General features: G+C 40.0%; 1 protein-coding gene and 1 pseudogene across 2 annotated transcripts; both read left to right on the top strand.

Annotated features, from left to right (window-relative positions):
- The first annotated feature begins 4171 nt into the window (after positions 1-4171).
- Positions 4172-4590, top strand: LOC123827447 (annotated as a pseudogene).
- A 20814-nt stretch (positions 4591-25404) lies between these two features.
- Positions 25405-58094, top strand: ROPN1 (rhophilin associated tail protein 1). Of its 2 annotated transcripts, XM_045851768.1 has the most exons (7): positions 25405-25545; positions 39425-39467; positions 47429-47556; positions 49992-50109; positions 51350-51511; positions 57056-57231; positions 57751-58094. In XM_045851768.1, exons 3-7 carry the CDS (start codon positions 47441-47443, stop codon positions 57815-57817), a joined length of 639 nt encoding a protein of 212 aa, XP_045707724.1. In that variant the 5' UTR covers positions 25405-25545; positions 39425-39467; positions 47429-47440; the 3' UTR covers positions 57818-58094. The 2 variants fall into 2 exon arrangements, with proteins under 2 accessions (XP_045707724.1, XP_045707723.1); XM_045851767.1 differs by lacking the exon at positions 39425-39467.
- Positions 58095-72089: the final 13995 nt, after the last annotated feature.

The raw sequence follows: 72089 nt of genomic DNA, 5'->3' as shown, positions 1-72089 counted from the left end.
CTATAAACTCCCACAGTGCCAAAGAAGCCTTGTATGCTCCAGAGTCTGCCCTGGTTTGAGCCATGCTGAGTCCATGTGAAATGGGGAAGACAATTTTTGTAGGGCACTTTATCCCAGATGCCACAGTGGCACCTCTGTTTGTGCTCCTCTGCCTTATGGAATCAGTTGTGAAATCATATTCCTTTTTGTGCAAGTCGCTATAACTTGGCTCATCATAAATACCCAGTACAGACATCTTGCTCTCTCCTGATTCCTCTTTTCTCCCCACGTGCCTGAGCAAAAACACCTTCCCACTTCCTTTAGCCAAATCAGCTCCTGGCACCCATACCTACTTTTCTCCAGAGGGATATGAATCTCATTTAGGGTCCAGGTGGGATAACAGTCATACTCTACATTACAGTATCTAAGTAAGGATAAACCCTCAGTAAAACTTCTAAATTTCCTTCTATATGTTTGTGTCGCTGTAAGCCCAAATGATTGATATTGTCCAGCTAGGTCTTAAGGTTTAGTCCCATGATAAATAAAAAGAGATACTTCTGTTGTCATAATAAAGTTGACTGTATTTCCCTATGGGTACTAGACATACCAGGGAAATAAAAAAATATCTTATCTAATTGCTACGTTGTATACTTGAAACTAATATAATATTATATGTGAACTATAATTAAAAAATAAATTATTTTTAAAAGAGAGATACTTCTGACTCTTCCAGGAAAGACAGTGGACTCAAGAATCTCAGAACAAAGGAGGAAACTAAGATTACGCAGAAGTGGTATAAAATCTTAAACCACACAATTTTTAGAAGAAAAGCACAGAAGAAAATCTGCAACCTTGAGATGGGCAAAGATCCCTTGGCATCAAAAAAATGATTTAAAAAATTAATAAATTGGTCTTTTACATTTTCAGTTAGGTTTATTCCTAGGTATTTTATTTTCTTTTTTGAAGAAATTGTAAATGGGATCATTTTATTATTTTCCCATTCTGTTAGTTCATTAGTGTCATATAAAAATGCAGCTGATTTCTGGATATTAATTTTGTATCCTGCTGCTCTGATAAATTCATTTATCAGTTCTGATAGTTTCTTGGTAGAATCTTTGGGGTTTTCTATTTATAGTGTCATGTCATCTGCAAATAAAGACATAAGTTTTACTTCTTCCTTTACCATTTGGATGCCTTTTAATTCTTCTTGTCTGATTGTTGTGGCTAGTACTTCCAGTACTATGTTGAATAAGAAAGGTGAAAGAGGACATCACTGTCTTTTTCCCAATATTAAAGGGAATACTTGTAGTTTTTGTTCATTGTGCATGATGCTGGCAGTGGGTGTGTCATATATGGCCTTTATTATGTTTAGGCATGTTCCCTCTATTCCTGCTTTGCTGAGAGTTTTTGTCACAAATGGGTGCTTGATTTTATCAAATGCTTTTTCTGCATCTATTGGCATGATCATAAGGTTTTTATTCTTTATTTTGTTTATGTGGTATATCACATTTATTGATCTTCAAATTTGTAACAACCTTGCATTCCCGGAATAAATCCCACTTGCTCATGGTGTATGATGTTTTTGATGTATTGTTGTATTTGGTTTGCTAATATTTTGTTAAGGATTGTAGCTTCTATGTTCATCAGGGATACTGGCCTATAATTTTCTTTCTTTGTAGTGTCTTTATCTGGCTTTGGAAGTAGAATAATGCTGTCCTCATACAAGAAGCTTGGAAGCCTTCCCTCCTCTTGAATTTTTTTGAAATAGTTTGAGAAGGAAAGGTGTTAGTTCTTCACAGAATGTTTGGTGAAATTCACTTGTGAAGCCATCCAGTCAAGGGCTTTTGTTTGTTGTGAGTTTTTTATTACTGCTTCAATTTCACTAGGTGTAAGCTGTCTATTCAGATTCTCTGATTCTTCCTGATTTAGTTTTAGAAGATTTTATGCTTCTAAGAATTTGTCTATTTCACCCAGGTTGTCCAATTGCTTGGCACTTAATTGTTCACAATATTTTCTTACAATCCTCTGTATTTCTTTGGTGTCCATTGTTATTTCTCCTCTTTCATTTCTAATTTTATTTATTTGGTCTTCTCTCTTTATAAGACACTGAAGAAAGAAATTGAAGAAGATACAAATAAGTAGAAGCACATACCATGTTTATGGATAGGAAGAATTAACATCATTAAAATGTCCACACTACCCAAAGCAATCTTTAGAGTCAACACAATTTCTACCAAGATTCCAATGTCATATTTCATAAAACTAGAACAAATATTTCAAAAAAATTTTATGGAATCACAAAGTGACTCACATAGCAATAGCAATCCTGAGAAAGAAGAACAAAGTTGGAAGAATCACACTACCTTACATTAAGCTATACTATAAGGCTATAGTAATCAAAACAGCATGGGACTGGCATAAAAACAGACACATAGATCAATGGAACAGAATAGAAAGCCCAGAAATAAACCCATGCCTTTATAGTCAATTAATATTTGACAGAGGAAGCAAGCACATACAATACACTAAAGATAGTGTGTTTAATAAATGGTGTTGGAAAAACTGGACAGATAGATGCAGAAAAATGAAATGAGACCACCTTCTTTCACTACACACAAGAATAAATTCAAAATGGATTAAAGACAAATGTTAGACCCGGAACCATAAAAATCATAGAAGAAAACATAGGCAGCAAAATCTCAGAAACTGCTCATAGCAATATTTTATTGGACACATCTCCCCAGGCAAGGGAAACAAAAGCAAAAAGTAGACAAATTGCACTACATCAAAGTAAAAAGTTTTTGCACATCAAAGGAAAATATCAAAATAAAAAGACAAACCACAGAATGGGAGAACATACCTGCTGATACACCTGACCAGAGGTTAATATTCAAAATGTATATGAAACTTATAAAACTCAACACAAAAAAATAAACAACTCAATTAAAAAATGGTCAAAGGACCAGAATCAACACTTCTCCAAAGAGGACATATGGATGGCCAATAGACATATGAAAAGATGCTCAATGTTATTGATCATCAGAGAAATGCAAATTGAAACCACAATGAAATATCATCTCACATTTGTCCGAGTGATTATCATCAATAAATCAACAAACAACACATGCTGGTGAGGGCATGGAGAAAGGGGAACACTTTTTCACTGTTGGTGGGAATACAGATTGGTGCAGTCACTGTGGAAAGCAGTGTAGAGATACTTCAAAAAAATTAAAATGAAACTGCCTATGATCAGCAATACCACTTTTGGGAATATATCTGAAGGAACCCAAAACACTAATTTGAAAGAACATAAGCGCTTCTATGTTCATCACAGTGTAATTTACAATCACCAAGATATGGAAGCAACCCAAGTGTCTATCAATAGATGAGTGGATAAAACAACTGTGGGACTTTTACACAATGGAATACTACTCAACCATAAAAAAGAAGAAAATTTTGCCCTTTTTGACAGCATGGATAGATCTGGAGAACATTATGCTAAGTGAAATAAGCCAGTCAGAGAAAAACAAATAGCATATGTTTTCACTCATATGTGGAATCTAATCAACATTCTGAACTAACAAGCACAATAGAGACAGACTCTATCAACAGATAAAGAGCAGACTGACAGCAAAGTGGGGGGTTAAAGGATGGAGGGACTGAGCAAAAAGGAAAAAGTACTGATGGACATGGACAATAATGGGGTGATTACAGGGAGTAGGGGCATATAAGGGGACTAAGTAATAATGGAAAAATAAAATAAAAAATAAATAAAATAAATTCAAACATAAAGTTAATAAATTGGACCTAGTCAAAAAATTTTTAATGTTGCTTTCTGAAAGGACACTTTAAAAATGCCACAGAATGGGGGAAAGTATTTGCAATATACATATCTGTTAAATGACTTATATCCAGACAATATAAAGAATTCTTACAGATCAATAATAAAAATACAAATAATATAATTTTAAATGGGCAAAAAATTTGAAGCAACACTTCACCAAAGAAGATATATGAATGGCTAATAAGCACATTAGTTATTTTGAATATTAGTAATTATGCTAACTAATACCATAATGAGGCTGAGCTGGTCTGGGCAGGGGTGGGGGCAGGTGGCAGTTAGGTAAGGGTGTCATGAGCATCTCTGTTTCCATCTGAGCTGTCGACTTGTTGGTGCGCTCAGCGACTTGACATGTTGCACCAACTGTCGCTGTGTCAGTGCATTACAATGCCATCTCGAAACAACCTGGCTCCTGGAATCCCCAGTATTAAAGTGAAATACTCAAGGCTTTCTAGCACGGATGATGGTTACATTGACCTTCAGTTTAAGAAAAGTCCTCCTAAGATCCCACATCTTAGCAAGCAAGCAAGGCCATTTTGCTTGCTACAGTGCTGTTTTTGATTGGCACCTTTCTCAATATCATAGGTTCCCTCCTGCTGGCAGGCTATATCAGCCAGGGGAGCAGGGAAGCGGGGGCAGACCCGTGCTCCTGTCCTTATCATGGCATCCTAGTGTTCCCACCGAGATTTTCCCATCTTCACATTGCCTGCTATGCATCCAAAGGCTACTTGGGTTACTCCTGAGATGACATTCCAGGCTTTGATGACTAGCACCCACCTCAGGCCTGAGGAACAGGCAGAGAGAACTGAACCCAGCTTAAGATGCTGAGCAGAAACTATGGCTAAGGGCTAAGGAATCCTGCAGTTTGCAGATGTTTACCAAAATAGTGGCCAGGTTTTATGGGTCCATCATCCTAAAGACATTAACTGAGCTTACAATTAGCTAATTAGGGCACACTGTTTTTCATCTTATGGCCCTGACAAAGAGCTAAGCTTTTCTACGTGAACCTTTATCATGGAAAATTACAAAGTTAATTGTAAGGAAAAATGGGAGGTCATTCTGTAGTAAAAAGTGTTACTACCACCACCCTTTTTGAGTTGAGCATTTCTTTTAAATAGTCTTTATTGTCAGTTTGCTCTTGTGGCAAATGGAAAAATGTGATATATCAAATTTCTTATTACTAAGTAATTTATTTTGAAAATATTTTGTTTAAAAATATCCTATCCCTTGTGCTCTAACTTCATGTTCTAGAGGAAAACCTTGGAAAAAACAAATATTAGTGAGGATGCATCTGTAACATTATGAGCAATCAGAAATTTTTTTAAACCTCAGAGCAAGTTTTCAAAATGTAAAAACTTTCTCTGTTCACCACTCCTTGGCCAGCTCTGGTCTAGTTCACCAATAGGTTGGGCACCATGTATAGTAATTTGGGTAATTCTATCCTTTACAGATTAGGGTGATCTACATGCAATGTCTTTAAAGACTAGACCTTCAGCTGTTTTCTAAGGAAAAATGTAGATAAGTGGTTGTTATTTAGAGTTTACAACCCCATTGTTAGCCCCTTTTATTATTATGTCATTCTCCTGAAGATCTCAAGATTTCACCTGGGAGGACTTCCGGCTAAGATGCAGGCATAGGTAGACACACTGTGCCTTCTTGCACAACCAAAAGGACAACCACAATTAAAAAAAAAAAAACAACTACCAGTACCGACAGAAAATCATACCATATGGAAGTCTGACAACCAAGGAGTAAAGAAAACATACTCATCCAGACCAGTAGGAGGGGCTGAGTTGGGCAGCCAGGCTGGACAGGACTTGCGGCAAGGCTGCAGCATGTGGAGCAGGCAGTTCTATGTTTTGCGGCAAGGCTGCAGCATGTGGAGCAGGCAGTTCTATATTCGCATGCAAATAAACTGTGGGAAACAACTGAGGAGCAAGACAGACCTTGCAACCCAGGGCCCAGCGCAGGAAACAAAGCCTCAAACCACTCATTGAAAACACCTGTGGGGGCTGAGGCAGAAGTGGGAGAAACCCCAGACTCTCTGTGGAGAGACCCACAGAGTCCTAGAACATACACAAACCCACCCACATGGGAATCAGCACAAGAAGGGCCCAGGTTGCTTGGGGGAAGTGGGGGAAGTGACAAATCTGGCAGAGAGCAGAGCAAGCACCATTGTTCCCTTTCGGACCCCTGCCCCACAAACAGTGTCACAACCCAGTGACTGGGTTGCCCCACCCTAGTGAACACCTAAGGCTCCGCCCCTCAGTATGTAACAGGTACACCAAGACAAAACAAAAATGGCCCAAACAAAAGAACAGATCAAAGCTCCAGAAAAAAATACAACTAAGTGATAAAGAGATAGTCAACCTATCAGATGCACAGTTCAAAACCCTGGTAATCAGGATGCTCACAGAATTGGTTGACTTTGGTCACAAATTAGATGAGAAAATGAAGGCTACACTAAGTGAAATAAAGGAAAATGTACAGGGAACCAATAGTGATAGGAAGGAAACTGGGACTTAAATCAACAGTGTGGACCACAAGGAAGGAAGAAACATCCAACCAGAGAAGAATGAGGAAACAAAAATTCAAAAAAAAAAAATGAGGAGAGGCTTAGGAACCTCCAGGACATCTTTAAATGTTCCAACCTCCAAATTATAGGAGTACCAGAAGGAGAAAAGGAAGAGCAACAAGTGGAAAAGTTATTTGAACAAATAATGAAGAGAACTTTCCCAATCTGGCAAAGGAAATAGACTTCCAGGAAGTCCAGGAAGCTCAGAGAGTCCCAAAGAAGTTGGACCCAAGGAATCACACACCAAGGCACATCATCATTAAGCTATCCAAGATTAAAATGAAGGAGAAAATCCTAGAAGCAGCAAGAGAAAAGGAGGCAGTTACCCACAAAGAAGTGCCCATAACACTATCAGCTGATTTCTCAGAAGAGACCCTACAGGCAAGAAGGGGCTGGAAAGAAGTATTCCAAGTCATGAAAGGCAAGGATCTACGCCCAGATTGCTCTATCCAGCAAAGCTTTCGTTTAGAATGGAAGGGCAGATCAAATGCTTGTCAGATAAGGGCAAGTTAAAGGAGTTCATCATCACCAAGCCCTTATTATATGAAATGTTAAAGGGATTTATATAAGAAAAGAAGATAAAAAATATGAACAGTAAAATGACAGCAAACTCACAATTATTAACAACCACACCTAAAACCAAACCAAACCAAGAAACAACTACAACAGGAACAGACCACAGAAATGGAGATCACATGGAGGGTTATCAACAGGGGAGTGGGAGGAGGAGAGAGGGGGAAAAGGTACAGAGAATAAGTAGCATAGATGGTAGGTAGAAAATAGACAGGTGGAGGGCAAGAATAGTATGGGAAATGTGGAAGCCAAAGAACTTATATATATGACCCATTAACATGAACTAAAGGCAGAGCATATGGGTGGGAGTGGGTGTGCAGGGTGGAGGGGAATAAAGGGGAGGAAATGGGACAGCTGTAATAGCATTATCAATACAATATATTATTTTAAAAAAAGATTTCACCTGAATCCTTAGGGAACTAGATTGCCTTAGTTTGATTTTGTTTCTTAGCTGGCGAAAAATGACTTACATTCAAATGAAATTAAAATGTCAACATCTAAAAAAAACATAGAAATGCCATTGTACACCCATTAGAATAGCAAAAAATTTAAAAAGACTGACTATATTATCTGTTGGCAAGGATGTGAACCAACTGAAACTCTCTTATAATGCTGTTGGAAATGTAAAGTGGTACAGCCACTTGGAAAAAGAGTGTCAGATTTTAAAAATGCTAAACATACACCTGTCATTTGGTGTAGTCATTGAACTGCTATGTACCAGAGAAAATTAAAACAAACACTAAAGTTTGTTCATGAGCATTCATATTCAGCTTCATACATAATAGCCCCAAACAGAAAACAACTCAAATGTCTCTCAACAAGTAGATAAACAAAATGTGATATAGTCATGCAATGGAATACTATTCAGCAACAAAAATGAATAAATTATTGATATGCCAATAAGATGAATGAATCTCAAGATAATGACTGAGTGAAAAAAGCCAGACACAAAAAAGCTTATACTATAAAATTATATTATACAGAATTCTGAAAAAAGCAAACTTCCCTACAGCTACAGAAAGCAGATCAGTCTTTCTATGGGGCTAGGGGCAAAGGGAAAGATGGACTGCAAACATGTACAAGGAAACTTTGGGGGATGATGGAAGTCTTCTGTGTATTGATTATAGGGGTGATTTCTCAGGGGATGCATCAGTCAAAACTTGTCAATTTTATAAATTTACAAAGTGACAAAGAGACTTAAAGAAGAGAGGGAGTGGGAAGCTGAGAGCCCCTCACATTCCCAGAGAAGTTTAGAAAAGACTTCTTTCTTTGGGTGGGGGGGTGAGTGGCAGGCTGGAAACCGACTGGACCAAGTGCCAGATAGCTACGGTCAGAAGAAAAGTCTCCCCTGTCCATGAGGACCATTCCAATGGCAATCAATCTGAGCCCTGTGAGCCCTGCACACACCCCACCTAGACAGCTTTCACCTTCCCAGCCCATCTGTCACTTCTTGTAAGGCTCTCTTTCTCCAAGAATTATTTTCTAATTTATCTCTGCCCATTCTACATTCAAAGCATGATTTCTACTAAATCATTTATACTTCCTTTCAAAGCTAGTTGTTGCTAACAACTATATGTGCTTTTTGGGTCACATATTATTACCAAATGTTGGAAAGGAAGTGGGAAAATAAGACCTTCATTCACTACGGGTGCAGCCATTTTGAAGGACAATTGAGTACCTTCAAATCCAGCAAGCTGACCCCTGGGTATACACCTGGGAAATTCTTTCAGGGAGTGCAAGGAGATGTACATAAGAAAGTTCACTGCCACACCGCTGAGGGTAACCTAAGTGTCCATCTCTAAGGAAAATACAAGTAAAACATGGGGTATACATCAACAGGATAAAGAACTAGATTTTTATATAAGCAACCTGAATTAATCTCAAAAACAGTTGAGGGAGAAAAGTAAAAACAGAATGAGATTTATAGCACAATTCCATTTATGTATTACACACCCACATAAAACAGCCTTGTATGTTTTTGTAAGGGTGCCCATATATTTAAATAAGCATCCATCAGATGGATTAAAAGGACTATAATATATTACAGTGAATTCCTATGGCAGGAGGGCAGTGGAATTGGGAGTGGTGGATGTAGAAGGGAAGTGAAAAGAAAAAAAATAAAAATTTAAAAAATTCTTAAAAAGAGAGAAGGTTTGCCTTGGCCAAGTAGTTCAATTGGTTGGAACATCATTCTGTAGACCAAAAGACTGCAAGTTCAATTCCTAGTCAGGGCACATATCTAGGTTGTTGGTTTGATTCCTGGTTGAGGTACATATGAGAGGAAACCAATTGATGTTTCTCTCTCACATCAATGCTTCTCTCTCCCTTCCTCTCTCTCTAAAATCAATTAAAGTATGTTCTCAGGTGAGGGCTTTAAAAAGAGAGAGGGAGGGTTCTTCCATGGACAGATGATGATATTCCATGAACTAAAAACTGGGCTAACTCGAACATGTGTAAAGGATATTAAAATTTTTTTAAATAGAGATAAATAATAGTTTTTGTTTTTCATATTCAAAATCAACTGTTTGCTGGTATGATATACTAGTTTTGTATTGCTTCCATAACAATGTACCACAAAAGTTAGTAGCTTAAAACAACATAAAACTTATTGTCATAAATTTCTGTAAGTAAGAAGTCCAACATAGGTCACAATGGGCAAAAATAAAAGGGTCAGCAGGCTGCATTCCTTTCTGGAGGCTCCATGGGAAAACCCATTTCCTTGCCTTTTCCAGCTTGTAGAGGTCACCCACATTCCTTGACTCATGGCCCTCTTCATCTTCAAAGCCAGCAAGGTCAGGTCTAGTTCTCACATCTGCTTCTCAGATTCTGACCTCTTCTGCCTCCCTCTTTCAACTTTCAGATCCCTGTGAGTATACTGAGTCCATCTGGACAAACCAGGATAATGTCCCTATCTAAAGTCAGCTGACTAATTCTCCTTTGCCAGGTAAGGTAACATACTAATAAATTCCAGGGATTAGGATGTGGGTTTTGGCATCCATTTACTCTGCCTACAAACATCTGGGCATATGGCAAATAGTGAAAACCATATATTCTTTATTATTGTGAATCAGTTGTTACTCAGCCAAATAACAACAACAACAACAAAAACGTGTTGAATCCTACTAAGTGCCAGATCCCTGTGGTAAGAGCTGAGGTTATAGCAGGGATCAGAGATTGGGGATTTGGTGATTTTTCCCTGCCTTTCAAACAGAATTGCCATTCTAGCTTATTTTAGCTAAGAGATAAATGAGAAGTCATCTGATTAAGCAGTAGTCATGACTGGCCTATGGTAACCTTCTAAAAGAGATATTTACATTCTCTGTTTTTAAATTTTATTTATTTTTATTTTTATAGAGAGGGGAAGGAAAGGAAAGAGGGAGAGAAACATCCGTGTGTGGTTGTGTCTTGCACATCCCCTACTGGGGACCTGGCCCACAACCTGGGGAATGTGCCCTGACTGGGAATCGAACCATTAACCCTTTGGTTTGCAGGCCCAAGCTCAATCCATTGAGCTACACCAGCCAGGGTGATATTTACATTCTTTTTAAAAAGAGCACCCTAACCCAGTACTTCTTAAACTTTAATGGGCATACAAATCACTTGGAATCTTGTCGGTGCAGTTTTGTAATAGTAGGGCCAATGTGGCACCTTGGACTCTGTATTTCTGATAGGCTCCCTGATGCTGCTGCTGCTGCTGCCTCTCTAGGACACCAGTTAGATAAGCCAGGCCCTAACTCAAATAAAGCTCTAATCCTGAGCAGTACTCAGGATTACCCTGACCCTGCCATCTCAGTCTGACCCTGTCATCAACCTATCTTTACAAAAAGTGCCTCCTTCTAAGAAGTTATGGCAGTCAATCAATTTGCCAAAACACCACACTGTGTCACTAACAAAAATAAGTAGCAGAGAGGATAATCTGCCTGCTGGTAATGGCCTTGGTTTTCAACAAGGACAGTTTCTGACCAAGACCCACATTCATCCCCAGAGATATGGAGCATGGTTTTTTACAATGCTTGATATAATGATGAGTCTCCTGTCTCCTAGACCAGGACCCCCAACATCCAAGGCTTATGCCTGCCCAGGTAGTGACCCAGTGACCCAGTGACCCAGTTCCTGGGTTTATACCTATTGTTGGAAATTATAAGGTTTGAGCTATTTCAGAATTCCCCTAATAGACAAGGTAATAAAGGCTGATAACATTCAATTTATCTCTCTAATGGGGTAAGGTTTTACATGCTAGTTCTTTCAGGGTGGGGGACTGAGGAAGTGGGGGAGAGAGGAGCAGGAGGGCAGAACAGAAGCAACAGAATCTCTACAAGTAACTTAGATAAACTTTATAGGGACCCCTGACCAATGAGACAAACTTAGTAATGCTCATGGACCAATGGGAAGACACATTGTTGCCTCAAGGTGGATAATGTAATTTTTAAGGTAGAGGAATGCAAGTTTCTATTTATATATATTATATGACTCTTCCTAATTAATGAGTGTGGACAATAGTATCTCATAGTACAGTTCTGAATACTAATGTACTTTGGTATCCCTATGACTTCCCCAAATTTTTGTTTTGGTCTCACAAAGACCTGTCACTCCTGGTAAATGAAGCAGAACCATACCTATGGTTACATGCCTTTTGTCATCTTATAGGCCCCCTTTCCACTTTTCTTGGGTGGGTTATTGCTAAAAACTCTCTTGTATGGCCTAAGTGCTGGAGCTCCCTGGCTCAAGCAGCACAGATTCAATACAAGCAGTACCTCTACAACACAAAGAGATGGTAGAAGGCATGAATCTCTGCAATACAAAAAGAAATATACTCTAGCTAGACCAGGACTTAAGGCTATCCATTCATTTAGCACCTAAACTGGATGTTTTGCATGAGAGCTGTTTCTGCTGTAGAACAAATTAAGTTAGGAGGGGTGACTATTCTCTCCCATCTGAAGCATTCACCCAAGTAGTAAAAAGTAGAATTGCACATATTGAATCATTATGCTGTACACCTGAAACTGATATAATATTGTATGTCAATTATACTTCAATTAAAAATGTAGAATTGTATATCAGGCAGCAGCTTTTAAGACACAGACCTAATATCCATCACTATATGGATATAGAGAAGGAAGTCTAGATAAGGGAAGTAAATAGATCAAGATCAAACAGGCAGCTGGTGGTAGTCTGTGTTCAAACTCAGCTTACAGAGGTTAATCAGGTGACTTGTTCAAGGTCACATGTCTATTTGATGGCAACAGTGAAACTGAAAAACAGCTTCAACTACAGGACTTTTTTCCCACTACAGCCTCCCTCAACCATAGTTAGAATACCCATTCCCACCTCTGACAGAAGGACACCTCATTATGCATTCACTAAATGCCTTTGAAGATACTCACTTTGAGTGCTGAGGGTCAAGGTCATCTATGGGGGAAAGGATAAATGGAACTAGATGGTGATGCTACTGATCAGGCCTAGACTTTTATCTCACAGTCATATCGGGCCTTCCATCTAATGCCATTTTTACGGCTTAAGATCTTTAATTCTTTTCCTACCCAATCCCTCTTCTGGTCATGTGTGATTACTATTCGCTATTTCAAGTTTATTTCCAGCCAGGTAAATTTTCACACTTTGTTCTAGCTCTGGGTTTTTCTCTTTGATTTCATCTCATCTGCCCCAAGGGGGGGGGGCAGCTTACCTCTCCCCCCCTCCCCCCTTTCATCTCGCTCAGTTCTTCCCACCTCTCCTCTTGCCACCACTTTCATACTTTCCACTTCCTCTCTCCCTATCACTTCTCTTGGAACAATGGCACTTCTCTTGGAATGATGGCTCCTGAGCTTCTTGTCCTCACCAAAACTGGATGGCTTTCTCTCTCTGCTTAAGGGGGGAAGAGCAGTGAAACCCTCAAATGCCATCTTTCATCTTATTTTCTATTTCTAGCACATATCCTATTTATAACTCTGCCTCCTTCTTAGCAGATTGACACAGCACTCTGCTTACTTCCCAGAATAAAGGCAATTTAAGAATAAGAGGCAAGTCCAGGCTCCCAGGATTCTTCTGTAGTCGGGCATTTGTTAGGAGTTTCTCTGCCAGAATTTGAGAAGTGTCTGCCACCAGCTGTGCTTCTCTGAGCCCACCTTCTGCTGTCCTGGAAAGTCCTTCCATATAGGATTTTCTCCCTAACAGATTTTCCTTCCTGATCATGTGTGGACCAAGCTTATATTAATGGTGGTTTTTTATTCCCCTAGCATACATTGGCTCTACCATAAAACATATTTATGAAATATTTGTTGGGTAAAGAAATGTTGACATATTAATAATAGTTCATAGTAAGTTTGTAGGAAGCCAATATGGAATTATAGCTGATTCACACAGTGAACAATACGTATAAAAATACAAACCAATTCCATATTATACCCAATATCTCTGATGTCCCCATCACTAAATCATTACAAAAACTGAACGAACGAGCAACATTTACAGAGTGACTTCCACTTTCAGGATTTTTGCTTTGCTTAAATGATTTCACGTATTCCACAGCTTCTGAAATGGGTATTATTATCCCCATTTTGTGGGTAACAAAACAGACTCGGAAAGGTGAGCAACTTGCCCTAGGGAACACAAACAGTAAGTGGATTCAACCCAAGTCTCTCTGCCTTCAAAGCTCCCTTTAAAAACCAAAAGAGTACTTAGTGCCTTTGGACACACCATTTAAGTGGCATGTAATGACCTCTAGTTCAGCCTGTGTCCCCTTGCCTATTTCTTTCCTGCTTGGCACATAGCAGGTGCTCAAACAAATATTTGTTAAATTACATTGTTGAATGTACCATTTAGACTCAGTTTCTTAACCTGGTATTATTCTAATATTCAGGGCTTGACATAGACACTTTAGATAAAACCCAGCATCAAGCTTCAGAAGGTGATCAGATGGGGGCACACGAGCCAATGTTCTCTGTCTTCACCAAGGAAAAGAGATATGGGATGAAACCTTAGTAGGCAGGATTTAGATCAGAACTAAGGGAAACACTGTAAGACACTGGACCAGGCCACTGAAGAAGACAAAATATTTTGTGCGCAGCTCTCCATCTCTCTGGGATGAGCCAGACTCGTGCCTGCTGGGAAGGCTCTGTTTCTGTGGGTTTGCAGAGACCCAGGAGCTGCTCTTTTGCATTTGTGGCCACAGTAAGAAGAGACTGCTGCAGAAACTGCCCTCGTTCAATGGCATCCTCTTCACAGAAATGTGGAGCTGTTAGTTCCCTTGATTGCTCTCTGATGTTGTAGTTTTAATTGTATCCTTGCTTTTATGTAGAGAATAGAGCTGTGTTCCCAAGAGGATGGCTGGAAAAACCCACTGCTAGCCTCAAATACAAATAGGAGCCTGCAGAAACTGCTGCTTCATGGGCACAGGGAAAAGGAGATGAGGAAAGACAGATACCTCCAAAGGTTTGGGGTTTAAGCATGGTGGGATCACCATCCCTCATACTCTCTTCTAGGAGTATAAACAGCAGCAATGTTATTCATAGGAAACAGCCTGTAAACTGCATAGGGCATTGCCTTCAGGAGAGGGTTTACGGGATGCTGAAAAGCTACCATGCCTGCCCAAAGCCATCCCTCTCCCACACAGAAGCTTCTTTGCACTAATACCGCTGTTGACATAATCATCTATTACCTTCCTCAAATTTTTATGTGCATTTTTATACAATTAAGGTCATATCATATGTAAATTTTGCAATCTGCCCTCTTCAGTTAACAATGTAGTTTATAGCCTTGAGAAAGAGGTATAGTAAAAGTCAGCCATTTCACAGTTGAGGGTGACATCAGCAGAAATGTCAGCAGCAACCAGCGGTCCTGGGCCAGCCTCTGGGAGCTTGAATAGTCCTTTCCCACCCATGGGGTGAGTCACCCATATAAACAACTTCATGGGGCAGGGGGCAGTGGGCAGGGGGCAGTGGGCAGTGGTTGGCTCTAGGAAGTAAAGATTTTTAAAAGGTTGTTGTTTCTTTAATCTTCTTTCAATTCCTTTTATTTTTAAAACTTTATATATTTCGTACCTTTATGGTCAGAAAAAAATTTTTAAGAGTTTTTTTTGCTTTCTGCTGCCAAGACAGCAACAAGTCACTACAATCTGAATTAGCTGCAGAAGAATAAACCACCCAGGCTTTTCTCACAATGCCTTACGCTCTCCACCTGTGAAATGGGACCAGCACCGTCTGAGAGTAGAGACTGCAACTCCATCTGTGTCATAAAGAGAAGGTGTATGGGACAGATAAACAGGTAAGGAGCCCATGAAGAGGAAGAAGGTTCATTTGCCTTTTTTATGATCATAACCTCCCAACTTAAGTATCATTGAGAACAGATTGGAACCCAGGAATCTTTAAACCTTGAAGAAAGGAGTCAAGCTACTTTCTTTTCCCATTGCCCATTTACAGGGCTGACTTATTCATTAGGCAGAGGAGATATAGTGTCTAGGGACCAAAATGCTTTTGGGACCCACAAAGATGTTTTAATATGCAATATTAATGTGTTTTGCTATATACCAACATAGTTATAAAATGTACATTTTCATATTTGTAACGACAGAAGGACCCACAAAAGCCAAAGTGCCTAGTGTCCCTGAAAGTCCTAATGTGGCTCTGCTTAGCCTCTGTCATCTTCATTTTTTCCAGGCCCTTCCATGAAATCATCAAGGTGGATTGTGGACCAGAATGTCTACCACTCCTCTCTATTCATTTTCTTCATCCTTCTAATACAAAGGAAATGGAACTTGGGTGTGGATTTTTGGCATGAAAATAACCAGAACCATGAGGTTAAACTGAGATCCTAGAGCAGAATGAGGCAACTGCAGACATATTCAGCAGGGAGCAGAAGAAATAGCTTTTCAATTGCCCATACAGACAACTGTTACAACACAGGAAGGATACAAAGCAATAACTCTGGGAAATGACTTGGCATCCCCCCCTTTTTAAGAATGATTATCCCTCATTCCTTAGCATACAGTTTCTGTAATATGTAAACATCCCCTTGAATAAATCTAGTCTTTTTTTTTTCAAATCAGAGTTATAAATAAATAAGTATAATTTGCAACCCATTTGATTACATCCCTATACTTTCCCAAGATTTCCTAAGGAGGCCCTTACACAAATTTTCACATCATTAAATATTTAAATAAAATCTTGTGGTGAATTGTGGAACAAAAAGACATTTATAAAGCACATGTTCGGGCACAATGCAGCACCAAGTTCTAGACTTTGGGAGCAGTAGAACATTTGGTCCCTGCAGACTATAATTAGAATAAAGATGCAGCAGAGAGTTTTGAAGGAAGAGAATGTTGGTTTCAGGGGAGGAAGCTGATACAGAAACCCCCAAGTTTACTTCCAGTCCCTTGTCTGGCAGCCACAAATACACCGAACACCATTAGGAACCAGGAAATAAGCAAAACAGAGCAGCTGAGCAGCCAACCTCAAATCTCAAAGCCCATGCCTCAGTCAGTTTTATAATGTTGTGGAAAAGTTACTGAGTTCAAGTCACCCCAAATACCTGTGGCACAAAAGAAAACAAGTAATTTAACTTCAGAATACTTTATTTATAAAATCAGGTGATTTTTGATAATTTTTATTGGTAAACCTTTATTGAGCACAGCACTGTGCAAAGAGTATATAAATGATGTATTAAATAGTCCCAACCCAAGAAGTTTGCAATGTGGTTGGGAAGCATGGGGAATACTAGATGAAAATGCATCACAGTGGTACCGGGGCATACATGCCAGATGGCCTGGGAGGGGTCCAGACTATTAAGTGCTGCACACATGCCAAGAGAAAGGTAAACCCTCAAGTGACTGACATGTCATTGAGTATCCACCGGAAGCAGATGGCACACTCAAAGGGTTCAACTAAAACAGTTTAACTATGAATATACTGACTGAGGTGTGGGTGGAGTTAAGCCAATATCACAGAGGTGAACTCGGGGACTTTCAACAATGGGAAGCAGTTACTACGTTACCATTCTAGGGCCTGACAGGGCAGGGCAAGGAATGATGCACTGGAGCCCCACTGAGAGCTGGTGCCGTGGAAGATGGGATACTAGACAGGAGCTGAGACTGTAAAGGCAAAGCAGGGTACTCGGGATGGGAGTTGGAGAGTAAGTACCTAACTTCTGTTCACCAGCTGATGCGTCTCAGGGCCAAATCCAACCAGAAACTGGAGGGAGGGCAAGGGAGCCAGGAGATGCAGTTTGAGGACACAGATCAGGAGAGAGAAGAGTGGAGCGTGGGCATGGGGGACAAGTGGAGACTAGCCTCACACATGGGCTGGACATCTTGCTGTGGGTTTTATGAGAAAGGGGAGATTTCTTGGCACAGAAATGGAGGGAGGACATCTTGGACAGAAGAAGACATGCATACATAGGAAATGAGAAATAATGTTTTTTAGCCAGGTAATGTGTACAGAGTACATTTTCTTAAGAAGGGGCAGACCACAATTTTCAGGAAGGTTGGAGGACTAGACATAGTGGGGGGTGGGGGGTGGTCCTTAATCTCAGCACTAATGACATTTTGAGCTGGATAATTCTTTGTTTAGGAGATTGTCCTGTGCATTACAAACTGTTTAGCAGCATCCCTGGCCTCTACTCACAAGATGCTAGTAGCACCCTCCTCTCAGTTGTGGTAACTGAAAGTGTCCTCAGACATTGGCAAATGTCTTCTGAAGAGCATACAATTGCCCCTGACAGAGAAACATTGGGAGAGGAAAGGAAGGAGACTGTGGGCAGAAATCTGTTGAAATAGTGCAGACAGGAGATGCTAAGGACTTAGGCCAGTGTGAGGCAGTGAGACTGACAAGAAAAGGATGGATGGCACAGATCCTGACAATGAGGAGCAGGCAGCCTGAGTGGAGAGAAAGAGGGAGTGGTTAGGGTGATTTCAAGTTTGGTAGATTGGATGACAGGGAGAATGATGTCTCCTTTACAGAGGTAGAAATGTCTGAGGCTGGCCTTAGGGAAAGATGAGGTACCCTTTGTGAACTTGTCTGAAGGAAGCCCAGGGTGTTTAGACAAAGAACTGAGTTGAGGAGGGAGGTTGGACTAGAAGTATAATTCTGAGTCATCCACACTGAGAGGCTGACATCTAGATAGAAGTTCTCATGAAGGCAAGGTGGAGAAAAGCAAGGACTGAATTTTTCTTTTTTTGGTTTTTGTTTTTGTTTTGGGGACATGGGGGGATATTGTGTATATTAGAAGAAGAATAATGTGGGATGAATATAGAAGGCTCCAGAGACAAGAAAAACAAGCAGTTTTGAGGGGAAAAGTGGCTGAAGTCCAGCTCCTGGCCCACTCGCCAATCCATGTGCCCCAGGGACTACATCTGCCACAAGAGACCACATTTTTCTAATGTATACAAAAGTGCCATATAAGCTGGAGGCAGTCCTGAGGAGAGTCAAAGCCACCACAGAAGCCACAAGTGTCAAGGACAGAGAAGTCTTGTCTGCCCACCCCATTCCCAGTGGTTAATGTTTCTCTCTTTTTTAAATTACTCAAAAAAATTTTGTTTTATTTTAGAGACAAGGGAAGGGAGGGAGAAAAACAGGGAGAGAAACATCCATGTGAGAGAGAAATGTTGATTGACTGCCTTCCATATGCACCCCAACCAAGGACTGAACCTGCAACCCAGGCATGGGCACTGACTAGAATTGAACCAGTGACCTTTTGGTTTGCAGGATGATACCCAACAAACTGAGCCATACTGGCCAGGGCAAAAATCACTCAAATTCTTAAAGAAGTAGACTTTGATTAGGTGTACATTTTTCCCTTGTGCGGAATAAACAGTTTGTTCTTTATAAGTGATTATAGGAGGCACTGCACCCCTAGAGGTGGGAAGAGAAGAGGTAGCAGGAGGAGGAAGAGGTCCAGAACCACAAAAGATAGGTATGCTTGTCTGCCTCTCTGGTTCTCTCTGAAGAAGGATGGTGTATTTTCTTGTTGTTTTCCCTCACGAAGATGCACTTTGTGGTAGGCAGAATTCTAAGATAACTCCAAGATTTCAGCCACGTAATGTACGTGTCCTGTATAATCTCATCTGTTTACATGTGGGAAGGACCTGTGAAAATGATGGGAATCATTATCACAAAAGTGATAACTCTTGTAATTAACATTATTTGCAAAAGGAAATTTTCAGATGTAATTAAGGTCCCTAATTGGATGACTTCAATTTCCTGAAAAAAGAGATTATCCTGAGTGGACCTAACCTAATCAGGTGACAATAGCAGACACCCTCTGCTGGCAGGGAGAAAACAAACAGCTGTGTTGTGAGTTGCTGCGAAAGGGCCATGTAGCTAGGACCTGATGGTGGCTTCCAAGAGCCGAGTGCTCTCTCTGGCCAACGGCCAATAAGAAAACACAGACTTCAGTCCTACGACAGCAACAAACTTAATTCTGCTGACCCTGAGCTTCTTACATGATTGCAGCCACAGCTCATACCTAGATTTTAGCCTAGTGAGTCATTTTAGCAGAGTATCCTGCCCTATGGACACTGAGATTATAAATTTGTGTTGTTTTTAGTTGCTAAGTTTGTGGCAATTTGTTACACAGCCAATGAAACTAATGTATACATGAAGAGAAATTATGTACACAGAGTGGACTGGCTCCCTGCACTGCTGAGCCCTGGAACTGCATGGGGCCTGCACAGGCCTTCAGTGTGGTGCACCCAGTGCTGTCTCCCAGGTCCAACCCCACCATGACCCAAGCAGCTCACTTGATGGGGTCCCATCTCATTTCCTCCTGTGAAGTGGCAAACTTAAGATCTGAAAGAGCGAACCATGATTTAAGCCACTCAGGACAGGTGGAACTTACTTTTTGAACTGAGATGGTGGTGGCACTAAGGCTGGTCAGGATTGCTACTCCTGGTGCCAGACTTGTCCTCACTTGGCCAAATATGACTTTAGCCTCTCAGATACAACTAGCAAAGCTGAATGGACACAGAAATCTCACTTATCAGGAGGGCCTCTTGGAAGCAGCAGGAGAAGGAAGAAAAGTGGAAGGAGAGGAATGAAAGGAGAATTTTATTCAGTAAACAAATATTTATAGTGCCAATTATATGTGCAGACCTGTTCCAGGCCCCAGCAATACACAGTGAGTAAAACAAAAATCCATAAACTCCAGCAAGCAAACATAGACAACTAAAACATTTCAAAAAAATACACAGTATGAGAGGGTCCAGAGACATATGAAAAGATGCTCAGCATCACTAGCCCTCAGAGAGATGCAAATTAAAACCACAATGAGATACCACCTCACACCAGTCAGAATGGCCATCATAAACAAATCAACGAACAAATGTTGGAGAGGGTGTGGGGAAAAGGGAACCCTAATGCACTGTTGGTGGGAATGCAGACTGGTACAGCCACAGTGGGAAACAGTATGGAATTTCCTCAAGAAACTAAAAATGGAACTGCCTTTTGACCTAGCAATTTCACTGCTGGAATTATACCCTAAGAGCCCTGTAACACCTAATCCAAAAGAACCTGTGCACCCCAATATTCATAGCAGCACAATTTATAATAGCCATGTGCTGGAAGCAACCTAAGTGTCCATTAGCAAATGAGTGGATCAAAAAACTATGGTACATTTACACAATGGAATTCTATGCAGCAGAGAGAAAGAAAGAGCTTATGCCCTTTGCAGTAGCACAGTTGGAACTGGAGAGCATTATGCTAAGTGAAATAAGCCAGGTGGTGAGGGACAAATACTGTGTAAACTATCCTTTAACTGGAACATAATCAACAAAAGAAAAAAGCAAACAAAATATAAACAGAGTAATTGAAATTAAGAACAAGCTAACAATAGCCAGAGGGGAGGGGGGAGGGGACAGAGGGGAGAAGGGTTTTCAGGAACTACTATAAAGGACACAAGGACAAAACCAAGGGGGAGGGTGGAAGCAAGGGAGGGAGGTGGGTTTGGCTAGGGTGGGGAGAGGGGTGGGGAGAAAATGCAGACAACTGTAACTGAACAACAATAAAGTAATTTTTAAAAATAAATAAATTTAATTGGATGAAATAAAATAACATATATAGAAAAAATACACAGCATGTTGTGATAGTAAAGCAAAGGAATATCTGGAAGGGATGCTGCTATTCAATTTTCCATAGACGGGTCAGTGAAGGCTCCCTCAAAAGGTAACATTTGAGGATAGACTTAAAGGAGCTGAGGAATGAACCTTTTGGATATCTGAGAAAATCATGTTCCAGGCAAAGAAATGTAAGTGCAAAGGTCCTAAGACAGGAGAGACCCTACACTTTCTAAGGAATAGCAAGACAGCCAGTATGGCTGGAGGGAAATGAGGGAAGAGAAGATGAGAAAATGATGGGTTCAGAAGGCCTTGCAGATCACTTTTATTCCAAGTAAGGTGGAAGCCATCTGGAGTCCAAACACAGGAATAACATGATCCGTCAGGTTTTCAAAGGATTACTCTGGTAGCTGTGTACAGAATAGGCTATAGAAGGGCAAGGGTAGAAACAAGGAGATGAGACAGGAAGCCATTGCAGTGGTCCAGGTGAGGGATAAAGTTTGCTAGACAGGGTGACATCTAGTTTGCTAGATGGTGGTGGAGGTAGAGAGAAGTGCTCAGGTTCTGGATATCTATTGAAAACAGAGCCAACAGCTTTTTCTCTGATTTATTTAAGGTACAAGAGTAAAACCAGCTGGGGATAATGCCAAAGATTTAGTGTGAGCAACTGCAAGGATGGGATTGCTATTTGCTTATACAGGGAAGGCTAGAGGTGTTGGTTTGAAAAGGAATGCCAGGAGTGCAGTTTGAGACATGTGAAGTTTAAGAGGCCTCTTGGACACCATGTGGCACTATCAAGTAGAGAGTTGGATATTCTAGTGTGGAGTTCAGAGAAAAATTGAAATTAGAAATATAAATATAGTTATCTAAAACATGAGACTAGATGAGATTAAAAGGGGGTTAGGGGAGCCCTGGCTGGTGTGGCTCAGTTGGTTGGAGCATCATCTGGTTGGGGCACATACCTAGGTTGCAGGTTCCATCCCTGGTCCAGTGCGGGTCCTCAGTCTGGGTGAGTGTAGAGCCAACCAACTGATGCTTCTCTTCCACATGGATGTTTCTCTCTCTCTCTCTCTCTCTCTCTCTCTCTCTCTCTCTCTCTCTCACACACACACACACACACACACACACACACACAAAGGCAAATGAAAAAAATGCCCTTGGGCAAACATAAAAAAATTAAAAAAAAAAAGGGGTGAGGAAGCAAGTATGGACAGAGAAGTCCAGGGATAAATCCCGGACACTCCAACATTAAGGCATCAGGGAGAGAGGAAGAACCAGTGTCTTAGTTTTGGCAGCTATAGCAATATACCTTAGACTGGGTAGCTAAACAACAAATTTATTTTTTCAGTTTCAGAGGCTGGGAAGCCCAAGATCAATGTGCTGGCAGATTGAGTCCTTGTGGGGGCCTACATTAAGGTTTGTAGACTGCCACCTCTCAATGTATCCTCACACATCATAGAGAGAAAATTCTAGTCTCTCCCACTTCCTTTAAGGACACTAATCCCATTATTAAGACTAACCCTCAGGTGGCAAACACAAGGCCCACCAGCTGAATCCGACCCTCCACCTTGTTTTGTCCGGCCTGGCACCTTATTTCTACTTGGTGGAAGCACGAAGCTCTCCCTTAACTATTAAGGAGTAGTTACATTTATACAGTCCTAAATTACACTCGTCCCTTTGGAGGCAACCTCGAGGCTGATGCGGCCCCCAGTGAAAATGAGTTTCACACCCCTGATAGACTGTCTATCCGTTTGACCTCATCCAAACTTACACCTCCCAAAAGTCCTACCTCCAAATACCAGCACATTGGGGATTGCAGCCCCAACGTGTGAAAGCGGTAGGGGTTGGGGGCCACAAAAACATTCAGTACACAGCAACCAGAAAATGAGAAATGAGAAGTACCAGAAATGGGGCAAATCTGGAGAGGAATGTAGTGGAGAAATTATAGTGTGTTTGTATATTGATGGGAATGAGAGAAAAATTAAACAAAACATATACAGTCAATTTTCAGTTACACAAGAAAGTAGAAATAGAGTGCCCTATTTTGATGGGCTTACTTAAAAAATGTATGTAATATCTAAAACATGTAAAAGAGTGTGTGTAAGCTCTGAAATATAATGGACACCCACACAACCATCCATCCATCTACAAAAAAATTTATGTAATATCTAAAACATGTAAAAGAGTGTGTGTAAGCTCTGAAATATAATGGACACCCACACAACCACCATCCACATCAAGAGCAAGACCACTGCCAATCATATCTGTCTCTGTGCTCCTCCTCCTTCTACCCTCCTGCCTCTCAGAATTTTGTGATTATCATTTCTTTGTAATGTCATCCCCTTCAGTATATTCTGTTGCATTTATTAACTGATAGATTAGGGATAACTTCACTTCTGCTTCTCAACCTGGCCTCCTGCAGGTAGATCAGACCTTCGGTCAGAGAGTATCACGAAATTCCCCTTTTACATTTAACCTGCCACACTAAAAGTCTGTTTTTCATCTTCCACCTCCAACTGGCCACTTATTCGCTGGAAATACCTTCTTTTACATGAAGATCATTATTATCCATTCCTGTCTGTTTCACTTTGTAGGGAAGCAGGAAGAGACCAGCACACCTTCTTCCCTCTTGCACAAACAGAACAGTCCCCAGTGGCCTTTTTCTCCTGGAAGATACACCTGCAGCCCTCAAACCTCTAGTCTCCCCCTCCAGTCCTGTGGCACACCCTGCCAAACAGGTGCCTACACCAATGTTTGGAGACCACACCAGAAAGGCTCTGGAAGGCACCTGATTAGATTTCTTTCACCCTAGAATCACCTGTGGGCTAGTGGCCATACCCAGATCATATAGAATTCTCCAGGTGTGCAATGACCTGCAAGAGTCTGACAAATGCCAACTGACTGTGCCCTTTACAAATGGATGACGGTAGGCTCTGAAAAGCCCTCTGCATACATAAACCAAAAACCCAGCTTCCCCCCACCCTTGTTCACTGATGCTTGAAATTGCTTTAGGGAGAGACAACGGCTTTCATCTCACAACTAGAGAAACCTTTGATGGCCCTGGATGAACTCATTGATTTAGACAAGTGCACAATACTGTATAAATGGATTGAAGGATTGGATGGTACAATGGGCACCTTAAAAACACCTAGCTGGGTGGCTCATTTGGTTGGAGCGTCATCCTGTACACCAAAAAGGTTGCAGGTTTAAGCCCCAGGTCAGGGCACATATACCTAGGTTGTGGGTTGGATCCCCAATAAGTGCATTTTCGAGAGGCAACCAATAGATGTTTCTCTCTCGCATAGATGTTTCCTTCTCTCTGCACCTTCCCTGTATAAAATCAATAAACAAATCCTCAGGAGAGGATTTTTTTTTAAAGGTGTAAAGTGACAAAGAATGTACCAGAGAGGGATGGGGACATCCTTGAGAGCTTATAAAAGCAAAATCTTAAAATCATTAGACCTAGAGTCCTATTTGGCCCTACTGCCATCTGTTCGTCCATAGGCAAGTTACTCAAAGTTTTGAGCCTGTTTCTTATTTCTAAAACGAAGGTAAATATCTACCTCCAGAATTACTGGGACACTTTGATGCCATTGTGCATGGTGAATATTTTTCTTCTTTCTCTGTTGCTTCAGGCATCTGGAGTTCTATTCCTAACCACAGTAATTCTATTCTCTTTCTTAGCATTATAGATAACGAGAGTGAGGAATCTAGAACCACCAAATGTGGGTTCAAATACTAACTCTATCATTTGCTGTGATCTCGGGCAAGTTACTTTACCACTCTGCTGTTTCCTTGTCTGTCAATGAAGATAATAATAGTTCTTGCCTTAGGGGTGTTCGTAAGGATTAAACGAGTTAATAGGCGTCATATACTTAAGAATCATTCTGGCGTGCATATACACACACAGAGCCCGTACTGCAAAAAATGCTTGCTATTCTTATTCCTAAGGACTTCTCACCTGCCCACCTTCCACAAACCAAAAGGTCATTTTAAGCTCTTCCACTTCCGCTCTGTAATGTACAAAAGTCCACTGTAAATTGCCACACATCCCCACAGGTTTCCTAATGCCCCCAGCCCCATCCTTAAACGGCCAATCTATCTGGTCCTCCAACCACAAGCAAGCACTCTCAGCTGTTCCCAGTCTCTCCTAAGGACGCCCTGGCGCGGCTTTGCGGAGGCAGACCCTGCAGGAGGTTGCGGCCCAGGGGGCGTGGCGGAGTAAGACGGATGGGCGGGGCAGGGTGGGCGGGGCGGGAGGAATGCTCTGTGACGTTCGCCCCCGCCCCTCCGCCGCGGTTGCCAGGCAGCACAGCTGGCGTCATGGTTGCTAGGCGAAAGCTAACCTCTAACAAAGCCGGGTCTCGCTCCACCTCTTCTGTCGCTCCGAGCCAAGGCCGGTACCCGCCCTTGCCCAAGTTCTACTGCTTTCCCTCTGCCAAGGGTGCCAGGCACCGAATCTCTCACCGTACTTCCCACCTGAGGCCAGGCACCAGGTGTCAGCTGGTGTCAGACAGCTTATTTGGGAGCGAACCTCAGGTAGCAACCCCGAAAGGGAAATGGAGGGAGGGGACAGCGGCGAGCTCCCCCGGGGGCTGCGTGGGTCTAAGGAAAGAATCCTGCTCATGAGCCCACCTGGATTCTGGATTCTGAATCCTTCTCGGCAGAACAAGAGGAGAGGGTTATGGTCTTTAAGAGAATATGACCATGGGTGATTTTGGCTCCCTGCCCTTACCGTATCTGCATTCTTGCACCAAGAACTACTATTTGTGATTTCTTACACAGAGAACAATGATTTGGAAACATAACAGAATCTGGGATCAGAGCCCCTGACCTCGCTGACTGGCCAAACCTCCTCTTTTTCTTCTGTAAAGTGGATATAAGAATACCTGGGGCGGGCGGGGGAGGGGGGCGATGGGGAGGGGACTGGGGTTGTCATGAGGACTAATGAGCATGACTAGCACTTTATAAACAGCTATCATTGATTCATTTTCCTGTGATTTATTTTCCTAACATTTTTTTGAGCACTGACTATATTCCAGGCACCAGGCTAAGCACTGGGAATTCTATAGTGAACAGAAACTGAGCGTTCCTGCCCTGAAGTTTACAGTCCATTGGGAGAGGCAGGTATTAATCAAAGAATCATGCATGTAGTTTAAAATTAGAGCTAAATGCTGGTGAGGAGAGTTGGGTAAGTGGTGCTCTGAGAAGATATAATGAAACTAACGGAGAGCTCAGGGAAAGCTGAGCTGAAATCTGAAAAACCTGTGAAAAGGTGGTGAGTGTGTTCCAAGCAATGGTATCCATGTGTCCAAAACCCACCACCTCCTATTCCAAACCCAAGCAAGTCCATGCAGTTGCTTGGTCTTAGGTTCCAAGAGCTGCTCATAGACACTACCTCTGGGATTCCGGCATCTGGAGCCTTTGATTCATGTAATTGGAGCCCCTCATTTGTATAACTGAAGCCCTGTTTAGCTCACACCAATAAAACCAAATGAAAGATTCCAGAAACGAATCTATATTCCATATGTGATAAGACCTATATCCTTTAACACTCAGCATGTAAGTGTTGTCCATGATTCTGATTGGGAATGAGTTTTAAAAAAGAGGAAATCAGTTGAATTTAAGAGCAGGAGATGAGGGGGCTAGAACGGACGATTGAGGAGGGCCTACCATCTGAAAGCTTTAAGAATGGAAAAGAACTTTACAAAAAACATCATTTTCATGAAATGCTAAGCTAAAATGGACTTTTCCCCACTTCTTTTATCTGAAATGAACAAATGGTTCATATTACTCAAAGGCATAAAAGTTGGGCTTTAGGGGTTCTCCAACCTAAGGAGCCTATAATTTTAAGTCTCTATGGTTCAAAAGGACATAGACCTCCTGACAGTATATGGGAACAGGGAAGGAGAATTTGACCTGCCCCTTCTTCAGTACTCTCCATTTCTACTGTGGTGCCACCATCCACCCAGTCACCCAAACTTAAAAAGTGGGGAGTCACCCTAAACTCTTCTCTCTCCTCTTCTTTCTTCTCCAGCAGCTACCAAGTCCTATAGCTCCTGTCTCTCCTATCCCTCCCCATTGCAACTGCTTTTCAAGGCAATAGTGCTTGAGAGTTGTTACCAAAAGTACTTCCGTATTCTCCTAACCAGAATCCCTGCCTGAAGTTTCAGTACACTCCTTTTCCTGTCAGTCAATGCCTATTTTAGAGTCCAACAAAGAGAAAGAAATCATATAACAAATTTAACAAAGAAAGTTCAATATAAAGAATTTTAACTATAATGGGATTGGAGTAGTAGAAGATTGGTTAGTAAGACATAAAGAGCTTGTATAGATACAAGGAGCAACCACAACCCTTGAGACAGATCACCCCAAAAAGAGACAACCTTCTAAGAGCTTGTTGCAGAGGGTATGATCACATCTCATTGGGTGGCAGAGAAATTGCTGAGATTCCGAGGAGGCAAAAATCTCTCTGGGGTGCCGGACAAGCCATTCATGAAAAGGGGACTGGCTTCACTCTGCTTCACTCTGCTACAAAGCTTCCCAAGAGAGGTGCTGAGGAAGCTGGGAACTGCTGGTGACTGTACAGCAGTCAGGCACTGAAAGAGATCACATACTGCAGATGCTGGAGAAACTGTGCACTGCAGGAACCTAGCACTGGAGGAATTGCATGTTCCCGGGCCTAACGAAAGGAGTACATCTGTGAACCCACAGACAAACCCCTTCCTCTTCTGGCATCCTTCTAGCGCCCTCTCCTGAGGAAGCTGAACATTATGCCCACTAACAAAATGAGAAATATTTTAAGGGTCTTGTTCTGTTTTGCTGAGGAGGCAATGCAGGGTGAATTTGGAGAAGAGGCACTAAACTGATAACTGGAGCATCAAGGTAAAATCAAAATCTGATTTTATGACTACAGTGCTTAAATTTTCTGGTGGCTCCTATTGCACTTATATAAAGTTCAAAAGCCTTACCTTGGCATGCCAGGCCTTTTATATTCTGAACTTGGGCTGTGTTTTTAGCCTTAGGCCCAAATACTCTCCTTTTGTCCACTTTAGCCATCCATAACTAATCATAGTTCCCCGAATTCACCATGTTCTCTGACACCTCCACACCTTTGTCTAAGTAGTCTTAGCCACCAAGAATTCCCTCCTTGCTCTCATCAGTAAACAGATGCTTATTAAGTACCTGCTGTGTACCTGGTACTGCTCTGGGGGCTGAGAATATAGCAATGAACAAACCAGCCTTCCTCAAATCTCTGTTCAAATATCATAACTCTTTGGGAAGTATTTTCTGATCTCCTCTTACCTTCAGCTAAGTTAGATTCCTTACCTAGGAGATTCCGTTCACCTATATCTATACAGACTTGTTGATAGATATTATTAAATTCTGTTTTAATCACTGATTTTTCTTCTGTCAGTCTCTTCCAGTAGCCTGGGAACTGTCTGAGGGCAGGGCGTGTGACTCATGTATTTCTATATCCCAGTATTCAGCACTACTCCTGACACATAAGTTTTGTTAGATTAAATTGCCCATGATCACATAATGAGTAAGAGATAGTCCCAGAACTAGAATCCTGGTCTCCTACCTTATAGTCAAGAGTGCTTCTTAAGTACAGCTTAATCCACCCTATGGGATCTATTGGAAAAGACAAGTCAATGTTGAACATCATCAGGAATGATAATAGAAATAGGACAGAAGCATAGCCTTGATCTTGTATTGGAAACTAAGGTACAGTCACCCTTCAGAGCCCTTTTATTCATTGAGTCCTTAGATCATGGAAAAGCTGCAATGAAATCAGAAGTAGAGAGGCTAAGTAAATGGATGAAAATGATGTGGGAGTATTCTTACACTTTACTCTGAAAAATGAAGACTTGTATACACTTATGAAAGACAAGGTTAAGGTGACCCCAGATTTGTATACCAGATTCCCAAATCAGGGGACATGCGATAGAGCTTTAGGAAGCATGGTTAACATGGCAGTCTGTAAATGGTAGCCTTGGGTTTGTGGACCATGATGTGAATGTAGGGGAAATCATTGAAATACAAGCATGACTAAGTTAAGATAAATCAAAAGAGGTTCACTTGTTAAATAATAAATGTAGAACTCATAACTTCCAAGAGGTGGTACTAGCATGATATTCAAGCAATTTTGGGAAATTTACTAACAACAGAGCCAAGAGCTCTACTAAAAAAAAAAAAAAAAAAAAAGGTGGGAAGACAAGGTCAGGTAGGACTACTTTTAGCAATTTTGTTGTTGACATCCAAAACTGAGTTGGCTTGATCATGGGCTGGCTCAAGATAAAAAAAGATCCAGACTTCTGTTAAATAAAGTTGGAGAGGCAAGATAATATGAGTAAGACAATTGTGGAGAGCTTGAAAGTCAGATAGGGCATCATTTTGATAAGAAAAAAGATGTGTAATTGCCTTATTCAGAGAGGGGCAATATGGTGCAGTGTGGAAAGAGCAATGAGGTAGACCTGAGTTCTTGGTTAAACTCTAACAGAAACTGTTATCTTGTGCCAAACACTTCACTTATTTGTACATCAATTCTGTCATTTGTAAATTGAAGATATTGAACTATATTGTAAGTTAAAGTAAGCCCCTTCTTTTAAAAAAAAAAAAAAGAAAAGGTGTCCTTTTTATTTTCCTGACAGATTTTTTAAAAAAATTCATCAGGACTGAAGTGGGGAATGGAAGCAAAGGATTAATCAAAAATGGCTATGATATATCAGACTAATGCAATTGAAAGAGTTAAAGACATTTGTTTTGGATGCTTTTATGGGAAAGGGGAACTATACAGTAGGTAGCTGGTAGGTATGACTGTGCATGGTTGAAAGTTTACAACTGGAGATTTGGGAGTCACCATCATAAAGCTCTAGTTAAATCCTAAAACAAAACAAAACAACAACAACAACAACAAAAAGCATTTCTACCTCCAGCTAGAAAATAGTAGGTTGCAGCAGCTCCAGACTCCCACTGCAACGACTACAAAAAATCTAGAAAAAATTTTTTTAGGAATATTGTAAAGACATCAGAGAGCTTCAGAAACAATGAGGACTAGATTAAAATTTCTAGCATGGAGAGTCCTTCCAAGGTGGGCTGATGATCACAAGCCATTTTCTTCCCTGGGGACATTTGCCAACTTTGGATGTGGACTCAGTATTGTGTTTGACCCTTGCAGAAAGACTTTACGATGGAGTAGTCAAACACCACTGGCATGACAGGTTAGAAATTTAATGCATCCAAACACTTCAGTTTTTACACAATGTCTGACATGGTTAAAAAGGACAAGGCATGCATAGAAGAAAGGAAAGTGTGTCTAGAATCAAGAGGAAAAAAGATATTGGGGAGGAGATCCACAGGTAGATTCAACCAGTGGAGTTATCAGACATTGACCCTAAACTAACTAGATATAATATGTTCAAGAAAATCAAGGGAAGAGATGCATAAATGGACAGAGAATTTCAACACAGAAATTACATCTTATTAAAATCTCTGATATTCTAGAACACAAAATACAATATCTAAAATTAAGAATTCATTGAATAGCCCTGGCTGGTGTTCCTCAGTTGTTTGGAGTGTCATCCCATAATTGAAAGGTTGTGGGTTTGATTCTCAGTCAGGGGATATACCTAACTTGTGAGTTCAGTCCCTGGTCTGGGTTTATATGAGAGGTAACTGATTGATGCTTCCCTCTCTCATTGATGCTTCTTTCTCCCTTCCTCTCTCTCTCCCTTCCTCTCTCTCTAAAAGCAACAGAAAAAAAGATGTCCTCGCATGAGGAAAAAAAAAATAATTCATTGAACAGGTTTAACAGCAGCCTGGACAGCAGAAAATATGGTTAGTGAATTTAAAAGGGAGATCTACAGAAAAATATCCAAACTGAACAACAGATGGAAAAAATAGAAAAACAAAACAGAGTATAGGGCCTAAAATAGATATAATCAGTGCCCCAGGAGGTAGGGAGAGAGGTCATAGAGTCCCAGAATGTAAGGGTAAGGTTAGTATTTGTAGAAGCAATGTTTGAGAACTTTTCAAAACTAATGAAATACATCAATCCACAAAGCCAAGATGCTCAGCAGAACCTAACCAGGAACACTTAGGCATATCATAATTAATCAAACTAATGAAAATCAAAGATAAAGAGAAAAACATAAAAAAAGAGGAAAAAAGTTACATTAAGTCATTTGACTTATTTTGAAGAAACAATGGAGAAAAAAAGGCAATGGGATTACATACTTAAAGTATTGACAGGAAAAAGTTCCTAACCTAGTTTTATACTCAGTAAATATATCCTTTGAAAAGAAAGACAAAATTAATACATTTTACACAAACAAAAAATTATAGACTTCTTTCCCCACAAACCTGCACTACTGAAAACAGAATTTTTCAGCCTGAAAGAAAATAAGCCCAGAAAGAAGGCTTTAACCCTGACCAGTAGGAAAGGAGAACACATGGGCTTAAAGAAGTGAGAAAAAATGAATATTGACTATTTAAAAATAACTTCATATGTCAACAATAATGTATGTAGAAATAACTGGTAATCATACAAAGGGTAGGAGAAGAATATTGAGTTAAATTGTTATAAGGTTATTTTTATTATTCATGAAGTGAAACTATTATGGTAGACTTAATAAATTAAGAATGTGAATTGTAATCGTTAGGGTAATCTGTAAAGAAATAATAAAAGAATATATAACTAAAAAAGCTAATAGAAGAGAAAAGTTAGAATAGTAAAAAAATTTTGTCTGCTTTAAAAAGACAAAAAAAGACTAAAAAACAGAAATTAAGAAAATAATCCCATTTACAATTATCACAGAAAGCATAAAATACATGGGAATAAATTTAACCACAGATGTGAAGGACATATACTTTTAAGAAACAAATGAAAGAAAACAAGTTTTTTAAAAAACCGTATCAGTATTTATACTAAATATAAATGGACTATATAATCCAATTGACAGAAAAAAAATTCAGAGGGTAGTTTCTTAAAGTTGTTTACAAAAGACACATGAACAAAAGGATACAAAAATATTGGGGAGAAAAGTTTGGAAAAATGTATACCTTGCAAAAATTAAACAAAACAACTAGCAAATCAAGTTGACTTTAAAAGAAGTAAAACTGAGCATAAAGAGGAGCAATAAAACAATAAAAGGGTTAATTCAATAGGAATATTTTAAAAACTTAAATATGTATGCACCTAATAACAGAGCTTGAAAATTTATCGAGCAACAACTGACAAAACTAAAAGAATAAACAAAACCAATCCATAAGAATCTATGCACCCCAATGCTCATAGCAGCACAATTTATAATAGCCAAGTGCTGGAAGCAACCTAAGTGCCCATCAGTAAGTGAATGGATCAAAAACCTATGATACATTTACACAATGAAATTCTATGCAGCAGAGAGAAAGAAAGAGCTTATACCCTTTGTGACAGCATGAATGGATCTGGAGAGCATTATGCTAAGTGAAATATGCCAGGCAGTGAAAGACAAATACCATATGATCTCACCGTTAAGTGGAACCTAATCAACAAAAAAAAAAAAAACAAGCAAGCAAAATATAACCAGAGACATTGAAATTAAGAACAAACTGACAGTAACCAGAGGGGAGGTGGGCAGGGATAATGGGGGGAAAGAGGGAAGGTATTTCAAGAACAACTATAAAGGATACATGGATAAAACCAAGGGGGCATAGAAGCAGAGGAGGGAGGTAGGGATGGCTGGGGTGGGGGGAAGGGGTGGTGAGTAAATGCAGACTACTGTACTTGAACAACAATAAAATAATTTTTAAAAAGAAAATAGTATTATGAAGAAAGCTTTGAAAGATAATATCATGCTTGATTCTCTTACTGAAGTGACTTTGCATATTTAATGACTCTGCTTTGTAGTTCAGTTATTATAAAATAGCCTAGTTCCACTAGATTCCGTATGTCTTAAGTATATTTTATTGATTATGCTATTACAGTTTTCTCAATTCCCCCCCTTTATCTCCCCCCTGCCCTGCATCCCCCAGCCCTTCACCATTCCCACCCCCTTAGTTCATGTCCATGGGTTGTACATATAAGTTCTTTGACTTCTCTGTTTCCTACATCATTTTTCCTCTCTCCCTATTTTATGCCTACAAATCATGCTTCTTCTTCCCTGTACCTTTCTCCCCTATTCCTCCCCTCCCCCTCCCCACTGAAAACCCTCCATGTGATGTCCATTTCTCTGATTCTGTTCCTGTTCTAGTTGCTTGCTTAGTTTTTGTTTTCATTGTTTTTCTTTTTTTAGGTTCATTTGTTGGCAGTTGTGAGTTTGTTGTCATTTTACTGTTTATAGTTCTTGATCTTCTTCAATTTCTTAGATAAGTCCTTTTAACATTTCATATAATAAGGGCTTGGTGATGATGAACTTCTTAAACTTGACTTTATGTGGGAAGCACTTTATCTGCCCTTCCATTCTAAATGATACCTTTGCTGGATAGAGTGATCTTGGATGTAGGTCCTTGACCTACATGACTTCATGACTTCGAATACTTCTTTCCAGCCCCTTCTTGCCTGCAAGATTTCTTTGGAGAAATCAGCTGACAGTCTTACAGGAACTCCTTTGTAGGTAATGCTCTCCTTTCCTCTTGCTGCTTTTAAGATTCTCTATTTATCTTTAATCTTGGGTAATGTAATTGTGATGTGCCTTGGTGTGTTTCTCCTTGGGTCCAACTTCTTTGAGACTCTCTGGACTTCCTAGACTTCCCGGAAGTCTATTTCCTTCACCAGATTGGGGAAGTTTTCCTTTATTATTTGTTCAAATAAGTTTTCAGTTTCTTACTGTTGTTCTTCTCCTTCTGGCACCCCTATAATTTGGATATTGGAACATTTGAAGTTATCCCAGAGGTTCCTAAGCCTCTCTTCATCTTTTTGAATTCTTGTTTCTTCATTCTGTTCCAGTTGGATGTTTATTTCTTCCTTGTTCCATATCACTGATTTGAGTCCTGGTTTCCTTCCTATCACTGTTGGTTCCCTGAATATTTTGCTTTATTTCACTTTGGGTATCTTTCATTTGTTCTTTCACTGTTTGACCAAGCTCAATCAGTTCTGTGAGCATTTTGACTACCAGGGCTTTAAATTGTCCATCAGATAGGTTGGCTATTTCCTCATCACTTAGCTCTTTTTCTGGAGTTTTGCTGTGTTCTTTCATTTGGGCCCTATTTCTTTGTCCCCGCACACAGGTCTGGTTGGTATGGTTCACTATTTCTTTAATTCCTTGATTGTCAGAGTTCCATGCAGTTTGATTTTCTGGCATTTCTGGTTGTTTATTGATTTTAGATTGGTTGTTGTCCTCCTTTTGGTTGTGCAAAGAAGTGAAGGGCTTCTACCTACGCCTCCATCTTGGCTGGAACTCAGATTCCCTATGTTTTTATTCTAAAATGGATATTATATTTACAAAATTCAAAAGCATTCCTTAAAATATTTCTGTAAATGCTAAAAAATAAACAAAACCACCTCAGAGATATTTTTAACACATCTATCTCAGTAACCAATAGAGTTATCAGACAAAAAAAGTAAAGTAAGCCCTGGCTGGTGTAGCTCAGTGGATTGAGCACGGGCTGGGAACCAAAGTGTCCCAGGTTCGATTCCCAGCCAGGGTACATTCCTGGGTTGCAGGCCATAACCCCCAGCAACCGCACATTGATGTTTCTCTCTCTCTCTCTCTCTCTCTCTCTCTCTCTCCCCCTCTCTCCCTCCCTTCCCTCCCTAAAAATAAAGAAATAAAATCTTTAAAAAAAAAGTAAAGTATATAGAAGATTTGAACTTCATAATTAAACCTCTTGACATATATAGAACATGGCACCCAACAACTTCAGAGGAAATATTCTTTTTAGGCATACATAGAACATTTACCAAAATTTATAAAAACTATTTGAGAGAAAAAATATAGAGAGTATAAAACAAGCAGCCAGTGGCTAAACTTTAGAAAATTCTTTGACAAAGTGATGGTAGAGACAAAAATGAACAAAACAGAAAGGAAAAAGGAATAGCAGAGACTTAGGACAAGCAAGACTTTATAACCATTATCCAATGGTACATGATGTTTCATGAGAGAGTGACCAACTTCTCAAATGCAAAACAGAACACCAAGAAGTGTTATGGGGAAAATCACTAGATTTAGCAGCCCTTGGGGCTTTAATGACATCTGTATTTGTGAAAGCAGTTTCAGGACAATCACCAGGATGGAAGCTTTATAAGGGGTTAAAGGAGGGAGGAATCATGTGAGAAAAGAGTCAGTCCTTAGAGCACTTGGGAAGTTTGAAAAAGAGAATTAGACCAAAGGAAAGACAGTAAGGGTAAAAAAAAGAGAGAGAGACAGAGAGTCAGACTGTACCTATTGGATAGAAAAGAAGGTGCCAGGGAGGTGGAAACAATGAAATTTTCTGGAGAATGTAGAGGGGTACCAGTCAAAGTCTGTTGCTCAGGTCTTGGACAAGGCAAAAACTAAATGCTCAAGAAGTAGAGGAAAGAATATAAGATCAAAGAGGTAGATTGAAGTAGGCAAAGTTTGGCTGTGTGAATTCATTTCTACATCCTTGATCTCAGGTAGGAAATGACTGTAGCTACTGAGAGTGAGGACGATAGTTGAGGGGGATGCAAGCTTGAAGGAAAAGTCATTCAGTGGAGATTAAATAAGAAACAGAACTGTTTTGTTGGAGAATGGCAACCATCACTGTGGAAGTAGGAGGAGCTAGAGAGTAGCAGTGGTGCAAGGTTGGAATATGCTGCACTGGATGATATTGTAAAGATTACCACTATGTTATTGTCTTATAAAATAAAAATAGAGTGAGGCCTAAGGAACAACCTGCATCCAAAATGATTGTCAATTAAATGAAGCCTAACTTGATATAAGCCTATTTTCTGGTTCTTCAACTTTCTCAGGTTATCTCAACCTTAGAATCACATGACAATCTTAAAATTTGTTTATGCTTTGTTTGTTTATAGGTGTCAGATTCTTTTTTTAAAATATATTTTATTAATTATGCTGTTACAGTTGTCCCATTCCCCCCTTCATTCCCCTCCACCCTGCACACCCCCTCCCACCTACATTCCCCTCCTTTAGTTCATGTCCATGTGTCATAAGTTCTTTAGCTTCTACATTTCCCATACTATTCTGGCCCTCCTCCTGTCTATTTTCTACCTACCATCTATGCTACTTATTCTCCATACCTTTTCCCCCCCTCTCCTCCTCCCACTCCCCTGTTGCTAACTCTCCAAGTGATTTCCATTTCTGTGGTTCTGTTCCTGTTCTAGTTGTATGCTTAGTTTGTTTTTGTTTTTGTTTTAGGTGTGGTTGTTAATTATTGAGAGTTTGCTGTCATTGTACTATTCATGTTTTTAATCTTCTTTTTCTTAGATAAGTCCCTTTAACATTTCATAAAATAAGGACTTGGTGATGATGAACTCCTTGAACTTGACCTTATCTGAGAAGCACTTGATCTGCCCTTCCATTCTAAAGGAAAGCTTTGCTGGATAGAGCAATCTTGGATGTAGGTCCTTGCCTTTCATGACTTGGAATACTTCTTTCCAGCCCCTTCTTGCCTGCAAGGTCTCTTTTGAGAAATCAGCTGACAGTCTTATGGGAACTCCTTTGAAGGTTACTGTCTCCTTATCTCTTGCTGCTTCTAGGATTCTCTCTTTCATTTTTACCTTGGCTAATGTAATTATGATGTGCCTTGGTGTGTTCGTCCTTGGGTCCAACTTCTTTGGGACTCTCTGAGCTTCCTGGACTTCCTGGAAGTGTATTTCCTTTGCCAGATTGGGGAAGTTCTCCTTTATTATTTGTTCAAATAACTTTTCCACTTGTTGCTCTTCTTCTTCCCCTTCTGGTACCCCTATAAGTTGGATGTTGAAATATTTAAAGATGTCCTAGAGGTTCCTAAGCCTCTCCTCATTTTTTTGAATTTTTGTTTCTCCACTCTTGCCTGTTTGGTTGTTTCTTTCTTCCTTCTGGTCCACTCCATTGATTTGAGTTCCAGTTTCCTTCCCATCACCATTGGTTCCCTGTGCATTTTCCTTCATTTCACTTAGCATAGCCTTCACTTTTGCATCTAATTTGCAACCAAATTCAACCAATTCTGTGAGCATCCTGATCACCAGTGCTTTGAACTGTGCATTTGATAGGTTGGCTATCTCTTAGTCGCTTGTATTTGCTGTGGATCTGTGATCTGTTCTTCTGTTTGGGCCATTTGTTTTTGTCTTGTCACGCCTGTTATACACATGAGGGGTGGAGCCTTAGGTGTTCACCAGGGCAGAGCAACCCAATCACTGGGTTGTGATGCTGTATGTGGGGGCCAGCATCTGAGAGAGAACAATGGCACCTGCTTCACTCTCTGTTGGACTCCAGTCCCCTCTGCCGCTTCCCCCAAGCAAACTGGGCCTTTCTGGTGCTAATTTCCATGTGGGAGGGCTTGTGCATGTTCTTGGACCCCATGGGTCTCTCCAACAAAATCTCCTGTGAGGCTGGGAGTCTCTCCTGTGGGGTGAAAACACCCCACAGGTGTTTTCAATCAGTGTCCCGAGGCTCTATTTTCCTGGTGCTGGGACCCTGAGTTTCGAGGTCTGTCTCGCTCCCCATTTTCACCTGGTTTATCTGCGCACAAATGTGGGACCACCCAGTCAGCCAGCCACCTTGTGCACAGTGCCTTGCTTCACAATCACCATCTTGCTGGGTCTGCCTGTTGCCACCCTGTGCCTGAGGTCTGCCAGCCGCTGCCTGTGCGCCCAGGGTCCGCCCGCTGTGGTCTTGCACCCCCAGGATGCCTTATGCACCCGGTGCCACCGCTTTTCATGCTGGGACCCCTCTCTGCCTGGTTGCTGGACTCCGCCCTTCCTACTGGTCTGGATGAATGCGTCTATTTTAACTCCTCGGTTATTTGACTTCCATACAGTTCAATTTTCTGTCAGTTCTAGTTGTTATTTTGTTTCTAAATTGTTTTTGTCCTTATTTTGGTTGTGCAAGGAGGCACAGTGTGTCTACCTAGGCCTCCATCTTGGCCGCAAGTTTATAGGTGTCAGATTCTTAAAGGCCCCTCTCCCTCTACCAACCCCAGAAGCAATTTCAATTCTCTTGGGGGAATCCTAGCTTCTAATTATAAACTAATACAAAGTTACATTGTTTTACCATGCTGTTTCAGTAAGAGAGTTAGTGAGCGGTTAGCTAGGTGTTCTTATTTCCTTGGCTTGTATTTTCTTTAGAAAGTACCAAGTGTCCTTTCTGTGGTGATACTATATGGTCTGTGTGATATTATATGAACTCTGCAATCAAAATTTCTCTGTAATCAAAAGAAATTCATCTGCTTTGATAATTTGTCTCAAACTTCCTTCCTGGCTTCTAATCAATACTATAGTTGAGTCGTTTAAATTAGAAGTTAATTGTTCCTTTAACAACTAGTTTTTTACAGTTCACCATCTAATGAACATTTTTTAACGATATAAATCTCAGATTTCACCAGAAATTTATTTCAATAACCACCAGCATCTCTTTTATAACACATAATGTTAAAAGACTGAAAGAAAACTTAGACGTTTTTCAACAGAAGTACTCGTCACTGCACCAGCAGGCTTCCCCAACCTTTTTCATATCATGGCACAGAGACAGAATATTTGTGAAACATACCAGGGTGAACTGCAGGATACTGGTGGTGCATATGGTGCTTATGAAAAGTTCAGTATATATATTTATATAATTACAATAAAAAGTAAAACACAGAATAAGAGTGAGGATATTTAATATTTGATTTATTTAAACATTTAATATTTTAATAAAATATTTACTGTTTTTAATGGAGAAATCAAGCTTGCTCTCTTATCGTGCATTTGCTTTATACTGTTCTGTGTTAAGATGACTACATGCAGTTCCTGATCAAAACATCTAAGTGCTGTTCTCTTCAGTTCTTGTAGTCACCATCAGTGAGAAAGGTGGCCCCACAGATGGATCTTGGTAAATGGTAGAAAGCTATTTATTGATTTTTCTCCAATTGGCAGAAACTTCTTTCTCACTGTTAACCAGAATTTGGATGATTTCTCTCTTCTTTCATTGAAATTATTAATGTAATATGAATGAATTTCTAATGTATTTGAATTTTTGCATGTCATGTATTTCCAAATAATGTGACACTTAGCGGATGTTTGCTATTAGTCTTCTTTAGGACCAAAGTTAGACTATCAGTTAAACTCCCCCACTAAACTAATTCTGACCTCACCTTTCCTTGGAATTCATGAGCATTGCTGGTATACTTCATTATATTTTCACACATTCCTTACAATTTTGATGAAATTCATTCCAGTGCTCAAAAAAATGTTACACCAATTTTGTAAAGACAATAAATTCTCCGCATCAACTCTTCAATAAGAATCATTATTTTTTAAAAATTCCTCTTCTAGGTCCTAACCTCCAGAAAAAAACTTTGCTTTTGCTGGTACCTTGGTAGGAAACATCAGACTCTTTCTTCACTTAAAAGCCGAAAATAGACTGACTGAGCCATTGCAGCTTGGATTTTATTAGTAACATCCTTTAATGCGGAATTTACATCTACAGGCAAATGCATGGATGAGAGTCTGTGTGAACAACACAGTGTCTTATTGCATGTTAGGTGTTCAGACCATGGAGAACAGACAAGAAGTGAAACCTTCCCACCTTCTTGTCATCACAGCTTTCTCACCTGTACAGAAACTGTTGTGCTTGGATAACCCAGAAAATCTGATTTGTTTTAAAGTATGTAAATTGCCTCAAATACTTCATCCTGAGTAGTTTATTTTGGTAATTTTTGGCAAAGCATATTCTTCCAAGCATTCCTCTTTAAGGATTCTGACTAGTGCTGTTAACCAAACACCGTCACTAACATCTGCAGATTCATCACTCTGCAAGGAAGTGCTCTGATTAATTAGTCTCCTAGAGAGTGTCATCAGTGCATTTTCTTAGTATTACTCCAGAGTAGCACTTCTCTTAGTTCCTTTACTTAATTTAGTTCCTAATGTCATTTCCCAGGCAGGTTAGTAAATGAGTGATTCTGTAATTGTAAGAGACGTTTTGGCTTTAGTTCTTAATTATGTGACCTGGTAATTAGCTTCTTGAACCCAATCTGATGTCAACTACTGTTGTGGTTATAAATATGGTTGCACACGGTTTCACTAACACTGGTTTTCAATGTGTGGTTATGAGGATTTCCAAGGATCCTTGAGACTTTGGTGGTTAGGAGTTTGTGAAGTTAAAACTATTTTGGTAGTTATACAAAGACATTATATGTCTTTCTCACTCTCTTTTTCTTAAGACTGTACAATGGAGTTTTCCAGAAGTTACATGATGTGTGATATCACAACAGATTGAATGCAAAGCAGATATGAGAATCTAGCTGTTTTCTATTAAGACAGACACTAAAAGATTTGCAAAAATATGAAACAATGTCTCAGTTCTCATTAAGGATTTTTTTGTTTCTGAAAACTAGTATTTTTCAAAAAATTACATTAACTTATGTTAACAAGTAAAAAATTGTTTGTTTTAAATAAATAAAAACTTTAAAATTTCTAAAATGATAAATATTGATAGATATAATGCACATTAACAAAAGTTCTTTAGGGTCTTCATTAACTTTTTAAAAAAGATTTTATTTATTTATTTACAGAGAGTGGGGAAGAGGGGAGAAACAGTGCGAGAAACATCAATTGGTTGCCTCTCCTCCTCCTCTTCAGTCCAGGCTAGGACCGAACCCACAACCCAGGCATGTGCTTTGACAAGGAATAGAACTGGTGTCCTCTTGCTTTGTGGGATGATGCTCAACCAATTGAGCCACACCAGTCAGGGCCTAAATAGCTTTTAAGAATGTAGAGGGGTGCTGAGGCCCAAAATTTTAAGAATTACCATCTTAAGACATTCTCTGTATAATATAGATATTTTCTATTAAAGTTCTGGCATAATTTACCGGGCACCATTGTTTTTTTCATTTGATAACTTTTCAATGATAATAAGTTATTTAGGCAGAGAAAGGAAAAAATGATCAAGGCAAACACATCCAAATTCAAAATAACCTTCACTATATTGCCTAATAAGTGACTTAACTTCATATATATATATTAATCTTATATATTTTTAACTTTATATTTTTAAGGACATATGTCTTGTGAATCTCCAAAAAGTATTCAACTATAATCAGATAGTTAAAATCATTAATATTTAGATTTGAATTATACTTCATGGTAGGAAGACAAATAACATGTAAAGTACTTAAAGAGACATAGGCATTTCTGACTATAATAAATCAATATTCAAAGGAAATAAGGTCCATCTTCTTAAGCTATTTTAAATCATAAAGTTTTTGAAAAGGTAAGTATTTGATAAGGGGGAATTTTGGAAGTATTATCATTTAATTTAATAACTGAAATGCTAGCTTTTCATAAAATATAAATAATCCTTGTACTCAAGTATGATTAAAATATTTTGCAAAGTGCTTTTCATAAGATTTTTTAAAGATTTTATCTATTCATTTTTAGAGAAAGGGAGAGAAGGAGAGAAATATCAATGTGTGGTTGCCTCTTGCATACCCCTTACTGGGGACCTGGCCTGCAACTTAGGCCTGTGCCCTGACTGGGAATTGAACAGCAACCCTTTGGTTCGCAGCCTCCACTCAATCCACTGAGTTACACCAGCCAGGGTGTTTTTCATAAGATTTAAAGATTGAAGTTTTCTTTACTGAACCAATTAAATTATTTTCCATTATTATTTGTTTTTAGAAGCAAACATTATTTATTTCTATAAACAAATAATGCCATTATAAAATCAATTAAGAATCAGATTTTGGATATTTTGCATCAAAAGCCAAAAATAAATATACACATACACATAAAATATCACAATTTTTAAAAAATACTCACCCAAGGATATGTTTATTGATTTTAGAGAGGGGGAAGAGAGAGCGAGAGGGAGAGAAAGATCAGTGTGAGAGAGAAGCATCCATCGTTTGCTTCTTGTACTCACTGCAATCAGGTGAGTACAAGACCCACAACCTAGGCATGTGTCCTGGGAATCAAACACACAACCCTTCAGTTTATGAGATGGTGCTAAAACCAATTGAGCCACACTGGCCAGGGCTCAAATCATCATTTTAAAAATGAACAAAATCAACTATATTTTGATGAAAGCACATATACCTTGTTTATTGTGAGAAAATAATGTGAAAAATAAGAGCAAATTAAATAAAAGAACTAAATATTTGAAACACCTATTCATGCCGTGGCTAGTGTGGCTCAGTGGGTTGAGTGCCAGCCTACAAACTGAGAAAGGTTGCTGGTTCAATTTCCTGTCCAGGGCACATGCCTGGGTGTGGGCCAGGTCTCCGGTGGGGGGCCTGCAAGAGGCAGCCAATGAATGTTTCTCTCACACATCAATATTTCTTTCCCTCTCTTTTTCTCTCCTTTTCCCTCTCTCTAAAAATAAAACATTTTAAAAAAAGAAACACATATTCACAAAAGATTATAACTGATAATACATTGCAATTAAAACAATAATCAGAATTATGGTTTTAACATGATGGTCAAAGGGGAAAATCCCCTATAAGCATCTTTAATGGTGGGAGCTTTGCATAAAACCTTAAGAACACAAACAATAATTACTGAAATCTGGAAGTTTACTGACTGATCCAAGCAGTATCCAAGTATACTTTCAACTATTTTAAATTTGTGAATGGCTGTAAAATGGTTGTAAATTTTGTATCACTATAAAAATGTTTACAACCACCAATCTCTGGGGCACACCTCTAACCTATTCTGCCATGACCACTTGTGGGAAGCTCAGCTTTAGAAATCTATAAAAGGTAGAATATATCACAAATAATGTTTGGTCATACTCAAGTCTCCTAGCAGGGCCTGTGGCACAGTATGGACTCAAGACAAACCTTGAGGGTGTGCAGGGTTTGAAGAGCTGAAAAGGAAGAGGAAACCAGAATTAGCATCCTGAGGAAAAGAGAAAAGCATGATTGTTAACAATAGAAGAGAAAATGCTAACCTTTGAATGGATACTTTCTTGGAAAGAGGCCATAGTAAACTTTGTGCTGGAAATTTGTGTTAGTAAGTGCTAGCAGAAAATTTATAGTTGAAAATCATGTGTATAAAATCATGAGGAACCTGAAAGTCAGGATATAATTGCCTTAAGAGAGGGCTCTCTAACCTATTAACAACAGTATAGAAGATATATCTAGACACAGTGACCAGGATAGACCAGAGAATGACTGGAGACAAGGATACCAGCTAAGAGACTGCACAATAGGTGGCCAGGAGCTGAATCAAAGTAAAAGGAGTAGAACTAGAGAAGGGAGGATATTTTAAAGGAAATATCAATGGGATTTAGTGACAGATTCAACAGATTGAAGAGAATGGATGGTCCTAGGGATGTGATGCCAAATGACTGAGAAAATGGTGACAGTGTGTGCAGGAACAAATCTGGAACTCAGCTGGGAGAGGGAGAATAAATTTTTGTGGAGATGTGTCCTTGAGGTAGGAGGAAGTGTGGAATGGAGGTCAGCAAAGTTTTGTAATAGATGAAGCTGTGAGAGCATGTGCGCTCTCCAAGAAGGGCAGCAGAAAGACATGAGCTCAGAATGCTGAAGACCCAACTTTGGGAAGATTGTGAACTCTGGTTTAGAAGAAGGAAGGAGGAAGAAAAGTTATGATGACAGAGGAGGTAAGGAAAATAAAAAAGCAAGAATGGTGTCCACCATCAAATAAAGAGAAAGTCTCGAGAGGGACAGGACAGTCAGGTTGAACAGGCTACTGCCCGCCTCCGACTGTGTGTTCAAATCCCACCTCTGTCACTTATTAATTACATGCCATTTCAAAAGTTTTTCTCTCTCTCTTAGTTTATCATTTGTAAAATGCTGATAATATCATCTACCTCATAAGGATATTTTAAGGGTTAAGTGAGAATATATATACAAAATACTTAACACGGTATCTAGCACAGGTCAGAAGTTAACAGATATAATTCGTGACTCTCAAGGAAACAATAGAATGGTGAGAGAAGAAAAAGTTGCAAGAAATTAAAGAAGAACTGAACATTGAGAAAGAACAATAAATAGGTATGGAGAATTTACATGGGTAGGGATTCCTTGGCCAAAAATGATGAGAGACCACAGAACAGTTGCTAGAAGAGGTAATGGGGTGAAGTAAAGATTTTATTTGTCTAGTCTATGGTGAGCAAGAGTATTCAGTATTAGTGTCATCATGGAAGCCTATTTCATTAGGATTGGGTTTTTTTTTTTCTTTTTCATTTACATGAGGCCATCTGAGCCTTCAGAATAGAAATCAAAGAATTGTACAACTGAAAGACCCTGTCAAAATATATGTGAACAGTTAAAGGGTGCAGCCCTTGTGAAAAAAACAGTATGACAGGTCTTCAAAAAATTAAAATTAGAATTACCATCTGATCCCACTTCTGAGTATATTACCCAAAAGAATTAAAAGCAAGAATTCAAAGAGATATTTGTATACCCATGTTCATAGCTGCAATATTCACAATAGCAAGAAGATTGAAATAACCCAAATGTTCAACAACAGATGAATGTATAAACAAAATGTGGTGCTTACAAACAATGTGATATTATTCTGCTTTAAAAGGAAAGGAAATTCTGACACATGCTACAGCATGGATGAACCCTGAACACATTATGCTAAGTGAAATAATCCAGATACAAAAGAACAAGTATTTTACAATTCTACTTATATGAGGTTCCTAGGGTACTCAAGTTCATAAAGACAGAAAACAGAATGGTGGTTGCCAGGATTTCAGGGGAGGGGAAATAGAGAGTTATTATTTAATGGATAAAGAGTTTTCAGTTTGTGAAAATGAAAAAAGTTCTAGAGACGGATGGTGGTGATGGTTGCACAACAATGTGAATGTACTCAATGCCACTGAACTACACACTTAAGAATGGTTAAAGCTATGAACTTTATGTTGTGTATATTTTACCAGATTTAAAAAATAAATACATTTGCAGACAATGGGAACAAAATAAGGCAATGCCCTTTGCTAAATAAAATATATTGAAAACTTACCAGAGACAATCAACTTGTATTAATAATTTTTAAATTGTGAAATATTTTGTACATACAAAATAAAATGTATAATGTAAATATAGGCATAAAAGTAATGAAACAAACATGTAGGCAGCCACCAATGAGCTTAAAACAGAGAACATCACTAATAGTGTTGGGACCCCTGTTGCATCTTTCTGATGACATCCCTCTCCTTCCCTGACACAGATAAGAGCCATTTTGAATTTGTGTTTTATCATTTGTTGCTCTTTATTATAATATTGTGACAAATGCATGCAACCCTAAACATTATATTACCTTTCCAGCCAGCGTCCTGAGTTTCACACACAGTGATGTCTGTAGCTGTCCTCCCCATGAACTGAAGCTTTCCTCATTATGTAGTGACTCTTCCTAATAAGGCCTTTTGCCTTCAAGTCTCTTTTGTCTGGTATTAACATGTCTATATTAACTTTATTTTGGTTATCACTTGCCTATTTAATTATATGTCCTTTTACCTACAGTGTTTCCTTGTCCTTACATCATTTCAGATGTGCCTATAGCTGAATTTTTAAAAAATACACTCTGGTAATTTCTGTATCACTGTTTCTTTCCTTCCTCCCTTTCTTCCTTCTAATATATATGGATTCTTTTCTATCATGTTATTTATCTACATTTCCTATGTATTTCCCTCTCCTTTCTTACTTCTTTTTGATTGATCAAGTTTTGTTTTGCTATTGTTGTTCCTAATTCTTTACCTCTTCTTTCCTAGTTTGGTGGTGATATTACTTTTATAGTAATTACCCTTGAAATTTTACTGTGCATAGTTGATTTTTTACAAACTCTAAAATTAATATTTTCGTGCTCCTCTTCTTCCAAATAAAAGAACATAAAGTAAAAGATAATGGAGTACCAGTAAACTGAGGCCTCTTTAATGTTTTGTCTTGCAATTTTCCAACCAGGCTGGTAGGTGGTATAATTATTTTTTAGATTTTATTTATTTATTTTTAGAGGGAGGGGAAGGGAGGGAGAAAGAGAGGGAGAGAAACATCAATATGTGGTTCCCTCTTGTGCACCCCCTACTGGGGACCTGGCCTGCAACCCAGACATGTGCCCTGACTGGGACTCGAACCAGTGACTCTGATTTGTAGGCCCGTGCTCAATCTACTGAGCTACACAGCTAGGGCTGGTTTGTGGTATAAATTTAACCTGTAGACCTAGTTTATGGCTACAGATTTGTAGGAGACTATCTTGCCCCAATGGAATCAAATTTCTATGTTACTTCCCCCTGCCAATAGGCAGATATTCTCAGTCCCACCCTTATACACTAAGGGTGTGTGGATTTTGGAGGGTCTCAAATTGGAGGGGGAACAGTGGCATGAGAGTCCTTCAGTTCGGCTGTTTACATGTTGGGGATCCCAGATCTGGTTTGTTCCCAACTTGCCTGGCCATTTGTCTGAAAGGTTCAAGTTCCTGGCATCAACACTTGCCCCTAATTTTGTCATTTGCTTACCATTCTGTTTCTACTTTACTCACTTTATTTGAGCAATTGCTGATTTCCCTCATTTTCTTGCAACTTAACAAGGCAATTTGAAAGGTATTGCTTGCTGGGATCTGTTTACATCTAGGCATTTCTTGAGGGAGGGCTTTTCAGAATACCTAGACTCTTTCTATACTAAATACAGACAAAATCTTTTAATCTGTTGTTTGTGCATAGAATGTGTATGAATTTTCATATTTTGTTCCAAAATGTCCTAAAACTTTTTGAGTGAAATGTATGAGTTTTCTTTTACAATTAGAGTAGATAAGTACATACAGATGTAAAGAGAGATGTTCATCAAATGACTACTTAATGCTTATTTTTATTTGTAAATAACCTAATGCAAAATAATAGAGGATTCACAGACTAAATTTTGCTCCACTCTTAGTTGGCCAATAAGAGTTGCACAGCATGGAAGATGTTCATGATATGCTGTGGAGTTAATAAGCTGTTTTGTATGACCCCATTTTGATGTATACAAATAAATATTTACATTGATAATATTCTGGAAGGAGATGACCAATATTTGGGCTGACATCACTAGAAGATTTTTTTTGCTTATTTCTTGTTGATCTCTACTTTTTAAATGAAAGAGTATTCTGTATGTTCTTTAATATTAAAGGGCAGAATTATTTGCAACAAAAAGCAAGGATTAGTAAAACCACATTCTAACTTCAGAGCTGTGGAATAATAGAATGCATCTGTCTGGTGGGGTAGTGAACTCCCCAGTACTGAGAGTGTCAAAGAGGCTGGGTACCCTCCTGTCCAGGATTCCTGTCACTTTATGATTCAAAGTTTCCCATTTTGTTTATTTTTTTCTTTGCCAATAGGCCAACCAATCAATGCCTCAGACGGATAAGCAAATATGCATTCCCCCGGAGCTGCCTGAATTGCTGAAGCAATTTACTAAAGCTGCCATTCGGACCCAGCCACAGGATCTCATCCAGTGGGCTGCTGAGTACGTACTCCTTTCTCACCTCCAGCCCTGGTTTCCATTGGAGGTGGAGATAGGGGCTGGAGGAGGGAAGGTCTCAGAAGACTGTGAGGAGGTTTGTCATGCTGCACCCTGGGAGTTGGGACTGATTAGCGTAATCTTTGTGATGTTCAACTCTCTCATTTCTTTGATGCTTTAAACTCTACACATAAATCCATCCAACTGGGTGGAGATGAGATGCCCTTAAGCAAACCAGACTGAACAATAGGACACCAGGGCAACAGGTAAAGTGTCCCAAGGCAATCAGTAAGTCAGATTATCACCTCACGTCAAGACAGGCACACTCCACCCATCCCTGCACCCCAGCCCACTCTCCCAGGGGAAAGAAAAGTTCAGAATCCTGGAACTTGTCTGGGCTTTGCCCTGTGTAAAGCCTGGCCTCAGTCTCTGGCGTCACCACTAGGTGACAGCAGTGTGCCTAAGGGAGGGTTGTGATCAGCTCACAGAATGAATTAATTGTAGGACTAGTACAAGTTGGTTAAAGTCCTTTCATGAGACTCCTTCCTCCATTGCTGTTATATCTTGATCTTGCCCAACCAGTGACCTTTTGTATTTTGTCATTGGGGAAATTGTTATTCTCTTTCGTGTTTCTTTGAATTGACTTGTCCACACAGTACATATTACATTCTGGAGAAATGAGGCAAAACAGAGTAATAAGGACTGGAGAGCACCTGGCCTGGCTGAAAACCGTGTACTTCAAATGCAGGCGCCCTCTATCAGGAGGGACCCCCAGAGGCTGCTCAATGGAAGGAGTTTACACAATGGCTGCTGGCCAGATTGAAATAACTTTGTACAGAAAGCCTCTCAGTTTTGAAATTGCTTTTTAGACAAAGTGCCTCCTGGAAACTGGGGAACGGACTTGGAGAAGGAGTTGGGAGCTAACCAGACCTCCCAGATGATTTTCAAGCTGTGTTTGCTGTTTGATGACCTCCGTAGTAGCTTTCCAGTGGGAAAGGGGAGTAAGAGAAGCTGATGATCGGAGCTGGTGGGTTGGGGGAAGGGAGAGGGTAAGGTTGAGTAGGTGGATTGAGCGAGTGGTGGGAAAGAGGTGTGGACACCTGGGAGGGCACACAGTGCAATCTAAGAGGAGCCTTCCAGAGGCTCTGGGACACTGTGCTCATGTTCCTGGGTTGGGCCACAATGAAGCTTTTTATAAATGGAATGAAAATAAACCAGTGATTGCTCATAAAAAGAGACAGAAATGGGGTTGCTTTGCTGTAATGAGGCCTGTTTAGTTCTGCATTCTAAATTTTATGCATTACCTCTAAGCTTGAAGTTCAGTGTCAGAAGACTGATTTCTTTTGGCAAATCAGGCACACTGTTTTATACTATGCAATAGTTTAAAACCTCATTTTGTTCTTGTGCTGCTATTTTATTCCAAGAAAAATGACATTTCTTGGTATTATCCCTGACATTTATGTAAGAAAACACTCCATTCTTATAGCTTGCTTGCTCCCGTATTGTATCATGTGCTATAAATTTTTTAGCTATCCATGAAGAGTTAGTTTATAGTTCAACTGCAGTGTAAAAGGAGAGCATGACCTAACAGCACTCTCCATCCATTCAGCCATTGAAAAGCTCTTAGCAGATGGTTTCATGTGACTCACAGACAGGCCTGCAGCATTTTAGAGCATAGAACTCCACAAAGGACTTCCAAGACAAACTATATGAGGTCTGTCCAGGAAAAGTCCAGCCATTGCTAACAGAATGAGAACTATTTACATGACATCAGTGTAACCTGACAGCCAAGGAGAGTGGACTGGAATGCACATGCATGAACAATGACGACTTCACTGTACTAGTAAGCAGGGGTGGTAGACGTCATTGGGTGAGCATGTGTATTGTGTGGCCATCACATTCCAAATGATTGAGTAGAGCAATGAATCTGCATTAAATTTTGCATTAAGTCTGAACATTACTCCGTGGAAGCTATTTGGATTCAGAAGGCCACAGCTATGGGCAACTGATGACTGGCAGCTTCATCATGACAACATGCCTGCTCATGCATCACGCTTCGTGCAGAGTTTTTTGGTGAAACATCAAATCAGCCAGGTGACTCGGCCCCCTACAGCCCAGATTTGCGACTTCTGGATTTTCCCAAAACTAAAATCCCCTTTGAAAGGGGAGAGATTTCAGACTGTCGATGAGACTCAGGAAAATATGACAGGGCAGCTGATGGTGACTGGGAGAACTATATGAGGTCCCAAGGTGCCTACTTTGAGGGGACTGAGATGTCATTGTCCTGTGTACAATGTTTCTTGTATCTTCTTCAACAAATGTCTCTATTTTTCATTATTACATGGCTGGATACCTTCTGGATGGACCCTGTATATTTAATTCGTTACAAGCAATAATTTCTTTGCATATGTGCTGTCAATGAAGAAACTTGTTTCTTTTAGTTATTTTGGAGCTATGACCCGCGGAGACATTCCTCCAGTGAGAGATCGGTCTGAGCCAGTCGCTTCATCTAACTTTGCAGAGCTTACACCTGAGCTGTTGAAGATCCTGCATTCTAGGGTAAGGGTCGTACTGCAGCACTGAGCAGAAATGGGGATACAATATCAAGGCCAGCAGGTACAGACAAAAGCCCACCATCCCTCTGAAAAGCCAGCTGTCACTTAGGTTCATCCTAAAGTTCACTAAACAATGCACTGCAAATAACTTTTCCCTGAGGGAAGTAGGAATGATACTGAAATAGGCCGGAAGCTGAGCTGTTGGTGGGACTGTCCCAGATTTCCTTGAAGCAAGCAGAATGTCCAGGGGCTCCATGAAATGCTAATCCCTTCTGCCCAGAAAGTGTTTTTGCAAGTCCACGTCCCTTGACAGCGTCTCCCTTACTGATCAGGATCATCAGACGAGGACAATCACGGTTTGGGGAGGGGCATATTGTAGTTCCCTGGTTATTCCAGGTGTGGATGGACATAGCCTAATTTTCAGGATAACTCTGGCTCTCTTCATTGACACATCATCCTGGGGGCTGCCTGCAGAACGGATGGGGGAATATGGTTTAGCACCATGAGACCCCGCTTTAGAATCCAGGACAGAGCAGTTTGGGGTGATTCAGGACTGACTTAGCCAGAGGCTTAGCATTTCACTAGAATCAAAGGGCCTAAGAAGGTATAGTAATGCTTCAATGGGGCTTCTGTGCCCTTACCACATTGTTGGCCAACAGCTGGCCATTTGTTCCCTTTTCCTCTTAACCACCCAGGACCTTGAGCAGTGGACATGGCAGAAATCCACGGTAACAGGGGCCAAGTGACATGAAGCGCCCAGACCCCATTGTTCCTGGGGAAGGGTGAGGGGTGCGTGTGAGGTCTAGCACAAGGAACTGAATGGAGTCTGGAGCCAAGAGATTTAATACCTTGTTCCAGTTTCACCACTGATTTTGGTCTCAAACAGTCCTCTGCCCCTTGGTTTCATTTCAGGCTGCCCTATCTGCCTTATAGGAACTACCTAGGAATGAAGCAGTAGATAATAAAAGCACCAGAAAAAATATAGTATAAATGTACATTTTTTTCATAATTCTGACATCTGAAGTTAAAGTGATTAAGTTATATCTTAGCATATTCTTCATTGGCTGAATATTTCTCTACCCTTTCAAAGATAACTGCCAATCAGAGCCCCCTTTTATCCCCTGACACCCCATCTCTTGCTAGATACTGGGAGAACACTGGGCCTTTCCTGGGCAGGCATTGCTCAGGGCATGCTTTCATCCTGTCACTCATTCTCTGTCTTGTGTCCGTCTACTACCCTGCAGGTTGCTGGCAGACTGATTATCCATGTCAATGAGCTGGCCCAGATGTGGAAGGTGCTGAGTCTCCCACCAGAGCTGTTAAATAGTGTGATAAATGTGGGCCGCTTCACGGAGGAGATTGAGTGGCTGAAGTTTTTAGCCCTGGCTTGCAGCTCTCTTGGTGTTGTAAGTTAGCTTTAATGCTTTTTGTCCTTAAGGGGAAGTCTCTCTTTGGGCCTGGAAGGGCAGTACACCTATGTACACAGTCAACTCTCCAGGGCTGTGCCTCTTCTTATCCCCTTCTCCTTCTGTCTGAATTAGTTTCTCAGCTCATCAGCCAGAAGCCAGAGTTAGGAGGAAAGAGAAAAGGCTGCCATCAGGCTCTGGGGAGAGGTTGACTAAAATGTGACTTCTGGATTATTTATGATTTTCAATCATTGCACTTAAATGTATTTCCGTCCCCACTTTATGCCCTCCATTCATGTTCCCTGAGATAACCAAGACCCAGCTGTGGAATAAGATTTGCTTATACCTGGGTTCCAGGTACCTAGAAGATACGCCAATGGGAGGATTTTAAAAAAGAGTTGCTGCTTTATATAAAGCTACTCGATAAGCCTAATTGGATAAAACATCCGAGATAAGAGAGCCGGAAAGAAGAAGGCTGTGTCTAGACGTACAGTTATGACGTCATCGTGGAAGCTGTACGCTCACACAGACGTATGCCTTTTCCAAACCTGCCTGGGTTTACAGTTGGAATTCATCTTACTGTTTTAAAGAAAAAGATACTTCTGTAACTTAAATGAGAAATCATCAGAAACATGGTTTTTAAAAATTCCCTGAAATACATACAAGTTTAAAAGTTAATGGGAAAAATTATCGCCTCTGCCAAAACCAAATGGTATGAAAAGGTATAGTTTGAATCATTCAGGATATTTAATCACAATCTTATTCTTTCTTTTCAAATATGCTTGAAATGCACATTTGAGCTTTTTGTTTCTGGGAAAATGTGTTTCCCCTGAAACTTTTATCATATTCATTTCTTTAGAGAGCAGGAGAGACGAGGCCATTTGTGAGAGGTTTTTTGTTTTGTTTTGGTTTTTCTGTCTCTGTTCTTTATGGCAACATTGTATAACAAATAAACACTCTCCTCTGGAGAGAAGAGGGAAGTGCAGCAGAGGGGCAGGTAAGTTGCCCTTCAGCATCATCACACTTCTGTGAAAAGAGCCCCAAGGATTGGGGAAAATCACGGAAGGGAAAATAAAAAGTAGAGAGTTTAACGCAAGTCTTATAGGGTCACACATTTGTACCACACTCAGAGATGTCAGGAGGATGGGGGGAATTATTTTTATTTTATCTGTAGTTAATTCTGATTTTCCTGATCTACCCCACCCACAAAGAGTGGAGTAAGAAAATAAGTAGGTTTAACCCAATACAAAAATTTTTGTCTGATGCAATTACTGAAACAGCTTTAAGGTAAATTGTCCAGTCTTTCAGGTGTCTCCTCACTGCTCCTCTCTTTAAGATGGCAGCTGAAAATGGGCAGTTAATAGTCACGGGGCTGTAAAGTTCAGCACAGGGAATATAGTCAAGAATATTGTAATAACTATGCATGGTGTCAGGTGGGGTGTTGCACTTATCAGGGGATCACTCCATAAGTTATACAAATATCTAACCACTATGTTGCACACCTGAAATTAATATAATATTGAATGTCAGCCCATAATTGAAAAAAAATTTTAATCAATTGACTAAAAAAAAAAAGATGGCATTTGAGTGTATTAGGATATTAGGAAAGGGGTGACTCTAGGACCTTAGAACACCCAAGGGAAGGGTTTCCCACATCCCATGGTCCTCTCTGGTACCTCTGATCTGCCTGGAAGTAAGTACTCATCTTTGTGGTCACTAGCTGTTCTCAACTTATGTCTTTGGTCTCTCTTTTCTTGTGGTACAATAGTCCCCACTGGCTCATTGTTGCTGGCACTCAGGGCTCCTTGACTCTCTTCCAGATTTCCCTCATCTGCTCCCTGGTTTCAGTGGTCACTTCACAGACCCTCAACCACCTTGTGAGATGTCTGCATCCTCTCCTTGTCCACATACCTCACAGTAACGGAGAGTGACTTTGGAAAGCCACACTCCAACCCTCCCTCTGCTTAACTCACTGTGCAGCTGCTAGGTTTACTTTGATGTGGCTGCCTCCCAAATTCCGGAGGGGAAGCCACAAAGTGAGTTGTATATTTCTACCTGCCTGCTCAAATGATGAGGTCAAATTAGATGTGCCATGAAGTTCTTTCATCTCTAACATTCTATAATTCTATTCCCCCTTCTCTGTTTCCACTGAGACACCCTCTGGATAAGAATGGATCCCCTCCAATTCTGAGAGGTCCAGAGGTGGATGACTTTGCCCCTCATCATTTTTATGTCAAAAGAACGTCCAGAAGTGAAGTCAGCCTAAAGGTCTAGTCTGTAAATAAAGGGTACTGTATGAATCCAGGAACCGATACTGTTATACCCATTTGTTACATGTTAGATTACTATAGGGAACTTAAATGTGGGAGTGGTCAGGATATTGCCAGCTACAGGAGGGTTTGCATTCTAGTTAATCCATGTATCTTTAGAGACGAGCCCAGAAATCCTTCCTTTCTTTGCCAACTCACCAGCCAGCCATGATCTCTTCCCTTTCAGCACACCCTTCTTCTAGAATAGCCTTCAGGACCTCCTGTTCCACTGAGACCAATTATATAAAGAGATCTGTAATTGTGTTCACTGGAAAGAATGACATATTTTATTAGCAAATAATTCACTTCCTGAGCCTTTCACCTCTAAGTTTGAAAATGAGGCTCATAAGATGCTGAAAGGCTCTCTCTATGAAATGAATGCCTATCTGACCAAAATATCTTGTGCATCAGAATGCAGATTTCTGTTTACTTTACATTTATTTAAGTTTACCAAAAAGCTCCCGGCAAGATAATTCTTTATCTACTCATCATTTTATTAAATCTTTTAAAATATTTTAAAATCTTATGAAAGCAATAGAATTTGAAGGTTGTTTAAATGATCAGTAAAAGATGTTTGGGGTAAAAAACATCTGTCCTAGTTTGCTAGGGCTGCCATAACAAAGTACTACAGACTGGAAGGCTTACAATGAAAACTTATTTCCTCACAGTTCTAGAGGCTGGAAATCCGAGATCAAGGTGTGTCTGAGGACAGTCTCCTTTGGTTTGTAAATGGCCAATGCCTCCCTCTTTCTTTACATGGTTGTTCCTGTGTACATGTATGTATCTTCTCTCTCTCCTTCCCCTCCTCCCTCTCTCCCCTGCACCCTCAATTTCTTCCTCTTATAAGGAGACCAGACTTACTGGATTAAGGCCCACTCTAATGACTTCATTCTAACTTAAATTACTCTGTAAAGGCTCTATCTCCAAATATGAGTTGGGGCTTCAACATATGAACTTTGGGCAGACACAATTCATATCATAACAGCATCTCAATTTGGATGAAACTGTAGGAAGAGGACAACAGGACAAAGGCATATGGGAGTAGGGTTTGCTGTTGTTTTAAGAAAAGCAGAGAGAATGAACTATGGATGGAAATTAAGTAGGTCAGTTCACACATGCTTGCAAATCTACCCAAAACTATTGTCATGCTGACCTCATCTTACATGCATGTTCTCCATCCTCACTGACAGCCTCTTACCCAGCTTCTTGTATGCCTGGCCTCCCGACCTCCTTCATGGTAATGCCTGGCACACTGCCTCAGTCAGTGCTTCACAGCAATTTCTAGGAGAGGACTCCCAAAGGCGAGAAAAAGTGAAAGAAAGTGGCTTGCTGAAAACCTAAAATTTCTTTCATATCAAGTAGTATATCATTTTAAACCTCATAGACATTGAAGATTCTATTTCATAAAATAGCAATGTTTGTAAATGTAAAATATTTAAATATTAAATCAATTATAATTAATTAATGCAAAAATGTCTAAATTATCTACCATTAGGTAAAACTGTGTCCCTCGGAAGGTGGGTCAAGTTGATTCAGCATCTTCATATACTTCACATACAGACTTACATCCCTGGGTAACACATACCACAGTTAAAGACACACCATGTAGACATTCATAACACTGAGGGAGAGGAAGAGAGCACAACAGCAAACAGAAACTGCAAAGAATAGCACTGGCCAACCATTTGGGGAGTTTCAGCAGCTGCTGCTCCTTTCTCCCAGTTCGCCACTTAGGACTAACTTTTCACTGATCCCTGCAGAGTGTGTAAGGAGAAAGCTGTAAGTCATTTGTTTTCATAAAACACCATGGTATATATGCTGACCTGTCTTTGCCACTTTGGAGCTAATCAATCCTTTCTTTGAATCGTTTCTTTGCTTTATCCTATCATTTCACAACTCTTTTACTATTCAAAGTGTAGTTTTCCTTTAAAGACAAAGATAAGTAAAACTTCAGTTCTGAACATGATACTTTAATGTTCAAGTTTCATTGTAAGGAGTATTTGCTTCTGTAGCAACCATTCCATTAAAACTTCTAGTATTCATCGTCTACTAATTTTTCTCAGCAACTACAAGGTCAGTGTCATATAATGGACTGGGTAGTTCTGATTATATAGATCCACATGTTTTACTTTTATTTTTTATTTTTAGATCCACATGTTTTAGAAGAACTAGGCTCATTGTGATGCTCAGTGTCACTTTTCCTGAATCTGTAACTGTTATCTCCCCAGGGGCATTACCCTCCACCTACTCTCCCCCCAACCCCCACCCCAGTGGCATTTGCCCCAAGTATCTTGTTACACTAACACTCCATCCTCTTGGAGATAAGACAGGAGGACAATACGAATAATAAATCATTTTAATTTTGTAGAATACAAATCCAATTCTTGTTAAGTAAGTTTGTTCTGATTAAAATAATAAATATTTTAAAGTACTGAGTGTAGCATCCAGCAAACGTGAGAACAAATATTGGAGACTTTCAGGGTATCAAAGATGTTACTTTATTGGCCAAGTTTAACCTGGGCAGGGGCGAACTCTCAAAGTGTCCAGCGACACAGTGCCCACAAGGAGCTGCAAACGAGAGCCGCGCCGAGCACTTACAACTACGTTCTTATATAGGGGCGGGCAAGCAAGCGTTATACAGAAGCAGACGTGGCAGTTAGCAATTCGCTTACAAAGACCGCGTGCGGGAATTTCAAACCAAGCATTCTTTCATAAGGCGGGAAGGCAGGATGTTTGTTCATTAACCTAGTAATCTCCTGGCTCTAGCTAGCTAGGATCTTATTTTCTGATTAAAACTACAAAGCATTGCTTATCTAGCCTACCCAGGGGAGAGCATCTGCTAGACACAGGATGTTTGCTTAACTGCACTCTGGCTCTTTTATCATTTCTTTTTAGCTATAATATGGTTCTTGTCTATTAAGGTTAAATTTAGTTCTTAATTTCCTTGTTCCCAACACTGAGAAGTTTCTAAATTTAATTCCTTAACAGTATCCCTCCAACAAAGAAAGAAAAGGAAAAAAAAAAAAAGAAGAAGACGACACTGGGTAGACCAAAATTATCTGATTGAATTAAATAACATTTGGGTACAAAAAATTAAAACTTGCCAGAATATTATACTATTTCCACTTCATTTTATGAGAGCAATTTTTTTGTTTTCTTTCTCATATCTAAACTGGTCTTAGGATTCTAGCCTGGAATAGTGACTCTTTCCTAATTTAATCTTATGGCTTTATAGACCATTTCCAAAACTCTCAAGATAGCATGTGAAGTTTTATCATCTGACCATGATAGTGGACCTGCCCGGATCCCTTTCAGCACCTTCCAGTTTCTCTACACATACATTGCTGAAGTGGACGGGGAGATCTCCGCATCACACGTCAGCCGAATGCTGGCCTACATCGAACAGGAAGTGTAAGTAAATGTTTACCAAGTGAAGGGGAAAAAAAAAGGAGGAAAATAAATCTAGCAAGCCAAAGCAAACTAAGGTTACTGTATTATACCGCTCTGAGAACAGAGAAATATTATGGAGAGCAAGAGATAAGGATCCAAAAGAGCAGGAGAAAAGGAAAGGAAGGAAAGGTATAGGACAGTAATTCTGTTTGTTTGGAAGACCAGCAGCAGGGCATCACCGGGAAACCTGTTAGAAATGCAGTTCCTCAGGCTGCACCCTTTACCTGCCTAATTAGTAACTTGGGAGGCAAGGGCCCAAGCATCTGTGTCTTAGCAAGCCCTCCTGGTGATGCTGGCTTGTGTTCAGGTTGCATCAGTGGGGGAGGAGTGGAGGAGGAGGAGCATACAGTCAAGAGTTCAGAGAAAAAGTGAGTAATGAGGGCGGGAGCTGCAGCAGAATTCACCCAGAGAGTTTACAAAGTCTTTCTTAAGAATAATTGTTAAAGGAACTAACTCCACACATATATCTCTCCCAAACAGAATTGGTCCTGATGGCTTAATCAAAGTGAATGACTTTACCCAAAACCCCAGGGTTCGGCTGGAGTGAATGCACATTTTTGGAATTTTAGAGGAAGATACAGAGATGGTTGTGCTTCAGAATAACTGAACCCCATACACCATCCACTGTCCATTTTCTTGTACAACTGGTACGCACTAATAAACAGTTAGGCAGACACGAAATCAGGGATGTGTGGAATTAAAATGTAAAATTATTGGAACAAAACGCCTTAATAGAAGATTAGTATTCTTCCCACACGGACACTAAGTGCAAGTGACTGAGAGGCATGGATAGAAAATGCCTCTCAAGTCAAAACCAGACTGTCAGATTTTCAAAGGTAGAATGTTAACCAGACACAGTTATGATGTTTTGTTATGGTTAGACACAACTTAGGTGAGTATCTTTTACATGGTCAATCCGTATTTTTACCAGTTTATTTTTCCATTTGTTGGTACAATTCTAATCATTCGTTCCTTCACTCACTCACCAATATTTACTGAGATGGGCTGTATGCCAGGGATAGCATTGCCAGATAAAATACAGGATGCCAGTTAAATCTGAATTTTGGATAAACAATATTTCCTTCCCCTCCACCCCCTAAACCTGGCAACCCTATGCAGAATCTATACTGGCTTCTGGGCACACACAAATAAATCATATCTGAATTCTGCCCTCAAGGAGCTCACAATTTAACACTAAGACATAAACTTAAATCACTTTAATGCAAATGGCCCTGAGGGGTACTAATGAAGTGTCTCAGAGACCGGTATTAAAGTGTTAATATCAACAGATTTTTCAGACACCATAGACACACAAAATGGGACCCTCTTGGGAAAATCTCCTGCATGAGCTTAAGACCAGCTGACAAAGTCACAGAAAGATTTTTCTTTCTCTCATGAGACAAATGAGATTCACAGGCCTTGAGGCTATTGTTCTTAAGGCCAAGTGTGCCAAGGTTGCTGGGTCCCTTCTATCTGTAATACTATCCCCTCTTAAAAGTTATTTTTGTATAAAAATCATGTTATCTTACATTTTTATGCGTATATCCCTCTACTGAATGGGAGAGAAATTTGTCTGTTGGTGTCTAAATAAGTAGAAGAAGATTTTGATAGGATATCACCATAGGCCCTTGATTTTGAGCTAGAGGAAAACAATGAAAAGAGCTGAAACATATTCTACAACCATGGTCATCTGGCTGCACCTGTGAGGGCATGGCAACAACTGATCGCCTCTGCTATCTGCCGTCTTAGCCAAAGTGGCCCATCATTTACATCCCACCCTGGGATCTTAGGCAGTTTGAAAATCCTGAAATACTACCAGTGAACCTGGCAGTCTAATTAATTGGGATGAGAGAATGAGTGAAATCCTTCAGCCTGCTTCAGTGTGGCTGAAAGAAATTCTCTGTCACTGTGATCAGAGAATTTAAATATGATCTTGCCTAGGAGTGGGGAGTGAAGGGGAGCAAAGGGAACAACCCCAATATGAAAGTCCCTAAGAAAGCAAATTAAGTTCATAAACATAATAAAAGCAATGTTTTTGTGGCAGTGTTTCCTCTTAAGTCATTTACATGACTAAACTCCATATTCTCATCAGACACACAACCTCTCTACAGCACATCTTTCAGCAGTCACCCCAAGTGTGGAAAACAGCTTTGCCTTCAACCTGCACTATGCTATATTAACAATGTTATAAATATGTAATTGATAATAGTCAGCATTTATTAAGCACCTACTATGTACAAGCCACAGTGCACAATACTTCACATACATTCTCAACATCTTTTTAATAAACTGTCCTGGTGAAGTCAATACTATGATCTCTGTTTCATAGATGAAACAGTCTTAAAGAAATTAAGTTGTTCACTGCCACTGGTGAGAAGGAATTTGAATTCAGGGTTGCCTGACTCCAAACTTGGGCTGCTTTGTATACTCAATGCCTGTCTTAGTATTGAGCTTCCCCCCAGAAACAGCCTGTGAAACAAGGATGTAAGTGTGAGCAGTTTAGTATTTGGGAGGCAATCCCAGGAACAGTGGAAAGGAAGTAAGAAAGCTAACAGAGGGTGTGTTATCAAGCCAGCTATCCTTGAGTCCAACCCTTCTGCGGGACTTTGGGAGACAGTGTAGAACATGCCTCAGAAGTATCCCACCTTAAGGGATGAGGGAGCTATTCATCATCTGCTAAGGGCTGATTCCTCACCAAATTCTGTTCTGTCATTGACTGAGAGCTACTTCCAGGGGTATTAACTTTCTGGCATTTCTAGCTTGCCCAATTCATGGCCTGAGCTTGCTTCCTTTGCTCCTGAAAAAAGTGCTCAGGTAGGAAGTCATAGGTGTTCACAATAAGTATATGGATTGGGGCACCACCAAAATCTGCTGCAATGCCTTACAGAGATTTTAGTGAATCAAATTTTTAGCATACTAATCACTATCATCTCTCAACGTGGGTCAGGCACAAGCCCTAGGGGTGACAAGGCAATGATTGGCTGATACCGTACTGTATTAAAATCACATTTGACCCTTAAATCTGGCACATTGCCCAAACCAACTCCTTTTTCCTTGTGATGAGATCATTCCAAATGGGCTCTCTTAGTCCTTGCCGCCAAACAGACCCTTGTCAGACCCATCCCGCTGGCCTTCGTACTATGACCGGAAATACCTGAATCCTAGTGTGATTCAAGTTAAGCTGTCAGTCTGAGGCCCCTGTAATATATGGTTTGTATTCCTCCTTTAAAAAGAAAAATATTCAAAAAGTAATAAAATCAGGATTTTATAAGGAAAAAAGTAGGCTCTTTCTTTTCTAAATGAAACTTACTTGATTAAAGTGAAGGCTGCAGGTACATTGAAAGCTTCAGTGGGAAATGCAAAGATTATGGCTCAACTCCATGTTCTGTGTGCTCCATGTCTTTTCTCTCCTTGATGCTATGCACTCAGGCACCTCACTATCCCCAGTTAACCAACAACTTCCAAGATCACCGGAGCCCTGCCACAGAAGGAACTAGACACTCAAATGAGGAAAGCTGATTTTGAATTAGGTAAAAATGGGATTAACTCCAAATCATTGGAGAGGCTCCTGAATGCTTCTGATAAATAAATATATATGTATATACATGCGGTGGGGGGTGCTCCGCCCGCAGGGCTGCCCCAGCTGCCATGGAGGAGAATAAGTCTATCAAGACATGATCTGCTTGGGGAGGAAAGGTGGCTGATCTCTCAAAGGAGAAGGGCCAAGAGCCTTTTCTTCAATGGGCTTTTATTGGGTTCAGTTTGCACAGGAATACAGGTAAAGCTTATTAATCATTGCCAGGCAGTAAGGATCAAACAGTAGCATACAAAGAACTGTAGAGGGCTTATTCTGAGTCAGAGTCTGTCAGCTAAAGGGTTACAAAACATTGGGAAACAAACTTATTTCTTGCTTGGACCTTTATCAGAAAATTGAGAGCATTCTTAGCAAAGCAGGTTTCACAGGATTTTATGTACCCTTTCTTAGTCCTGATTGCCCGAGGGAACCTGCTTTTCCAGCACAGGGCTGTACCGCCCTCTGTCATTGTTTCAGGCTTAAGTCAGGCAGCCAAGAGATTAGGAGACTTCTTGCAGACAGAATGGAGGACTCAGGCTCTGTCAAAGCCAAGGAGTGATGGTCCATCACCCATTTTTGCTATAGCCCCCCAAGTCCTTCCCTGGGAGCCCCCCATGATTGTGCCTGTCTTAGGTCATCCCTCCCTTGAGGAATCTTACCTGTCATTGGCTAACTGGTCATGCACTGGGGACTAGGCAGGGTGAAGTAAAGGGGGCAGAGACAGCATCCCTGCTAGGGAGATAAGCTTTGTCTCCTTAGTGGCTTATGGTCCCAAGGTCACTCACTCAGCCTTAGCCATGGGGGGGGTTACAGTTTCTGAAACCAGGCAAGGTGATTCCCAACATATACATATATGTGCACATATATGTTTCAGAAATGTGCACACTAGCATTTGTCTGAGAAAAATACAAAACTTTTTAGCAAGTTCTCAAAATTGTATATGATCTCAAGAGGTTTAAGAGCCATTGGGTTAGAAATAATTCTGGAATATACCAAATGGGTTGAAGAAAAGCAACAGGGCAGTATATCTTTCCAAACAGATCTGAGCTCATGCTCCCAACATTTAATTTATTATCCAGTCTACAGCTTCTTACTTTTTTAATTTATTTTTTTATTGTTGTTCAGTGACCGTTGTCCCCATTTCCCCCCATTGCTCTCCCCACCCTGTCCAACCTCTGTTGCCAAAGACAATCCATACCCCATTGTGCTTGTTCATGAGCCCTTTGTACATGCTCCCCTTCTTTCCCCAACTATCTCCCTCCCCCCTCACTGTCAGTTTGTTCTGTATTTCCATGTCTTTGATTCTTTTTAGCTCATTTGTTGATTAGGTTCCATGTATAGGTGAAATAATATGGTATTTGTCTTTCACTGCCTGGCTTATTTTACTTTGCATAATATTCTCTAATTTCACCCATGCTGTTGCAAATAGTAGGACTTCCTTCCTTCTTTCTGCTGCATAGTATTCCATTGTGTAAATGTACCAGTTTTTTGATCCACTCACTTACTGATGGGCACTTAGGCTGTCTCCGGCACTTGGCTATTGTAAATAACGCTGCTATGAGCACTGGGGTGCATAGGTTCTTTTGGTGTTTCAGGAGTCTTAGGGTATAATCTCATCAGTGGAACCACTAGTCAAAAGGCAGTTCCATCTTTAGTTTTTTGAGGAAATTCCATACTGTTTCCCACAGTGGCTGCACCAGTCTTTATTCCCACCAACAGTGCATGAGGGTTTCCTTTTCTCCATAACCTCGCCAGCACTTGTTGTTTGTTGATTTTATTAATGATGGCCATTCTCACCAGTGTGAAGTGATATCTCATTGTGGTTTTAATTTGCATCTCTCTGATGGCTAGTGATGTTGTATACCCTTTTATATGCCTATGGGCCCTCTGTGTGTCCTCCTTGGAGAAGTGTCTGCTCAGGTCCATTGCCTGTTTTTTAATTGGATTGTTTGTCTTTAGATGTGGAGTCTTCATATATTTTGGAGTTCAAACTGTTGTCTGAGCTATCATTGGCAAATATATTTTCCCTATAGTTGTTTGCCTTTTATTTTGCTGATGTTTTCTTTACCCATGCAGAAGCTTGTAAATCATATTTATTCTTTCCTTTATATCCCTTGCTCTAGAGGACATATTGGTGAAAATATTGCTGTGTGGGATATCTGAAATTTTCTAGCCTATGTTCTCCTCTAGGACTCTTATGGTGTCATGATTTATGCTTAAGTCTCTTACCCATCTTGAGTTTATTTTGGCATATGGCATAAGTTGATGATCTAGTTTCATTTTTTATGTGCAGCTGTCCAGATCTCCCAGCAACATTTATTAAAGAGGCTATTTTAACTACCTTTTATTCTCCTGCCCCCTTTGTTGAGTATTAATTGATCAGAGGCACCTGGATTTATTTCTGGGCTCTCTGTTCTCTTCCATTGATCTAGGGGTCTGTTCTTATCCCAGTACCAGACTGTTTCGATTACAGTCTTGTAATCAAAGTTTGTGTAGTTTGATGTCAGGTATTGTGATCCCTCCTACTTTGATCTTCTTTCTTAAAATTTCTGAGGGTATTTGGGGTCATTTATAGTTCCATATAAAGTTTTGAAATGTTTGTTCTATACCTGTGAAATATGTCATTGGTATTTTAATAGGGATTGCATTGAATCTATATATTGCTTTGGGTAGTATGGGCATGTTAATGATGTTAATTCTTCCAAGCCATAAACATACTATATGCTCCCATTTGTTTGTGTCTTCCTTAATTTCTTTCTTCAGTGTTGTGTAGTTTACTGAGTACAGGTCTTTTACCTCTTTGGTTAAGTTTATTCCTAGGTAATTTATTTTTCTTGTTGCTATAGTAAATGGGATTTCCCCCCCAATTTCTGTTTTTTGTATTTCATTGTTGGTGTACAAAAAAAATGCCTTTGATTTCTGAATATTTACTTTGTATCCCACCATTTACCAAATTCACATATTAGGTCAAGTACTATTTTGGTGGAGTCCATAGGGTTATCTATGTACACTATCATATCATCTGCAAACAGTGACAGTTTTACTTCCACCTTTCCAATTTGGATGCCTTATATTTCTTTTTCTTGCCTGATCACTGTGGCTAGAACTTCCAATACAATGTTGAATGGAAGTGGCAAAAGTGAACAACTTTGTCTTTTTTATGATCTTAGTGGGAAAGCTTTCAGTTTCTGCCCATTGAGGATGATGTTCACTGTAGGTTTCTTGTATATGGCCTTTATTATGTTGAGGTATGCTAACCTCTGCTCCTACTTTGCTGAGTGTTTTTATCATAAATGGGTGCTGTACTTTATCAAATGCTTTTTCAGCATCTATTGATATGATAGTGTGATTTTTGTCTTTTGTTTTGTTTATGTAATGTAGTATGTGTATTGATTTCTGTATTTTGTACCATTCCTGAATCCCTGGGATGAATCCTACTTGATCATGATGTATGATCTTTTTAATGTATTGGTGAATGTGGTTTGTCAATATTTTGTTGAGGATTTTAGCATCTATGTTCGTCAGCAATATTGGCCTGTAGTTTTCTTTCTTTGTTGTGTCTTTATCTGGTTTTGGAATTAGGACGATATGGGCCTCATAAAAAGAGTTCGAGAGTCTTTCCTCTTCTTGGATTTTTTTTGAATAGGTTGAGTAGGACAGGGGGTTAGCTCTTCCCTAAATGTTTTGTAAAATTCTCCTGTGAAGTTGTCCAGTCCAGGGCTTTTGTGTGCTGGGAGTTTTTTCATTACTGCTTCAATTTCACCAGCTGTTATTGGTGTATTCAGGTTTTCTGCTTCTTCCTGATTCAGTTTTGGAAGATTATATGTTTGTAGAAATTTGTCCTTTTCACCCAGGTTTGCAAATTTCTTGGCATATAGTTGTTTGTAGTAATTTCATATAATTCTCTGTATTTCTGTGGTATTGGTTGTAATTTCTCTTCTTTCACTTCTTAATTTACTTATGTGGGTCCTCTCTTTTTTTTTTCTTGATGAGTCCCCTTAAAGGCTTGTCAGTTTTGTTTATTTTTTCAAAGAACAAGCTACTGGATTTACTGATCCTTAGAATTGTTCTTTTAGTCTCTATGTCATTTAATTCTGCTCTAGTCTTATTTCCTTCCTTCTGTGCACTTTGAGCTTTGTTTGTTGGTGTTCTTCCAGTTCTTAGGATGTAGGTTTAGGTTGTTTATTTGAAATGTTTCCATCTTTTTTAGGTAGGCCTGTATTGCTATGAACTTCCCCCTCAGGACTGTCTTTGCTGTGTCCCATAGGTTTGGGGCTGTTGTATGTTCATTTTCATTTGTTTCCAGAGTTTTTTTATTTCTTCCTTGATCTTGCTGTTAACCCATTCATTGTTTAATGACATGTAATTCCATCTCCATGAATTTTACTATTTTTGAATTTTTTCCTTTAAGTTATCTTCTAGTTTTAAGCCATTGTGATCTGAGAAAATGCTTGATATGATTTCAATTTTCTTGAATTTGTTGAGGCTTGTTTTGTGTCCTACTATGTGGTCTGTCTTTGAAAATGTCCCATGTGGATTTGAAAAGAATGTATATTTTGCTTCTTTGGGGTGAAAGGCTTCTCTATATATCAGTTAAGTCCACTTGATCTGGAGTGTCATTCAGTGCCAAAATATCCTTGTTGATTCTTTGTTTGGAAGGTCTATCCATTTTTGACAGTTCAGTGTTAAAATCCCCTAATATAAGTGTGTTGCTATCTATATATTTCTTGAAGTCCTCTAAGATTTTCCTTATATATTTAAGTATTCCTATGTTGGCTGAATGTATGTTTATAATATGTATGTCTTCTTGATGAATTTTTCCCTTCAGTGTTACGAAGTGACCTTGTTTGTCTCTTTTTATGGCCTTTCTCTTGAAATTTATTTTGTCTGATGTAAGTATTGATACAACAGTTTTTTTCCCACTGTCCATTTGCTTGGAATATTTTTTTTTCCAATCCTTCCCTTTCAGTCCATGTAGGTCTTTTGTTCTGAGGTGGGTCTCTTGTAGGCAGTACATGTGCAGCTCATGTTTTCTTATCCATTCAGCTACCCTTTGTCTTTTGATTGGACCATTTAATTCATTTACATTTAAGGTTATTATTGATAGGTACTTATTCATTGCCATTTTCCCCCTTTGTACCTGTGTTCCTCTGTTTCTCACTTTTTCCTCATCCTCTTAAATTAGTCCCTTTAGCATGTCTTGCAATCCTGTTTTGGTGGAGGTGCATTCTTTTAGTCTTCTTTTAGCTGGGAAACTCTTTATTTCCCCTTCCATTTTAAATGAGGGTTTTGTTGGGTAGAGTAGTCTTGGTTGCAGGCCTTTGCTTTTCATTAATTGGAATATTTCCTGTCATTCCTTTCTGGCTTGTGGTGTTTCTGTTGAGAAGTCTGTTGCTAGCCTTATCAGAGCTCCTTTCTATGTTACTATCTGTTCTTTGCTTGCTGCCTTTAAGATTCTCTCTTTGTCTTTGTTTTATTTTGTTTGTTTTTTAACATGTCCAACAGATACTTCATTTTTAAGATATATTTTATTATTATTATTACAGGTGTCCCAGTTTGTCTCTCCTTTATCCCCTTCCATCCTGCACCTCCCTACCCTCCAGCATTCCCACCCCTGCTTAGTTTATGTCCATATGTTGTACATCTAAGTTCTTTGGCTTCTCCATTTCCAATACTATTCTTAATCCCCCCTCTCTATTTTGTGCCTACAAATTATGCTTCTTATTCCCTGTATCTTTTTCCTCCATTTGTTCCCTTCCCTCTCCTCTGATAACCCTCAATGTGATCTCTAATTCTGTGGTTCTCTTCTTGTTTTAGTTGTTTGCTTAGTTTTGGGAGGTTTTTTTAGGCTCAGTTGCTAAGCATTGTGAGTTTGTTGTCATTTTACTATTCATAGTTTTGATCTTATCCTTTTTTAGATAAGTCCCTTTGACATTTCATATAATAAGGGATTGGTGAAGATGAACTCCTTGAACTTGACCTTATCTGGGAAACACTTTCTCTGCCCTCCCATTCTAAATGAAAGCTTTGCTGGATAGAGTAATCTTGGATGTAGGCCCTTGCATTTCATGACTTGGAATACTTCTTTCTAGCCCCTTCTTGCCTGCAAGATTTCTTTTGAGAAATCAGCTGATAGCCTTATGGGAACTCCTTTGTAGGTAATTCTCCCCTTTCCTCCTCCTGCTTTTAATATTCCCTCTTTATCTTTAATCTTGGGTAACTTAATTATGATGTGTCTTCCTGTGTTTCTTCTTAGATCCATCTTTTTTGGGATTCTCTGAGCATCCTGAACATGCATATCTAGTTCCTTCACCAGAATGGTGGAAGTTTTCTTTTGTTATTTGTTCAAATAAGTTTTCAATCTCTTGCTCTTCCTCTTCTTCTCCTGGGACTTCTACAATTTGGATGTTGGAATATTTGAAGTTACCCTAGAGGTTCTTATAGTCTCTCTTCATTTTTATAGATTCTTGTTCCTTTATTCTGTTCTAGTTGAATGTTTATTTCTTCCTTTTGTTCCAAATCACTGATTTGAGTCCTGTTTTTTTTTCCTGTCATTGTTGGTTCCCTATAGATTTTCTTAAATTTTACTTTGTGTAGCCTTCATTTCTTCATTTTGCAACTGAACTCAGTCATTTCTGTGAGCATCCTGATTACCAGTGTTTTGAACTCTGCATCAGGTAGTTGTCTATCTCCTCATTGCTTAGGTCTTTTTCTGGAATTTTGATCTCATATTTATTTGACTCATTTCTTTGTCTTAGTGCACCTGTTATGTTGTAAGGGGTAGAGCCTTAGGTATTCGCCATCCACTTCACTGTGTTGTGGTGCTTTATGTATAGGTGGGGTCAGAGAAGGAACAACGCTTGCTTGGCTGTCTCCCCACTTTCCTTCTCTTCCTGTGCTTCCCACAAGCAAATTTGGCCCTTCTGGTGCTTATTCCCACATGGGAGGACTTGTGTATGTTCTAGGATCCTGTGGGCCTCTCCAACAGACTCTTTTTTTTTAGGCTGGGAGTTTCTCCTGCCACCACAACCCCCACAGGTTTTTATAGCCAGAGGTTTTGAGGTTTTATTTCCCTATGCTGGAACCCTGGGTTGTGCAGTTTGACACTCCTCAGTTGTTCCTCCTGGTTTATCCACACATACATATGTGAAGTCCTGTCCACCAGCTGCTGCCTCCCCTGCCTGCTCCCTGCCTTGCCGTGAGTCCTCTCCACCCCAGCTTCCCATCTCCTCTCCTCCTACCAGTCTGGATCAATGTTTCTTCTTTAACTCCTTGGTTGTTGGACTTCCATGCAGTTTGATTTTCTGGCAGTTCTGGTGGGTTTTTGTATTTAAATTTGTTGTTATCCTTCTTTTGGTTGTGTGAAGAACTGAAGTGTTTCAACATATGCTTTCATCTTGGCCAGAAGTCATATTCTTTGTTTTTTAATTTTGCTATTTTTATTATGATGTGCCTTGGAGTGCGCTGCTTTGGGTTCATTTTAATTGGTACCCTCTATGCTTCCTGGACTTGTGTGACTTTTTCTCTTATCAAGTTAGAGAATTTTCTATCATTATTTTTTCAAACAGGTTTTGTATCCTTTGATCCTCATCTTCCCCTTCTGGTAACCCTATTATATGGATATTTTTACATTTCATGTCCTATAGCTCCCTTACTTTTGAATTTTCCATCTGGGAATTTTTTTTCTAACTTGTCTTCCAGCTCACTGATTCAGTCCTCTGCCTCATTAACCTGTTTTTAATTCCTTCTACTGTGTTCTTCATTTCAGATATTATATTTTTTATTTCCTCTTGTCTCTTATTGATAGGCTTCTATATCCTTTGTCATGCTGGTGTAGTTTGCAGTAAGTTCCTTGAAGCTTCCTTGGAGTTCTCTGAAGTTCTCACTGAGCTCTGTGAGCATCTTTATAACCATTATTTTGAGTTCAATGTCTGGTAGTTTGGTTGTCTCGATTTCATTTAGCAATCTTTCTGGGGATTCTTCCTTTTGATTTAGGGTTGTTTCTTTGTTTCCACAATTTGGATAACTCTTCTAGTTAGATTTATCTACTCTGACTCCCTGTCTTTGTGGTGTGGTCTTCTGTGGTAGGAGACCTGTGGGACTCAGTGGTGCAATCTCCTTGATCACCTGTGCTTGATGCTCTTGCACCGCTCTTTATGCCTTTTACGTGACTGCAATTGGGTTTTGGTTGTTGTTGAGTCATTTTTTGGGGGGGTTCTTCCCTCTGGCTGACTGACTGAGTCACTCCACCCTCCATGTCTTGTACACTGTTGTACAGGTGCTGTCAGGACAAAAACCAAACAGCCCAGGAATCTGACCCACACCCACCAAGATATCCCCCACCCACAATTATACTGTCAACAGCCAGTGTGCCAATATTAATAAAGGTTTAAAGAGATTGAGACTATTATAAGAAATGAAAAACAAATATGAGATGACTAACTGAAAAATAAGAGATTTTGCCAGGGTAGAGGAAGGGTAAATAATAAGAGTAGGGGATAGAGGTAAGGCAAAGTGGGAAAAAAATAAAATTTACTTCATAACTTAAAGAAAGGGGAAGGAAAGGTGGAATGAAGTAAGAGAGAGGAGAAGCATATAGTATTAGAATAAAATCAAATTTTAAAGAAAAAGTAAATATATATATGTCTATATTTAGTGAGAGATAAAACAGACAATCCCATAATTTTTATATATAAAAATATATTTTATATATATATCCCTAATTGCAGAAAAATCTCCACCACAGAGATATCAATAACCAATGAGCTAAGATTTATATAGGTAGAATGAGAATAAGAGCACAATGAAAGAAAGAAGAGCTAAGAGATATCTAGAGGAAAGAGAATTTATTTTGAAAGGAGAGAGGGAGAAGGAATACTAAGAGTGTGGGGTGAAACCTGGCTAAGACGGAATAATTAATGTTTAAAATAAAAAAAAAAGGAAGGGCAGAAGGAAGGCAGAATGTTGTAGGAGAGGGGAACAGTAAAATCTGAGATTTGAAACACAAAGATAGTCACTATGTAGAAATAAGATTGAAGAATTGTAACAACAACCATTTTATCCACTACCTATGGACAAAGATTGATAAGGGTGAAGAGAGAATAAGGGTGTTTTAGGAACAGGAGAAGGAATGTGAGCTGACTAATGACAATCACAAATGGTTTTGAAAGAATGGAGGGTGGAGAACAGTAACAAGTCATAGCAAGAGAGAAAATAGAATTTAAAACAAAGGAAGAGGAAGGAGGTAATATGGAGGAAGAGAAGAAAAGAGCAATATGTGAGATTTGAAATAAACTATAATACCTGGTACCTTATTATGCCCAAACTTGGAGTGAAATGAATGTTAAACAGCTTTGCAGGAGAGAATCTAGTGTCTCCTTGTACCTGTCTCTATTTTCTCTGTCCTGCTTTAGTAAACTGGGGCCCGTGGAGCTGTGTAGCACAGTAGTGTCTGGTGCAGGGCGTTTTTCTTCTTTCTTCTTAGGAAATAGGAAACTCCTGGGCCTGGCCTTGCCACTCTGCTGAGCCTGTAATCCCCCAGGTGGGGGTTGGGTTGGCCTGTCTGTGAAAGACTCTGGTTGACTGAAGCAAATCTCAGGCATTCAGCTCCTTCCACACTTGAGCCTGCTGCTCTCTCACAGGAGGTTTGACCTGAATTCTCCACTCTGCTCTGCCCTCTGCTTGTTAACTGTCAGGTCAGGTCCTCCCTTTTAGTGTTTTCTCTGCCTCTGATATTTTGATTAGCAAAGCTGCTGCATCTTGCCTGACCTTGTACATTGGCCTGCGTGTCCAGGTCCCTGACAAGCCTTGGGTATGTCTCAGCTACCCTTTTAGAAGACCGTCTCTATGGCCCCCACAAAATAGTGTGGATCCCTGGGGGTCCTGTTTTCCACGAGCTCCCTTTTCCCCCAAATCACAGTATCTCCTGGTCAGGGCTGGCCATCTTCTTATGGGGCCTCTAACAACATTAGATAAAGTTTCTCTCTGAACCTTCCCCGGATGGCATTGGGAAGATCCCTTCAGCTCTGCTATAACACAAGGCGCTGCCGGCAGCGTGCTGTCCCTGCTCGTTCCAGAAGTTTTCAGCCTGTTCCTACTGTGCTGTTTCTGAAGTCTGCAGTTTCTGAAGGCCTTTTCTCACAGCCCCAGTAGCTTGAGGGTCCTGCATGGATCTTCAGCCACTCAGACTATGCAGCCAGCAGTGCTGGACTGGCCAGCGGTGGCAGGTACCTGGAAAGTCCTGGCAGTTGGCTCCAGGTGCCCTGCCAGCGAACAGTTCTCTGCATACTCCTGCACACTCCCCGCTCTCCTCCGTGTAAGCTCTCACTCACAGACACTTTCACACGCTCAAAACTATGAGATGTGACTTCAAATCTGGTCCGTGTCTGAGAGCAGATGAACAGAGCTGCCCACTACTCTGCCACCATCTTGGATCCCCCAGCTTCTTACTTATTGAATCTTGTATCCTAGCTATAAATTTTAACTGTGTTTTTAGTTTAGATTTTCATACGCTTTGCAACTTTAGTTGTTTCTTATAAATTGTAACATAGTTAAATATGAACAGAGCCTATCACACCTCTGAGGTGAGCCAAATGGAAAGTCATTGGTCTAATACACTAAATTATAAAGCCCTGCCTCAACCAAGCAGTCATTAACCATGATCCTAGAAGGACCTAAATTTCTACATCAGGCTCAAAGGGGTGAGTTCTGGATAATCCTGAGTCTCAGAGCATTCAAGTGGCCATCAGTCCCAATGTATCAAAGCAGTCCAAACATTGGTTGGTTCATTTATTTACTCAACAATTTTAAAATTCCTACTACATACAAGGCATTGTGCTATGTATTGTGATACTATAGTAAGATCCCTGCTTTTACAGAGACTAAATTCTACTTGGGAAGACAGAAATCAAACAACAAATCACATAAGTGAAAAGTGATGCTATAACATCCTAGTATTGGGCACATGACTAGGTTTGTAGAAGTGGGATAGAGAGGTGGAAGGAAAGGCTTTCTTGAGGGAGTAACCTGAAAGTGAACTCAGAAGCCTACAGCTTCAGTTATCACAGATGATTCAGAAGTGTGTATCTGTAGCCCTGGCTGGTGTGGCTCAGTGGATTGAGTGCCAGCCTGCGAACCTTTAAAGGGTCACCGGTTTGACCCCCAGTCAGGGCACATACCTGAGTTGTGGGCCAGGTCCCCAGTGCAGGGTGTGTGAGAGGCAACCAGACATTCATATTTCTCTCTC

Source organism: Phyllostomus hastatus, unplaced genomic scaffold (assembly GCF_019186645.2).
Source record: "Phyllostomus hastatus isolate PE091 unplaced genomic scaffold, TTU_PhHast_1.1 phas_contig_86, whole genome shotgun sequence".
NCBI lineage: Eukaryota > Metazoa > Chordata > Mammalia > Chiroptera > Phyllostomidae > Phyllostomus > Phyllostomus hastatus.
The sequence above is the reverse complement of the archived record's forward strand: the minus strand, read 5'-3'. Positions and strand labels throughout refer to the sequence as shown.

Bases quoted from the DNA above. Each gene is read 5' to 3' on its own strand.
- ROPN1 (XM_045851767.1), top strand. From the start codon at position 47,441: ATGCCTCAGACGGATAAGCAAATATGCATTCCCCCGGAGCTGCCTGAA. The intron at 47,557-49,991 runs GTACGTACTCCT...TGTTTCTTTTAG, and splicing joins CTCATCCAGTGGGCTGCTGA to TTATTTTGGAGCTATGACCC. The intron at 57,232-57,750 runs GTAAGTAAATGT...TCTCCCAAACAG, and splicing joins GCCTACATCGAACAGGAAGT to AATTGGTCCTGATGGCTTAA.